We start from the raw sequence: 67,421 nt of genomic DNA, 5'->3' as shown, positions 1-67,421 counted from the left end.
ATAGTACTTTTGATGTGCACCACATGTTGCCTCCACTTGAATCTAATCCATGTTCATTTCACCTACTGGTATATATAGAATAACTCATCATGCTCATATAACAACTTAGCATCATGCATCATCGATCATAATAATAAATAACTCATCATTGGTATCATAATAACAAGTCATACTCATCATCATTGATCATACAACTTCTACTCGATACCACATCATCATCACAGTCATCTAACCAATCCTACTTAGTTGTTCTTAGCACATGATCATGAGTATTAGCTAGGACCTACTACCTTCTCCTAGGTAAAATAGCATAAAACAAGATAGCCCCTAACTCTCCATTATGGAGAATGGAGATTATCCTGTCTCCAATTCTTGCCTTTCGCACAATCTTGCTTCCAAGAACCTCCTTACGATTGTCCATACAATTTTTCCATTCTTTGATTAACATGCGTTCATTGGTTTTGGAAATCCGATATGGACAGGTTAGACTCGTAGGATGACCTGGCTGTATGTTCAAAACATCAAGGCGACCATTCTGATACATCAAATAAGGCACACAATCCATCGGGATTTTCTGTTGAAAAACATAGTAATAACTTTGTAGTTAGCAATGTAGTTCAGTTTTAGAAGTATGCAAAAGATGCACGGATGTCGTAATAGTAAAAAAATCTTACCAGGGCATCTCCATGGAAGTTACTATGGTTCAACACGTGCACTAGTGGCACGTATTTACCATAATTTGGAGGAGTATGATAATAGGTATTGTAATTCTCAAGGTCAGTACAAAATGCGATCAGATGATTTTTCTCTTGATAAGTTAATTCGGAGCCATCGGTGTAGTGGGTTTTGCCTACCATCTTCCGCACATTGTTTGAAGAATGAAAATAAGTTGTCAATGGAAATAAGATGTCAACTATTTTGAAATAAACAATATAAATTAGTTAATAACTATGTCTGAGAAACTCACATAGCGGTAGAATTGGAAGCGTATCAACAAGGACCCAAATGTCCATATTGTCTTGCTCGATGTCAGGATCACCAAGATCCATGGTGACAAGCATATCCTCATAAAAACCATACATCTTGCAAAGTGCTTCCCAATTTGGGCAACCAAAATGGGTTACGCTCTGAGAATTGTAAAGATTTACTTCAAAATCCATACCATGATGGGTCCTTAGGTGAATTTTCTTTGTTTCAAAACTTTCATGGTCTTCAAAACCCATCCTCTCCAAGACATAGCATCTTGCATGGCATGGAATAATCTAGTCAAATTGTAAAAGATGAAAAATACACGTTGAAATAGTTGAAGTCGTGCTTAATTACGAAAAAAACACTTGTCGTCATTGCATACTGTTTCAACATCAAAGGTCTCCTAGAGCTTAATGCTGAAGCGCCGATCTTCGTCCAGGTGAGGCCTGTCGCACAGACCTCGGTCGTCGTTGCACCAGTCGCACTCCCCCGGGAGACTTTCGTCGTCCGAGTACGACATTTCCTATGTTCATAATTCAAAGATTAAACTTGTACAATTAAATTAGATCATTATTATTCATCACGGGTTGACTATCGGTCTGTCGAGTCTTTTATTGAAAACTCTCAGCTCACGTGGTGTATATATTCGACTGTCGGTGATGGTAGCTCCTCCTTTCGTTCCCGAGTGCATTACACCAAATTGTCTAGCACACGGGAACGAAGGAGAAGCTACCCCCATGACAACAGTTGGGATTCTTCGTCCTCTCATATATGGTGGAGACTCTCCCTCATTGATTCCTCTCTGACATTTGCGACCGTCGGTGATGGTCGTTACTCCTCCTTCCCCTAGTGCATAACAAAGGTCTAGCACAAGGAGAAGAAGGAGAAACGACCCCCACGACAACAATCGGGATTCTTCGTCCTCTCATATATGGTGGAGCCTCGACAGACTTAAAGTCAACCTGAAATATCGTTTAATTATATTTCTAGAAAATCCAGGCCACTCGATATTTCCTACATATTCTAGCACAAGTCATGCCAAAATTCACGGAAAAATCTGGCATGACCTTTACTAATAAAGGACATATCGAGCGCCTGAAATTTGCCGAAACGGAAATTAATGAACACTCCGGCAAAACATAGGCCACTCGGAGGTGTAACCTGCAAACATGACCGGCCACTTGGGCAAGCACATATCCTATTTGAGCAACACAAGATATACATGTTTTTATCTACATCATATGAGCATTCAAACTTGATGGTCATTGCATTTCAATGGTTGAAAATATGAGCAAAAACATTTCAAAATATCTTATAGGACTCATATTGACATGGAGATTTGGCTGGTCTCACCTCGAGGTCGGAGGGGGTCGATGACGGGGATGACGGCGGGGATGATGGAGGGGCTCCTAGATTTCTGCAAAAACAAAAACCCTATAAGCTATCAACTAATCAAATGCATACGCCTTGCATAGTGCTCTCCAATTTTAGCATTCAAAGTAGGAGTAGTTTTCCAATTTGAGCATTCAATAAGAAAAACCAAATCATAAAATAAATTAGTATTCAAATTAGCATGCATTCAATAAGCAAAACTACATCATCTCTTGCGTCCGTACATCATCGAATATTATCACTATAATACACTCGAATACTATCATACATATAGCATCGCTAATACAACTAAAACTGTAGCGCCCGACGGGTATCGGCGCGGGCGGTGGACACGCAAAGAGAAGGAACCATCACAGGATCATAGCTCCAGTGAGATCCCTGAAGAACCTGCCAGGTATTGTCGAATCTTCCCTCCAACGCAACCATGTAGCGACCGACGTGCTCGTCCTCCTCGCTGACACGGTGACGTACCACCTCCGCGGTGTCCGGAAGCCTCGGCACCGTCACTGGCCCACGCGACCGCCACCAAACAAGGTTCGGGTCAACGACGGGTTGGATCCTCACCAAGCTGCGCCCCCCCCCCCCCCCCCGGAAGGTAGCACCTCCAAGTACCAGCCCGGCGGAGCCCATTCCCGGACATGGCCCCTCTGATCAAGCAGGTCTCCTCCGCCGAGTCGACGACGAGGATGCAGGATAGGCATCGTCGACGTCGATGCGGAAATAATTGGTTTAACTAAAAAAATAACAACAAATGTGTTAAACACCTAAAATACCTAAATTGAATTAACAACATGGGGTGGCTGGTCTCACCTCGATCGAGGTCGCAGGGGGTCGGTGACGGGACGATGGCGGGGATGATGCAGGGGCTCCTTGATTTCTGCAAGAACAAAATATAAACAAAAACATTATTATCGCCATCTTAGGACTTAGTGAAACTCCATAAGCTACATTTAATTATTCTATTCAAATTTACTTATAATTTTCTATTCTATTCAAATTTACTTATTCAAATTTTCTAAAAAATTCCTATTCTATTCAAAAGACCTACATTTACTCTTTTTTTTAATTTCATATTTTATTCTATTCAAATTTACTTATTAAAAATTTCTAAAAATTTCCTGTTCTATTCAAAAGACCTACATTTACTTATTATTTTCAAATTACTTATTCAAATTTTCTAAAAACAAAATATACTAAAAACCTACATTTACTAAAAACAAAAACCTACATTTAACAAAAACTAAAACCTATTTACAGAAAGTGGGAGGAGGAGGTGGTAGGAGGCCAGGAGGAGGAGGAAGGAGGAGGAGGAGGAGGGAAAGGAGGAGGAGGAGAGAGCAGGAGGGGGAGGAGGAGAGAGCAGGAGGGGGAGGAGGATAGAGCAGGAGGAGGAGAGAGCATGAGAGGGAGGAGGGAGGAGGAGGAGGGTGCCGTTGGAGAGGGAGGAGGAGGAAGGGACCGCCGACGGAGAGGGAGGAGGAGGGGGCGCCGGCACCGGAGAGGGAGGAGGAGGAGGTGGAGGAGGACCACGGCGACGGTGGCGGCAAGGGCGACGCAGGCGATGAGAGAGTGTGAGGGGGAGAGTGAGAGGACGCGCGGGGAGGGGGGGTTGGATAAGGGCCCTTAGTGGTAGCGCTTGTCCGTAAAAAGCGCTACTGCTAAAGTCTATAGCAGTAGCGCTCTCTGTGGAAAAGCGCTACTACTAAAACTTTGGTCTTATTAGGAGGGGACTGAATATATCAATAGCGCTGGTAAGGGAAAAAGCGATGTTGCTAAGATCAATAGTAGTAGCGCTTTCTACCCATGAGCGCTACTAGTATCCCTAGCATACCTGGAACGGTCTGTCAGTTTTAGTAGTAGCGCGTTTTCTAGTTCCAGCACTACTTCTATGCTCATATTAGCAGCACTTGTACTTCCCGAGCGCTGCTGCTAAGTAGCAGCAGCGCTTACTATTTTACAACGCTACTACTATGCTACTATGTATAAGCATTTTCCTAGTAGTGTGTGCGACCGTCCGTGTTCATGCCGTAAGTACAGGTGGTGACGGAGCCCCTTGCGGTAAGGCATATTCCATCCGAGCCTTCTTCATCAGGTTCGATACCTGATAACCCACAAGTATAGGGGATCGCAACAGTTTTCAAGGGTAGAGTATTCAACCCAATTTATAGATTCGACACAAGGGGAGCCAAAGAATATTTGAAGGTATTAGCAGCTGAGTTGTCAATTCAAACACATCTAGAGATTAATTATCTGCAGCAAGGTGATCAGTAGCAAAGTAGTATGATAGTTTTGATAGTAGTAACAACAGCAATGGTAACAGTAATAGTGATAGCAGTAATTTTGTAGCAAGTGTAACAGTGATGATAACCGTAGTAACTTAGCAAGAACAATATAAGATAAATTCGTAGGCATTGGATCGGTGACTTGTTGGATGATATTCATCATGAGACAGTTATAACCTAGGGCGATACGGCACTAGCTCCAGTTCATCAATATAATGTAGGATGTATTCCGTAAATAGTCATACGTGCTTATGGAAAGAACTTTTTTGTCCTACCCTCCCGTGGCAGCGGGGTCCATATTGGGAACTAAGGGGTATTAAGGCATCCTTTTAATAGAGAACCAGAACAAAGCATTAACACATAGTGAATACATGAACTCCTCAAACTATGGTCATCATCAGGAGTGGTCCCGACTATTGTCACTCCGGGGTTGCCGGATCATAACACGTAGTAGGTGACTATAACTTGCAAGATCGGATCTAGTACATGGATATAATTGTGATAACATAAACGGTTCAGATCTGAGTTCATGACACCCGGGCCCAAAGTGACAAGCATTAAGCATAGCAAAGTCATAGCAACATCAATCTTAAAACATAGTGGATACTAGGGATCAAGCTCTAACAAAACTAACTCGAATTACATGATGAATCTCATCCAACTCCTCACCGACCAGCGAGCCTACGAAGGAATTACTCACTCCCGGTGGGGAGCACCATGGAATTGACGATGGAGAAGGGTTGGTGATGACGAAGATCGAAGACCCCCCTCTTCGGAGCCCCAAACGGACTCCAGATCTGGCCTCCCGATGAAGAACAGGGAGTGACGGCGGCTCCATCTCGTGGATCGTGATAATTCTTTCTCCTTATTTTTTTCTGAAAAAATAGAATTTTATAGCGTCGGTTCCAGGGTCTGCGGGGCCACCAGGTGGGGACAACCCACCTGAACGCGCCAGGAGAGGGGGGCGTGCCCTGGTGGGTTGTGCCCACCCAGGTGCCGGCGGAAAAAATCGCGTCCTGGGGATCTGTTGAGGGCGCGAGTTACCATCAACGCATAGAAACGCAGAGCAAGATGCAGGTCGAGGAAAACCTACGAACACACCACCGCCTCCTAGCACACAGCAAATGGATTTTGACGTCCCCACCGACGGGAGCCCCGCCAGACACCATGCCTCTGCCTGCGTCGCACGGGCTTCGCCCGATGGACGCCCTCCGGCGACTGCGAGGAGGAGGACGGAAGGGGGCGAGGGCGGCGGCGGCGAAGCTAGGGCCCCGCGTCTCGTGGGAGCGAGGCTAGAGAATTGGGGGTTGATAATCTGTCTCGCTAGCATCTGATTGATGGGGACATGTGGAGTTTGTGATCCTAGAGTGCAGTACGCCACGCCTCGAGTGGTTGTCAAAGTTTCGACTGAACCCGAAATTGACCCCTTGCAGTGCCAGCCATGGAAGCGGATATGCGGCTTTAGCCACTGGAGAAGTGGAATACAACGGCTTGGGATAGACATGTTTATCTTTTGTCATATGCTCTTGGTTGACCTTTTATTATGTGCTTTTTCAAGTCACCGGCCCCTAAATCTAGCCATACTACCTCTCTCTCAGTTTACAGGGCGTGCACGTGCTCCTAGGTTGTCAATTTGACTAACCTAATACAAGTCATATATTACAAAAAAATATACCAATATAAACTTCAGATGTTCTATTTTCAAACCGTATAATTTTTGTGTTATATAGTTTATATTAAGATGATAAAATTGGCAACCTAGATATATGCGTAGGACTTGTAAACTGAAATGGAGGTAGTATTCATATTAATTAACCACAGTTAAACAAATGAGACTCGTATTTAAATTTGAGAAGGGAAGGTAGTTGTCACAACAACATATACCATCATGGAAAAAAACATAATATTGATTTTTACCGTTTCTGAGGCAACAAGTCGCCACTAAAAACCATTTGATTTAAGCATAAGATTGGTGGAGGAACAAAGGAGATGAAAATATCTTAATCACACAGTTATCGGTATCAACAGGGAAATAACTATCTTTAAGCCAACCAGGACATAGCAGTAGCTTGGCTTACATTCTTAAATAAAATGCTGGACAAAGATATCGGGAATTTTGGTCGAAACCTTGGAGCAGGTCTCCCAAGGCATTTCTCCCAAACCCAGTCTTTTTCAACCCAACTAACTCTCTTTTTCTTTTCTTCCATGTCGATCTTTATTTGAGCTAAAACGGAATCAACATTAAACGGCTCACGATTATTACAGCCCAGGCCTTATATGCAATATGATACCGACACATAAGAACATATATCAATTATAGCATTTTTTTTCCTTTGTCAGCACTTAAAAATACAACACCTCCATCACAACAAGACCCTCATTTGCCCAGGAAAATTATGCCCTAAAAGCATCTTGTTCCCGAGCACTCATAGCTCTCCTCTCAGATGAGTACTACAAAAACAGTAATTTAATGATACAGCTTCACCTGCAGGTTTCAGAATGTGCAATTCACCACTTATGTCAACCATAGCAAACTTAGCATTACTCTTCATGACAGCAATGGATTAATGCTAGCAGTCACATTTAACATCACAATTTGTTCTCATGCATGGATTACAGCTTCACTTCCTTTTTCATCAGGCCTTCTCATCCAGCACTTCAACATTTGCCAGAGGCTAAGTATACATACACAGCTTGATTTAGAGTAGAGTACAGGCTACAGGAAGAAATGGAAACATCCTCCTCCTGGGAAGCGGAAGAGGAACGGTAACAAAACAGCGCCGTCTAGAACTTGAAGTCCTTCTTTTTGGAAGATTTCCCGTCCTTCTCGTGCTTCCTCTTCCTCTTGCTCGCGTTCTGCGGATCAGAGAGAGAAGAAAGGGTTCAGCTCAACAAAAGCTGGTATTTGCTTCTGGCTCAACAGATACACAAGAGTGCTCGTAGAAACGTACCTCCGCCACCATGTCGCTGAAATCTTCCTTCTGGTTCCGTAGCTTCTCCTCCTCCCGGGCTTCTTCATACCTGTTTCATCATTTTATTAAAGGGAAGGCGTTAATGTTTCAACTCATGGCTACTGACAGGAAAAGCTTGGCAGATGCAGGGGAGAAGTGATCTTACTTGGCTGCCAGAACATCGTCCATAACTTCGAGCTCCTCGGGATGTATGGTGACGTCCACTTTGTCGGACTTTTGATTCTTGAGGAGATCAACCTGCAAAAGACAACCACGAAGGTGTGTCAATGAATCATCGACCATGCACGGTATGGGAATGCTTGTATACTTGGGGCAAGGAATGTAAAAGCTCACCCTTTTAACCCCAGCCTTATCCTGTGCCCCAACCACATATCTGCAAAAACAGCAAGATAGAAAATGAGTTCTCCACATGATTGAAACAGGAATCCATCAGAAACTATTGATACAAAATGAGTTCTCTGTATGGCTGAAACAGAAATCCATTGGAAAAAATATTGTAGAGATGACTAGGTTGTATTAGAGTTGCATACGTATGGCTTGACCCATAGAGGGTTCCAGGTGCGATTTTCTCCTCCTTCTGCTCAAGAACCTTCAGATGAAAAAGAACAGATTGTTGGTTATGAACTGCAATAAGTAAGCCAAACTAAAGCTCCATAATAAAATTTGGCCTGAAATACCACAAAACTGAAGCTAAGCCCTTACCTGGTATAACTGCTTATCTGTTGGCCTTTCAGACTCTTTCCTCTGTTGCTTCCGAAGATCAATGACGTCAGGTGTTTCCACGCCAGTGGGAGTGCTATAAACAGAACAAGAAGAGGCGTCATAACATAGTTCCTTTAGGGAAGAACCTAAGCTAGTCATCAAATAATTATTATAGAAATAACCTTGACATGGTGTCGACAGACTGCATGCCAGCTTCCATGTCTTCATCTTCCATTAGTTCCTCCTCCTCTTCCTCCTCATCTTCCTCCTCCTCCTCCTCTTCCTCCTCCAAGTCTCCCCAATGCTTGCTGCGGTCAACAGGCTCCTCCTGGAATACAATGCAACACAAGTCAGTTAACTAGTAGAGCTGCAGTTCAGTTTCAAGGAAAATTAGCCGATCAAACATACATCATAATTAGGTTCATCCAGCTGTAGGATACCAAAAACATCTCCGTAGAGGGGGCGTCCATGCTGTTAGCCAAAACAAATAAATAGATCAGAAAATAAATTTATTTTCATTACAGAAGCCGCATTTAACTACAGCCGAGCCCATGAAAAGCACATTTGTTGTAAATTACCTCATCCACAGGAGGCTTTCCCCATTCCCCGGGCCGGTAACCAAAAGTAGCACCAGGAGGAATTGGGGCATTCAGACCAGGAATCTTCAGTGAAGGATAAGAGGGCGGAGGACCATATCTCTGCCAAAATTATTTGATGTCAGTTGATAGCTGGTCAATAACAAGAGATCAGTCAACCAGAAGACCAGCTGCCTGTAGTTTTTTTCTTACTAAAAAGAACAATACCTGCATGTTTATAAGCCATGGAGGCGGTGCACCTTCTGGCATACCAAGAGCTTCTTTAAGTTCTCGGGACAGCATACCTGGCTTCATTTCCCTAAGTTTGACCTGTTGAGTTCATACATGTATTATGCTCGGCGAGCCAGGTTTGAGAACAGACATATGCATGTCCCAAACATATATCAGTTATCTCTGTTTCTGACATAAAGAGAGTGAAGCAAAAAAAAAGTACCTCAAACTCTTTCCCTTCGTAGTAAAGGTCACCATGACTAGTCAATTTTGGTTTTGTTTGATATTTGAAGAAGGCGTCGTGTAAAACCTGCACACAACAAAATTACGGTGAGACTTGCTTTCCTGCACATTCAGAAGTTAACTCATCTCTAAAATTTGAACATATGGAAGAAACACATCGTACTTATCAGCTATAATATTTTCACGTGTACATTATCAGTATTAGTGCCTAAGTGGCAGGTAATAAAACACCTGGCAAACCGGATATGCATGTAGAGAAGTATAGCACAAGGAGAAAACGCAGGCATGTGTTATTCAACACCTAAATAAAATCAGGGGGGAAATAAATAATGCTCTGTAGCCATGTTGCACACTATGGAGAAAACACAAATATATATGGCATGTGCTTCTATGAGCAACTCAGATTAGCCTCAACAGGAATTAACTGACCTGATAATCTATATCCATCTTGCCCATTTTTGGCTGCATACGCTCCCGCTGCTTCTGCTTCAACTTTTTGCTATCCTCTTTCTCGATATATGCCTGAAAATGCATTCGGAAAGCTACTTACAATTTGTCCATCTTGCCCATTTGTGGAATAAAAATTAAAGTGCCAATAAAACTCAGCTCCTGAAGTTACCAAGTTGACAAGGGAGATACAATGTCCATAGCATTGCTACAAAGGACCAAGATATTAACATACCTGTCTTATTTTTTCTATTCCAGTTGCAGCAATGAAGTCAGGAAGTTGGAAAGGTTGTTTTTCGATACCTCTCTTGCCCTGAAAGAAACAACATGATGATGTAAAATCTATTCGACAAGATATAGCTAATGTGAAGCAAAGCATAATTTCATGTTTTAGAGATATAAAAAGGTTGCAAAGGCCAGGGCAACTGATATGCTTGTATGCGCAAACAAAGGAGGACCAAAGGTCAAGATCCAAGATGGAACAAAACGTCTTTCAAGGAAATTCCTAGCATGAATCAACTAGGTCAAATACTTTAGCATTTATACTACAGTAATCACTCAAGTACAGTACCACCAAGACCTTGCTCCCAAGAAGTTGCAGCATCCCTGCAAGAATTATATATCTGTATAAGAGGGAGGGGAAAAACCTTATCAACTATATGTTCCCTCCCCTCTTCTAGTAACACCCACCCCATGGTACTGCCATGGCACTTTGCAATGAGTTACACTAGCATATCCGTGCTGGCCCGAACAGTTGCAGTTATGGGCTTACACTTTTCGATGATGCAAGGATAAATCATAAAACCCAAGTGTGCACGGTATTGAGTGAATTTGGGCCTGGCATGTTAGTCTGTCCCTTGGCCCTTGTGTTTGTTTCTCTTTCTTGCTCTTTCTTGCTTTTTTGGTCTTGTTTTATTTCTAGTTCTATGTCTGTTTTTGGTCGGTTGTATTGGTTTTGTAACCATGGCACTGTATTTTACACAGAGTTACTTCTAACACAAAATGATACGCATTTAGATGCATGTTCGAGAAAAAAAGTGTTTTGCTGTTTTTGATTTTCTTTCTTGTGTTGAAGTTTAGATTTTTTTTTTCTTTTTGTCATGGCGATTCTAATAGTATGTAGATTTTGATGCTTCTGAGTCTTCTTATAATAAAACATGCATTTTGATGCAGGTCCATGGGAAAAAACTTATGTAATAATATATGAAAGCATGCAGTATTTGTTAGTAGACGACAGCACTTCTACAAGTGGAGTTCAAAGAAAATGGATGGTCTGTTTGCATCTGCCTACCAACTCCACTACTAACAACACTATTTTCTGATTATGGTTTATTTCTCAGATTGTGGTACCCATTACGAAATTATGCATAACAAGATTATTCATGGTACATGTATTACAAACCTGCAAGAATTTCCTCTTTTGGGACCAGTGCCTTGGGACAGGTACTGTGTTCCTGTAAGACTTCAGATAGACAAGTAACTTCGGATCTGACGCAGTCGCATCCCAAACCTGGCAGGAAGAGCATAATTGCATCAGTTGAAGCTAATCCATAAACAATTTTACACTGCTGATGGCAATGAGTTAAAGAAGATAGAACACAACAAATAGTTTAAGAGACATTATCTCATCTTATGTTCACACCACCGATACAAGCTGCATGGGTATACGTGTGTGCATGCTGTCATGGCCTTTAATAGGAGAAATACATCTTAATCTTGGAACTGTGAAAGGTGAAAGTTGCTGGCACATTTTTCTAGCAATCTAGATTAAGATAAGCTTTCTAAGTTGCGATGAACCTTACTACGGGTTATTTACTCAGATAAAACAGAAAGTTGACATAATTTCAAACACATCCTCACTAACAAAGTGCATTGTTACAAACTGCACAGCCAATGGAAATTGCATGACCAGACCAGAATAGTAGACAGACTTAAAACAAATTCTCCAATGCAACTTTAGTTATATCAACAAGAGGTGATGGTAAAAGTTGCAAGCACCATTTTCTAGCAAACCAGCCTAGCATAACCTTTTACAGTTGCCTGGAAACTTATTATGTATTATCTACTTGGATAAATCAGAAAGCTTAAATGATGGACAAGTGTGGTAGAATAGGATGCTGCGTCAACACATCCGTTCGAAGTAATACAGCAACACCAGACTGCCAGTACACCTGGTTCACAACAAAAGGAAAGGAGGGGGGTGGCTTACTTCGACAACGTCGGGCCTGTTGCATATCTGCTTCAGCTCCGCAATCTTCATCCTTTGTTCCAGCTACAAAGCACAAACCAAAACAGCAAAATTCATGCTTAGCGCCTTCTACTAAACCACAACAATCGCACATAAAAAAAGGGTAACTCAACAATCAGGAAGATACAGAGAGAGAGACAAGCAAACCTTTTTCTTCTTGTTGGAGATGCCCCCTTCCTTCTTCTTCTGCTGGGTCTCCTGCTCGTCGTCGTCCGAGTCGGACCCCGACCCCTTCTTCGCGGCGTCGGCGGCCTCGTCCTTCTTCTCCCCATCCTGCCAGCACAACACCACCAACCCTACTAGTCAGAATATTCATATTGCAGAGCAGAGGAGCTAAAACTGCAGAGATTCGTAGGTAGGGTTTTGCTTGGTAATCGACGGGCTCCGGTACCTCGGCGGCGACGGGCTCCTTGAAGGTGAACTTGTCGAAGATGCTCTTGAAGTCGGCGAGCAGGCCGTCGGCGAGGTCGGGCTCCTCCGGCACGTACTCCACCTCGATCTCCACCTGCGCGCACAACCAAACCAACCCAGCGTCAGAGAGGCCGTCGCGAGCCCCACCCGAAGAAGCCCTAGGGGCGCCCGTCCACGTACCGGGGGCTTGGAGTCGGGCTTGTCCTCCTCGGCATCTGCGGCCGCGTCGGCGTCCGTGGCGGCGGCGTCGGAAGCGGGCGCCTTGCTCTTCTTCTGCTTCCGGCGGCGGCGGCGGCGCTCGCTCTCGCGCGACTTCTTCTTGTCGGCGCCCGCGGCGGCGGGGGCGGGGGCCGGGGCCGGGGCCCCGTTGGCGAGGTCGGAGCTAGGGTCGGCGGCCATGGCGGTCGGCGATGGGGAGGGGAGGTGGAAGGGCCAGAGGGCTCCGGGGTCAAGTAAAGTTAGCCAGAGCGGTTCTGGGTCGGTCTGCTGGGCTGTCAAGGCCCAAACGATTTGGGCCGGTCCGCCGCCGACACGGACCTTTGCGGGGATTAGAGAGGATCAAATGCGTGAACTTTTTTTAAAATCCTGGCACAATTATCGAAATACACTAATATTTAAATGAAACTTGGGAACATTTTTTGAAATTCAAGACGCAAATTTTAAAACAACTTTTGTAATTTAGTAGAATTTTCAAATTCGTGAACATTTTCTGAAATTCAAAAACAAAAAATGTGAATGTTTTTTTAAATCAAGAACATTTTAAAATTCGTGAACAATTTGTAGATTTTGTGAACATCTTTTTCTCAACATTTTTTGGTTGCACCCGCCAGTGGGAATTTGCTTATTATGTTATCCACTGAGTTGATTGATAGGTCAAAACAAATTAATACTCGACCAGCAGCCAAACTTTTAGCAACATTACCCAGAAAAAAACTTTTAGTAACATTAATATTGATTATTATTATTGCCAAGCTGAATGTGTCTGCTTCTTAATTTTCCCTGGTGAAAGTCCATTCCATTTGGCTGCACAAAATGACATATACTCAAATGCAGTTTAATGAGAAGGCCCAGAATGACTAGAAACAGCACACATTCTCAAAAGCTGAATCACAAACCATCCACAGCTCGAACCAACCACAACACTGCAATCTTCATTTCAGCCTTGCCCAGGCGACCGAATCGTAAGCGGGCGAAAATTGTGAGGAGCAGAACATGCCGGCGACCCAAATATGTTTCATTCTCCGGTTGGACCCGCCCTTGCAGTGGCACTCAGGCTCCAGGGAACACAAAGGCATCAGATCGACCCCCTTTTCAACCGTTAACGAAAAAGGTGCCATAATAAACAAGTGCACCTAATACACAACCGTGGGTTTAAACCCAATATATAAACCCTACATTAACACACGGATCCTCTGGGACAAGCTCCAGGCACATAGATCCTACAGTAGCACACACATAACCAATTAATTACAAGTTTTTTTCGCTCAGAAGATAGGACGGTCGATCAAGATACATCTAGCGGCGGCCTCGGGCCTTTGACCTCCCCTTCCGCGCCACACAAAAATAAGAAGGTGTCATCAGATTGCCAATGCTTTCACTGGCATTCTTCTAGAACTAAATAAGAGCATAAAGGTAAAACATATGTTCAGAACAAGAAACAATCCAACAAACTGAATTTGTAATCGATTACAAACAAACGCAACAGAACATCTGAAAACGTACAACTGTATTATTCAGTCTTGAGATCATTTGTCCCTAGGGCTGAAAGAATCAGCCAATAGGCCATTAAGAAAAACAAGACAGACAGACTAGTAATTTCTACTCCCTCCGTCCCAAAATAAGTGTTTCAATCTTAGTACAACTTTGTACTAAAGTTCAGTATAAAGTTGAGACACTTATTTTGGGACAGAAGGAGTACTTAATTAGTAGGCCTTGTTTGGTGCGAACAAAATAAAATGTTTCCTTCCAAGGAGGTTGTTTTGATTTCACATCATATTGCCTTCACGAAGAAAACTATGCAAAAGAAGCTCATTATCCTAATGCTGGGGCTCTAGGGGATTATGTTAACCACTTCCTAGCTAGGGATTAAACTATTTGGCATCCCAATTGATGACGTTGCTAAAAATGCTAAACCAGGTCTGTAACGCTCTCGATGCGGCTATATCTCCTACGTGTCGAAGCACGACTTAGAGGCATAACCGCATTGAAAGCATGTCGCAAGTAAGGCAATCTTCACAACATCCCATGTAATATAGATAATAAAAGGGGAAGGAACATAGTTGGCTTACACTCGCCACGTCAATCAAAGTACATAAATAGCAATACATCATCCAATCACTCATGGCCCGACTACGGTGCCAAAATAAAAGATCAACCCAACATGCGACACGGTCCCGATCGCCCCAACTGGGCACCACTACTGATCATCAGGGAAAGACATGTAGTAACGGCATGAGTCCTCGTCGAACTCCCACTTGAGCTCAAGCGCGTCATCTGAAACGGAGTCATCAGGCCCTGCATCTGGTTTGGAAGTAAACTGTGAGCCACAGGGACTCAGCAATCTCGTACCCTCGCGATCAAGACTATTTAAGCTTATAAGTAAGGCAAGGTAATATGTGGAGCTGCAGCAAGCGACTAGCATATAGGGTGCCTAACCTGTTCGCAAAAGAGAGCGAGAAGAGAAGGTAAAGCACGACGAATAACTAGAGAACAACCTGCGCAAGCATTACTCCAACACCGTGTTCACTTCCCGGGCTCCGCCGAGAAGAGACCATCACGGTAACACACATGGTTGATCCATTTTAATTAAGTTAAGGTTCAAGTTATCTAGAACCAGACATTAACAAATTCTCATCTGCCCATAACCGCGGGCACGGCTTTCGGAAGTTCAAATCCCTGCAGGGGAGTCCCAACTTAGCCCATGGCAAGCTCTCGCGGTCAACGAAGGAATATACCTTCTCCCGAGACATTCCGATCAGACTCAGCATCCCGGTTCTACAAGACACTTCGACAAGTTAAAACAAATCCAGCAACACCGCCCGAATGTGCTGACAAATCCCGATAGGAGCTGCACATATCTCGTTCTCAGGGCACACTCAGATGAGCGCTCCATACAACTAAAACCAAACCTCGAGTTTCCCCGAGGGGGCGTTGCATAGGACTCTAGTTTGGATCAACACTCAGAGGAGCACTGGCCCCGGGGGGTTTAAAATAAGATGACCCTCGGGCTCCGGAAACCCAAGGGAAAAAGAGGCTAGGTGGCAAATGTTAAAACCAAGGTTGGGCATTGCTGGAAGAGTTTTATTCAAGGCGAACTATCAAGGGGTTCTCATTATCACCCAACCACGTAAGGAACGCAAAATCCGGGAACATAACACCGATATGACGGAAACTAGGGCGGCAAGAGTGGAACAAAACACTAGGCGAGAGGCCGAGCCTTCCACCCTTTACCAAGTATATAGATGCATTAAGATAACAAGATAATATAATGATATCCCAACAAGAAAATAATGTTCCAACAAGGAATGGTCTCCAATCTTCACCTGCAACTAGCAACGCTATAAGAGGGGCTGAGCAAAGCGGTAACATAGCCAATCAACGGTTTGCTAGGACATGATGGGTTAGAGGTTTGACATGGCAATTTGGGTGGCATGATAAGCAAGTGGTAGGCATCGTAGTATAGGCATAGCCAAAGAGCGAGCATCTAGCAAAGCAAAGATAGAAGTGATTCCGAGGGTATGATCATCTTGCCTGCAAAGTTGTCAGAGTTGACTGGATCCTCGAAAGCAAACTCAACGGGCTCCTCGTTAGCCAACTCGTCTCCTGGCTCTACCCAAACAAGACAAACAAACAAACGGAACACAATCAACCACGTGCAAACTCAAACAACATGATGCAAACATGGTATGCTATGCGGGATGCGATATGTGATGCATATGCAAGAATTTGACAAGGAAAGAAAGAACCTGGCCTCAACTTGGAAATCCAAGTGTGCCACTGGAAAGGTGAGATGATTTCAGTTGAAATCGATATAAAGAACACCAGAATCGGATGCACGGTTTGGAAATGGTGAGCAATTCAAATATGGCACTGGTCTGCGATATACAGCAAGTAGCCATCTAAATGCAACAAGACAAACATGCTACAACACCCAAACATGGCAACAAAATACATGGCAGGGTTCCATTCATGATACTTAACAAAAGATGAACACTGAGCTACGGCCAATTCATCCATTAACAGGTTCAAACAAGCATGGCAAAAGCGCAATTGGTAAACAGATTTCAGACTTAGTGAAATTAACACTTGTCTGGAATTTCAGATCAGGTAGCACTCTTTGGAGCAAGAAAACTATATGCTACAGGAACTTAACATGGCAAAGAAAGGAATGGCATGGAGCTACTCAAATAGCTTAACAAACATCACTTAGTGACCTTGAGCCAAAAGGGATCAGAAAATACAATTGCAAGCATGTGAACATGGCAAAAACTTAAACAGATCATAGACTTGGTGAAAAACTGGAGCATGCAAACCAGATATCAAGTAGGCATGTTTACGAGCTCGATGCACTCACTACAGAGCAAGGCATGACAATCTAAGCATACACCCATCAAGAATACACATTATTCAAGCTAGACATGGCAAGAACAATATCATAGCATGCACGGATCAACTACAACATTCTCGGCAAAATCGCTAACAAGTAGACAATCTGCCCAGATTCACGAAATAGCAAAAGTAGAGCTCGATTGACTCAAGCTAGGGTGCTCCATAAATGCAAACAAAGACATGGATGGATATAGCACTACAAGATTAACAAATCACCCTTACTAATCATCCTCAAAAGAGGCACGGATCACTAGGAAACAACATGAACATATGGCATATTGATAACAACAGTCTAAGGACTTAGTGGAATTGCTAAGTCCCTGAAATCAGCACTAACGAATGCTCCACTTTGCATGCTCGTGCTAGTCACCACACACATTACAAAAATACATGGATGGCACCTCTGGAAAGATGACAAAGCATATAACAAAAGATATGTAGAGCTCATGGGCATATCATGCACACAATAATCATGGCAAAAATGACAAATAGCTAATTGGAGCAGCAGATCTGGCAATTATCTCAAATAGCATTATTCCAACAGCATTTCGGGCATCAAGATAAACTCAAATGAAAATGATGCAATGAGATGAAATGATGTGCTCTCTGAGGCGAACATTTTGATATGCTATATGCCCAAAACGGATCTACGGATGCAAAGTTACGGCACAATGAACATAGCTAAATAATCTGCAGACTTAGGAAAAAAAGGTCAACCCTAGTTTCCAGATCTGGATCCGGCGCGTGGATCGAGGTTTGCCGGGGGGCCTCGCCGGAGTCCGTCGGGGAAGCGGCTGCCGGAGCTCGCCGGTGGAGGGGAAGGGCTCGCCGGCCCCGGGCGAGGACGGTGGTGGTGGTTGTTGGGAAACGTAGTAATTTCAAAAAAATTACTACGCACACGCAAGATCATGGTGATGCATAGCAACGAGAGGGGAGAGTGTTGTCTACATACCCTCGTAGACCGAAGTGGAAGCGTTGACGCAACGTAGAGGAAGTAGTCGTACGTCTTCCCGATCCGACCGATCCAAGCACCGTTACTCTGGCACCTCCGAGTTCTTAGCACACGTACAGCTCGATGACGCTCCCCGGGCTCCGATCCAGCAAAGCTTCAGGGATGAGTTCCGTCAGCACAACGGCGTGGTGACGATGATGATGTACTACCGACGCAGGGCTTCGCCTAAGCACTACAACGATATGACCGAGGTGGAATATGGTGGAAGGGGGCACCGCACATGGCTAAGGAACGATCACATTGATCAATTGTGTGTCATAGGGTGCCCCTTGCCTCCGTATATAAAGGATCCAAGGGGGAGGGGTTCGGCCGGCCCTATGGAGGCGCAGGAGGAGTCCTACTCCTATCGGGAGTAGGACTCCCCCCCCTTTCCTAGTCCAAATAGGATTGGTGGGAGAAGAGAGGGAAAGAGGGGGGGCGCCGCCCCTCCCACCTTGTCCAATTCGGACTAGCGGGAGAGGGGGCGCGCGGCCTGCCCTGGCAGCCCCTTCCTCTTCTCCACTTTAGGCCCATGAGGCCCATTAACCCCCCCGGGGGGTTCCGGTAACCCCCCGGTGATCCGGTTTTATCCAAAACTTCTCCGGAACGCTTTCGGTGTCCGAATATAGTCATCCAATATATCAATCTTTATGTCTCAACCATTTCGAGACTCCTTGTCATGTCCGTGATCACATCCGGGACTCCGAACTAACTTCGGTACAACAAAATGCATAAACTCATAATAACTGTCATCGTAACGTTAAGCGTGCGGACCCTATGGTTCGAGAACAATGTAGACATGACTGAGACATGTCTCCGGTCAATAACCAATAGCGGGACCTGGATGCCCATATTGGCTCCTACATATTCTATGAAGATCTTTATCGGTCAGACCGCATAACAACATACGTTGTTCCATTTGTCATCGGTATGTTACTTGCCCGAGATTCGATCGTCGGTATCCAATACCTAGTTCAATCTCGTTACCGGCAAGTCTCTTTACTCGTTCCGTAATACATCATCTCGCAACTAACTCATTAGTTGTAATGCTTGCAAGGCTTATGTGATGTGCATTACCGAGAGGGCCCAGAGATACCTCTCCGACAATCGGAGTGACAAATCCTAATCTTGAAATACGCCAACCCAACATCTACCTTTGGAGACCCAACCCAACATCTACCTTTGGAGACACCTGTAGAGCACATTTATAATCACCCAGTTACGTTGTGACGATTGATAGCACACAAAGTGTTCCTCCGGTAAACGGGAGTTGCATAATCTCATGGTCATAGGAACATGTATAAGTCATGAAGAAAGCAATAGCAACATACTAAACGACCGAGTGCTAAGCTAATGGAATGGGTCATGTCAATCAGATCATTCAACTAATGATGTGACCTCGTTAATCAAATAACAACTCTTTGTTCATGGTTAGGAAACATAACCATCTTTGATTAACAAGCTAGTCAAGTAGAGGCATACTAGTGACACTCTGTTTGTCTATGTATTCACACATGTATTACGTTTCCGGTTAATACAATTCTAGCATGAATAATAAACATTTATCATGATGTAAGGAAATAAATAAATAACTTTATTATTGCCTCTAGGAATTATTTCCTTCAGTCTCCCACTTGCACTAGAGTCCAATAATCTAGATTACACTATAATGATTCTAACTACCCATGAGCCTGGGTGCTGATCATGTTTTGCTCGTGAAGAGGCTTAGTCAACGGGTCTGCAACATCAGATCCGTATGTATCTTGCAAATCTCTATGTCTCCACCTGGACTATCCCGATGGAATTGAAGCGTCTCTTGATGTGCTTGGTTCTCTTGTGAAATCTGGATCCTTTGCAAGGCAATTGCAACCAGTATGTCACAAAAGATTTTTCATTGACCCGATGCACTAAGTTATGACACCTAGATCGGATATGAACTCCTTCATCCAGACTCCTTCCGTTCGCTGCTTCCGAAGCAGCTATGTACTCCGCTCACATGTAAGATCCCGCCAACGCTTTGTTTAGAACTGCACCAACTGACAACTCACCGTTTTAATGTAAAACACGTATCCGGTTTACGATTTAGAATCGTCGAGCAGTTGTCAAAGCTTGCCATCAACGTAACCTTACGATGAAGCTCTTGTCCACCTCTCCATATACGAGAAACATATCCTTAAGTCCCTTTTCATTGTCAGGTTCTTGACGCTGTCCAGTGATCCACTCCTGGAATTACTTTGTACTCCTGCCTAAACTTATAGCAAAGGCACACTCAGGTCTGGTACACAGCATGCATACATGATAGAGCCTATGGCTGAAGCATAGGAACATCTTCACTTTCTATCTCTGCAGTGGTCGGGATTGAGTCTGACTCAACTTCACACCTTGTACACAGGCAAGAAACCCTTTCTTTGCTTATTTTGAACTTCTTCAATCTTGTCAAGGTATGTGCTTTGATCTTGTCAAGGTATGTGCTTTGTGAAAGTCCAATTAAGTGTCTTGATCCATCTCTATAGATCTTTATGCGTAATATGTAAGCAGCTTCACCGAGGTCTTTCATTGAAAAACTCTTATTCAAGTATCCCTTTATGCTATCCAGAAATTCTATATCATTTCCAATCAGTAATATGTCATCCACATATAATATCAGAAATGCTACAAAGCTCCCACTCACTTTCTTGTAAATACAGGCTTCTCCGAAAGTCTGTATAAAACCAAATGCTTTGATCACACTATCAAAGCGTTTATTCCAACTCCGAGAGGCTTGCACTAGTCCATAAATGGATCGCTGGAGTTTGCACACTTTGTTAGCTCCCTTTGGATCGACAAAACCTTCCGGTTGCATCATATACAACTCTTCTTCCAGAAATCCATTCAGGAATGCAGTTTTGACATCCATCTGCCAAATTTCATAATCATAAAATGCGGCAATTGCTAACATGATTCGGACAGACTTAAGCATCGCTACGGGTGAGAAGGTCTCATCGTAGTCAACCCCTTGAACTTGTCAAATACCTTTTGCAACAAGTCGAGCTTTGTAGACAGTAACATTACCGTCTGCGTCAGTCTTCTTCTTGAAGATCCATTTATTCTCAATTGCTTGCCGACCATCGGGCAAGTCAACCAAAGTCCATACTTTGTTCTCATACATGGATCCCATCTCAGATTTCATGGCTTCAAGCCACTTTGCGGAATCTGGGCTCACCATCGCTTCTTCATAGTTCGTAGGTTCATCATGATCTAGTAGCATGATTTCCAGAACAGGATTACCGTACCACTCTGGCACGGATCTCACTCTGGTTGATCTATGAGGTTTAGTAGTATCTTGTCCTGAAGTTTCATGATCATTATCATTAGCTTCCTCACTTATTGGTGTAGGTGTCGCAGAAACAGTTTTCTGTGATGTACTACTTTCCAATAAGGGAGCAGGTACAGTTACCTCGTCAAGTTCTACTTTCCTCCCACTCACTTCTTTCGAGAGAAACTCCTTCTCTAGAAAGGATCCATTCTTAGCAACGAATGTCTTGCCTTCGGATCTGTGATAGAAGGTGTACCCAACAGTCTCCTTTGGGTAACCTATGAAGACACATTTCTCCGATTTGGGTTCGAGCTTATCAGGTTGAAGCTTTTTCACATAAGCATCGCAGCCCCAAACTTTAAGAAACGACAACTTTGGTTTCTTGCCAAACCATAGTTCATAAGGCCTCGTCTCAACGGATTTCGATGGTGCCCTATTTAACGTGAATGCGGCCGTCTCTAAAGCATAACCCCAAAACGATAGCGGTAAATCAGTAAGAGACATCATAGATCGCACCATATCTAGTAAAGTACGATTACGACGTTCGGACACACCATTACGCTGTGGTGTTCCGGGTGGCGTGAGTTGCGAAACTATTCCGCATTGTTTCAAATGTACACCAAACTCGTAACTCAAATATTCTCCTCCACGATCAGATCGTAGAAACTTTATTTTCTTGTTACGATGATTTTCAAATTCACTCTGAAATTCTTTGAACTTTTCAAATGTTTCAGACTTGTGTTTCATTAAGTAGATATACCCATATCTGCTTAAATCATCTGTGAAGGTGAGAAAATAACGATATCCGCCACGAGCCTCAATATTCATCGGACCACATACATCGGTATGTATGATTCCCAACAAATCTGTTGCTCTCTCCATCGTACCGGAGAACGGTGTTTTAGTCATCTTGCCCATGAGACACGGTTCGCAAGTACCAAGTGGTTCATAATCAAGTGGTTCCAAAAGTCCATCAGTATGGAGTTTCTTCATGCGCTTTATACCGATATGACCTAAACGGCAGTGCCACAAATAAGTTGCACTATCATTATCAACTCTGCATCTTTTGGTTTCAACATTATGAATATGTGTATCACTACTATCGAGATTCATCAGAAATAGACAACTCTTCAAGGGTGCATGACCATAAAAGATATTACTCATATAAATAGAACAACCATTATTCTCTGATTTAAATGAATAACCGTCTCGCATCAAACAAGATCCAGATGTAATGTTCATGCCTAACGCTGGCACCAAATAACAATTATTTAGGTCTAATACTAATCCCGAAGGTAGATGTAGAGGTAGCGTGCCGACCGCGATCACATCGACTTTGGAACCGTTTCCCACGCGCATCGTCACCTCGTCCTTTGCCAGTGTTCGCCTAATCCGTAGTCCCTGTTTCGAGTTGCAAATATTAGCAACAGAACCAGTATCAAATACCCAGCTGCTACTGCGAGCTCTAGTAAGGTACACATCAATAACATGTATATCACATATACCTTTGTTCACCTTGCCATCCTTCTTATCCGCCAAATACTTGGGGCAGTTTCGCTTCTAGTGACCAGTCTGCTTGCAGTAGAAGCACTCAGTTTCAGGCTTAGGTCCAGACTTGGGTTTCTTCTCCTGAGCAGCAACTTGCTTGCCGTTCTTCTTGAAGTTCCCCTTCTTCCTCCCTTTGCCCCTTTTCTTGAAACTAGTGGTCTTGTTGACCATCAACACTTGATGCTCCTTCTTGATTTCTACCTCCGCAGCTTTCAGCATCGTGAAGAGCTCGGGAATAGTCTTATTCATCCCTTGCATATTATAGTTCATCACGAAGCTCTTGTAGCTTGGTGGTAGTGATTGGAGAATTCTGTCAATGACGCAATCATCTGGAAGATTAACTCCCAGCTGAATCAAGTGATTATTATACCCAGACATTTTGAGTATATGCTCACTGATAGAACTGTTCTCCTCCATCTTGCAGCTATAGAACTTATTGGAGACTTCATATCTCTCAATCCGGGCATTTGCTTGAAATATTAACTTCAACTCCTGGAACATCTCATATGCTCCATGACGTTCAAAACGTCGTTGAAGTCCCGATTCTAAGCCGTAAAGCATAGCACACTGAACTATCGAGTAGTCATCAGCTTTGCTCTGCCAGACGTTCATAACATCTGGTGTTGCTTCAGCAGAAGGTCTGGCACCCAGCGGTGCTTCCAGGACGTAATTCTTCTATGCAGCAATGAGGATAATCCTCAAGTTATGGACCCAGTCCGTGTAATTGCTACCATCATCTTTCAACTTTGCTTTCTCAAGGAACGCATTAAAATTCAACGGAACAACAGCACGGGCCATCTATCTACAATCAAACATACATAAGCAAGATACTATCAGGTACTAAGTTCATGATAAATTTAAGTTCAATTAATCAAATTACTTAAAGAACTCCCACTTAGATAGACATCCCTCTTATCTTCTAAGTGATCACGTGATCCAAATCAACTAAACCATAACCGATCATCACGTGAAATGGATTAGTTTTCAATGGTGAACATCATTATGTTGATCATATCTACTATATGATTCACGCTCGACCTTTCGGTCTCCGTGTTCCGAGGCCATATCTGCATATGCTAGGCTCGTCAAGTTTAACCTGAGTATTCTGCATGTGCAAAACTGGCTTGCACCCGTTGTAGATGGACGTAGAGCTTATCACACCCGATCATCACGTGGTGTCTGGGCACGACGAACTTTGGCAACGGTGCATACTCAGGGAGAACACTTCTTGATAATTTAGTGATAGATCATCTTATAATGCTACCGTCAATCAAAGCAAGATAAGATGCATAAAAGGATAAACATCACATGCAATCAATATAAGTGATATGATATGGCCATCATCATCTTGTGCTTGTGATATCCATCTCTGAAGCACCGTCATGATCACCATCGTCACCGGCGTGACACCTTGATCTCCATCGTAGCATCGTTGTCGTCTCGCCAATCTTATGCTTCCACGACTATCGCTACCGTTTAGTGATAAAGTAAAGCATTACAGCGCGATTGCATTGCATACAATAAAGCGACAACCATATGGCTCCTGCCAGTTGCCGATAACTCAGTTACAAAACATGATCATCTCATACAATAAAATTTAGCATCATGTCTTGACCATATCACATCACAACATGCCCTGCAAAAACAAGTTAGACGTCCTCTACTTTGTTGTTGCATGTTTTACGTGGCTGCTACGGGCTTAAGCAAGAACCAATCTTACCTACGCATCAAAACCACAACGATAGTTTGTCAAGTTGATGCCGTTTTAACCTTCGCAAGGACCGGGCGTAGCCACACTCGGTTCAACTAATGTTGGAGAAACTGTCACCCGCAAGCCACCTATGTGCAAAGCACGTCGGGAGAACCGGTCTCGCGTAAGCTTACGCGTAATGTCGGTCTGGGCCGCTTCGTCCAACAATACCGCCGAACCAAAGTATGACATGCTGGTAGGCAGTATGACTTATATCGCCCACAACTCACTTGTGTTCTACTCATGCAAATAATATCAAACCATAGAACCTAGGCTCGGATACCACTATTGGGAAACGTAGTAATTTCAAAAAAATTCCTACGCACACGCAAGATCATGGTGATGCATAGCAACGAGAGGGGAGAGTGTTGTCTACGTACCCTCGTAGACCGAAGCAGAAGCGTTGACGCAACGTAGAGGAAGTAGTCGTACATCTTCCCGATCCGACCGATCCAAGCACCGTTACTCCGGCACCTCCGAGTTCTTAGCACACGTACAGCTTGATGACGCTCCCCGGGCTCCGATCCAGCAAAGCTTCGGGGATGAGTTCCGTCAGCACAACGGCGTGGTGATGATGATGATGTACTACCGACGCAGGGCTTCGCCTAAGCACTACAACGATATGACCGAGGTGGAATATGGTGGAAGGGGGCACCGCACACGGCTAAGGAACGATCACGTTGATCAATTGTGTGTCATAGGGTGCCCCCTTGCCTCCGTATATAAAGGATCCAAGGGGGAGGGGTTCGGCCGGCCCTATGGAGGCGCAGGAGGAGTCCTACTCTCCTAGTCCAAATAGGATTGGTGGGAGAAGAGAGGGAAAGAGGGGGGCGCCGCCCCTCCCTCCTTGTCCAATTCGGACTAGGGGGAGAGGGGGCGCGCGGCCTGCCCTGGTAGCCCCTTCCTCTTCTCCACTTTAGGCCCATGAGGCCCATTAACCCCCCGGGGGGTTCCGGTAACCCCCAGTGATCCGGTTTTATCCGAAACTTCTCCAGAACGCTTCCGGTGTCCGAATATAGTCATCCAATATATCAATCTTTATGTCTCGACCATTTCGAGACTCCTCGTCATGTCCGTGATCACATCCGGGACTCCGAACTATCTTCGGTACATCAAAATGCATAAACTCATAATAACTGTCATCGTAACGTTAAGCGTGCGGACCCTACGGTTCGAGAACAATGTAGACATGACCGAGGCACGTCTCCGGTCAATAACCAATAGCGGGACCTGGATGCCCATATTGGCTCCTACATATTCTATGAAGATCTTTATCGGTCAGACCGCATAACAACATACGTTGTTCCCTTTGTCATCGGTATGTTACTTGCCCGAGATTCGATCGTCGGTATCCAATACCTAGTTCAATCTCGTTACCGGCAAGTCTCTTTACTCATTTCGTAATACATCATCTCGCAACTAACTCATTAGTTGTAATGCTTGCAAGGCTTATGTGATGTGCATTACCGAGAGGGCCCAGAGATACCTCTCCGACAATCGGAGTGACAAATCCTAATCTCGAAATACGCCAACCCAACATCTACCTTTGGAGACACCTGTAGAGCACCTTTATAATCACCCAGTTACGTTGTGACGTTTGGTAGCACACAAAGTGTTCCTCTGGTAAATGGGAGTTGCATAATCTCATAGTCATAGGAACATGTATAAGTCATGAAGAAAGCAATAGCAACATACTAAACGATCGGGTGCTAAGCTAATGGAATGGGTCATGTCAATCAGATCATTCAACTAATGATGTGACCTCGTTAATCAAATAACAACTCTTTGTTCATGGTTAGGAAACATAACCATCTTTGATTAACGAGCTAGTCAAGTAGAGGCATACTAGTGACACTCTGTTTGTCTATGTATTCACACATGTATTATGTTTCTGGTTAATACAATTCTAGCATGAATAATAAACATTTATCATGATGTAAGGAAATAAATAATAACTTTATTATTGCCTCTAGGGCATATTTCCTTCAGCGGTGGCGTCCGCGGCGCCTGGCGACGGCCAGAGCGGGCGGGGCCGGTGTGGTGGAGCTCGCCGGCGACGAAGACCGGCGCCTGCGCGGGGCGGTGCGGCGGAGAGACGGGGCGCCTCGGGAGGAAGAGGCACCGGGCGGCGGCGGTGGCGAAGTGGGCCTCGGGGGCCCGATCCGGGCCTCCCGGGCCGGCGGCGGCGACGAAGTGGGGCGGCGGCGCGGCGAATAGGAGGCGGACACGTGGCGGCGGCGGCTGGGTCGGACGTGTCCGGCGCGAGCGAACGCGTCTGGCGGCGAGAGGTGGGAGGCGACTAGGGTTCCAACCGTGATTTCGAATGGGCGTGGTATTTATAGGCATAGAGGGAGCTAGGAGTGTCCAAATGAGGTGCGGTTTTCGACCACGCGATCGTGATCGAACGCTCTAGATGATGGAGAGGGTTTTGGTGGGTTTTGGGCCAAATTAGAGGGGTGTTGGGCTGCAACACACACACGAGGCCTTTTCGGTCCCTCGGTTAACCGTTGGAGCATCAAACGAAGTCCAAATGGTACGAAACTTGACAGGCGGTCTACCGGTAGTAAACCAAGGCCGCTTGGCAAGTCTCGGTCCAATCCGGAAATGTTTAATCCCCACACACGAGAAGAAGGTAGAAATGACCACCGGAGGAGAACGAAGCGCCGGAATGCAAAACAGACAACGGGAAAAATGCTCGAATGCATGAGATGGACACGTATGCAAATGCAATGCACATGATGACATGATATGAGATGCATGACAACAACAACAACACACGGAGACAAAAACCCGAACACGAGAAAATAAAATAACTTAACGCCGAAAATGGCAAGAGTTGGATTACATATTAGGTAAATCATATCCAGGGTGTTACAACACTCCACCACTACGAAAGGATCTCGTCCCAAGATCTAGGACTGGAAGAACGCCGGGTACTCAGAACGGAGGTGATCCTCGCGTTACCAGGTGGCTTCACGGTTGGAATGGTGTGACCACTTGACTTTGAGGAATTTGATTGACTTATTGCGAATTTTGCGTTCAGTCTCTTCAAGAATAGCAACTGGGTGCTCACGATAAGAGAGATCTTCTTGGAGATTAATGTCTTCGAAGTTGACGGTGCATTCAGGAGTCTTGAAGCACTTGCGGAGCTGAGAGACATGGAACACGTCATGTACATTTGCAAAGTTTGAAGGAAGCTCGAGTTGATAGGCGAGATCGCCTCTCTTGCTGACGATCTTGAAAGGTCCCACGTATCTAGGGGCAAGCTTCCCTTTGATACCGAAGCGACGAGTACCTTTCATTGGAGAGACGCGAAGGTAAACATGATCTCCGATCTCGAAAGCCAAATCACGGTGCTTACTATCATAGTAGCTCTTCTGGCGTGATTGGGCTGCTTTGAGGTTATCTCGAATGACTTTACACATCTCCTCTGCCTCTGTGATTAAGTCATTACCCAAAAGTTGACGTTCACCTGTTTCAGACCAATTGAGAGGGGTACGGCACTTCCTGCCATACAGAATTTCGAATGGGGCCTTGCCCGAACTTGCTTGAAAACTGTTGTTGTAGGAGAATTCAGCATATGGAAGGCAATCCTCCCACTTCATGCCGAAGGAGATCACACAAGCCCTGAGCATATCTTCAAGAATCTGGTTGACACGCTCGACTTGACCGCTAGTTTGCGGATGGAAAGCTATGCTGAAGCGGATGTTGGTGCCCATGGACTTTTGAAAAGACTCCCAAAACTTGGAGGTAAAGATGCTGCCACGGTCTGAAGAGATCACCTGTGGAATACCGTGCAGAGAGACAATCCGAGAGGTGTAGAGCTCCGCCAATTGACCTGCAGTGATAGACTCTTTGATAGGCAAAAAGTGAGCCACTTTAGTGAGTTTGTTGATGACAACGAATATAGCATCATTGCCACGCTTGGACTTTGGAAACCCAGTCACGAAGTCCATCTCAATGTGGTCAAACTTCCATTCTGGAATGGCAAGAGGTTGGAGGAGACCAGCTGGCCTTTGGTGTTCTGCCTTCACTCTTCTGCAGACATCACACTCATTCACGAACTGAGCAATCTCGCGCTTCAGTCGAGTCCGCCAATAAGCCTGCTTGAGGTCCTGATACATCTTCGTGCTCCCAGGGTGGATGGAGAGGAGTGAATTGTGAGCCTCGTTCATGATCACTTTACGAAGGCCACCTTTGGGCACAACAATACGATCCTCGAAGAAGAGAGTATCCTTGTCATCAAGGCGGTAGCACTTGTACTTGGGTTGACTCTTGGCAATCCCAATCTTCACCTTCTTCACCATAGCATCAAGAAGTTGGGCTTGGCGAATCTGGTCTTCCAAGGTAGGAGAGACTTGAAGGTTGGCGAGGAAACCTTGAGGAACAACTTGCAGATTAAGTTTGCGGAAAGCTTCACAAAGCTCGGGTTGATAAGGCTTGAGAATCAGATTGTTGCAATAAGCCTTCCTGCTCAAAGCGTCAGCAATCACATTGTCCTTGCCTGGAGTGTACTCGATACTTGGATTATACTCTTGAATCATTTCGACCCATCAAGTCTGCCTGAGGTTGAGGTTAGGCTGAGTGAAGATGTACTTGAGACTCTTGTGATCAGTGAAGATGTCCACTTTTCTTCCCAATAAGAGATGTCTCCAAGTCAAAAGAGCATGCACAACTGTCGCCAACTCGAGGTCATGAGTGGGGTAGTTCTTCTCATTGGGCTTCAACTAGCGAGAGGTATAAGCCACAACTTTCTTCTCTTGCATCAACACTGCACCGAGACCTTGGAGAGAGGCATCGCAAAAGACCTCGAACGGTTTGGATTCATCGGGAGGAGTCAAAACTGGAGCAGTGACCAATTTCTCTTTCAAAGTGTTGAAAGCAATGTCACATTCCGGAGACCAAACGTACTTGACGTGCTTCTGGAGAAGATTTGAGAGAGGCTTCGCGATCTTTGAAAAGTTCTTAACGAACCTCAACGAACCGAGGAAGCTACGAAGTTGCTTCACGTTCTGAGGTGGTTCCCAATTCACAATTGTAGACACCTTCTCAGAATTCACCGCAATGCCCTTGGCAGAGATGATATGCCCAAGATAAAGAACCTCATCGAGCCAAAATTCGCACTTTGAGAACTTGGCGTAGAACTGGTGTTCCCTGAGCTTATCGAGTACCAAACGCAAGTGCTTGGCATGATCTTCCTTGTTCTTCAAAAAGACCAGAATGTCGTCGAGATAGACCAAAAGAAAGTCATTGGTGTAGGCATTGAAGATGAAGTTCATCATGCGGGAGAAAGTTGGAGGAGCGTTGACGAGGCCAAAAGACATGACAGTGTATTCATATGAACTTTAGCTTGTCCTGAAAGCCGTCTTGGGAATATCTTGCTCACGGATTCGAATCTGGTGATAACCCTATGGAGATCAAGCTTGGAGAATACTTGGGCACCTTTGAGTTGTTCGAGCAACTCGTTGATGTTGGGAAGTGGGTATTTGTTCTTGATAGTCTTCTTGTTCAATGGACGGTAATCAACACAAAGCCGGTCCGTTCCATCCTTCTTCTTCACAAAAAGAACTCCACAACCCCACGGAGAAGAACTAGGCCGAATGAGACCCATTCGCTCTTGAATATCGAGTTGCTTCTTCAGCTCCTTCAACTCTTCAGGTCCGAGCTTATAAGGACGCTTGCAAACTGGTTCCGTGCCAGGCTCAAGATCGATGACGAATTCAACTGGCCGGTGCGGAGGCATTCCTGGAAGCTCTTCTGGAAAGACGTCTTGATATTCGCAAACGACTAGAATTTGAGAGATGGCATCCACTTCACCCTTCTCATTGAGAGAAAACAGATGGATGGTATCATCACGAGCAGCAAAGACAATTACATCCTCAGACGAATGAGTTAATTGAATCTGCCTGGCTGCACAATCAAGATGCGCCTTGTGCTTAGAAAGCCAATCCATTCCGAGAATAAGATCAATATCTGAGTCGCCCAAAACAATAGGAGAAGCTAGAAATTTGTAGTCGCCCAACGTGATAGTAACATCCGGGATGCAGGTATTAGCTGTCATTTGCTTGCCCGGTGACACGATTTGCAAGGCACTTTGTAGATACTGATAATCGCACTCATTCTTTGATGCAAAAGGTTTGGAAATAAAGCAATGCGATGCACCAGTGTCAAAAAGAACTTTTGCAGGAATATCGTTAACAGGAAGGTTACCCATGATGACATCTGACGAGTCCTCTGCCTGAGCTGCATTCATCAAATTGACCTTGGCATGCTTGGTGTTATGCTTGACCACAGTTGTACTTGCCGATCTCACAGGAGGAGGAGGAGGGAGACGCCTCTGATTGAAGCATTTGTTGGCATAGTGACCCTTCTGTTGGCACTTGTTGCGCGTGACCTCTGAAAGCGGACGGTGGTACGGAGCACTCGATCTTGGAGGTTGAGACAAAGTCTTGTTCTGAAAGCCAGGGTTGGGTGGGTGGGAAGATCCACTGCCACCTTTGCTCTTCTGATACGGCTGACGGAACGGAGGAGGAGGAAGCCAATACTTCTGCTGCTTGGCCACTTGAGTAGAGGAAGAAGGAGTAGCATCTCTGACTCGCTTCTTCGAAGCATCACACCTCAGTTGAGCAGCCTCTTGCTTCAATGCCATGTTGTAGAACTCATCGTACCTCAAGGGCTCAAAGAGAACAAGAGCTAGCTGGATTTCTTCTCTAAGACCACCCCTGAACTAGTATATCATGCTCTTCTCGTCAGGGACGTCCTGCTTAGCAAAGCGGGCGAGCTTCTGAAACAACTTGTTGTAGTCATAGACAGACAAAGAGCCTTGCTTCAGGATGCGGAATTCCTCATGCTTGCTTTCAACCATGCTCTGAGGAATATGATGAGCTTTGAAGTCTTGACGGAATTCATCCCAGGTAATCACACGGCCTCCTCTGGAATCCTTGTACTGCTGGAACCATTCTACAGCTTGGTCTTTGAGTTGGAAGGAAGCGAACTTGACAAAGTCCTCAGGCCTGACGTTACTGCACTCGAAATGCTTGCATAAGTCCACGAGCCAATCGTCAGCATCAGTTGCCTCAACACAATTGCTGAAAGTCTTTGGCCCGTTAGCAAGGAACTGGTTGAGTGTAGCAAAGTGATTCTGATTGTTGCCTTGGTTGCCTTGGTTCGCTTGATTGCGCTCTTGAAGAATTTGCATGATCAACTGCGTGTTTGCATTGGTAGCGGCCATCACAGCTTGCCATGCCTCCAGAGGAGGAGGAGGTGGTGGCGGATCAGGATTCGGAGTCGTCCGCGTTGGAGGAGCCATCCTGAAGAGGTTGACATCCATTAGCACATTGATAGATAAATATTGAAGCTGAATCCAACGGAATGAAATTGCAACATATAGCCTTCACATCCGAACAAAATGAACGAATGCATTACAAATGAAATGGTCACATATCCATAAATTGAGAAGCCACATAGAATTTAGGTAGAGGAATAAATCAACAAGGTACGGATCAAGAACGAATACTCGGTAAGAAATCCCAATCTCAAACCAAATATCCGTGGAAGAAGAACTAGGCTACAAGAATTCCCACCTATGAAACTCCCGAACCTTTCCGGTTATGCAATCAGGTGTTGGGGATACAGGGGAAGCATAATATCTCACCCAAATCTAGCAAATCCTACATCCAGCTGTATCCATCCTTCAACACATAATCGAGAAAACTTCGGAAACCCATCTACCTCAACCTTCGAAAAGCATCCGTTATACGTTATGGCAATACTGCCGAACTCCCGCCCCAGTACTGGGTGGCGTCGAGGTTATCTCACCAACAACTGCATAAAAGAGATTTTCGATGTCGGCGAACTAAACTCAGGTATTCCAGAATTGCAACGATAAAATTGTGACGACAACACCTCGGAGCTCAACTCCCCAGGACACTGCCACAACCCCTAAATGACAGGAGGCACCAAGAACAATGTTCTCGTCACAAAACCATCGGAATGATTCCAAGATACCCGCGTGATCCTAAATTTTTTTTAGTGAAATTTGAGAAGAGAAGAGTCAAAACTCTATGTCAGGATGCCTTACCAGACGATGAAGGGACTGGGGAGTAAAAAGAATTCCTGAACTCTCCGATATATAATTCCTAAATGACCTAAAACATTTTTCTAGACTCAACAACGACTGCTAAAAATGATCAATCAGTGGGGGCTCCTAAGGTCGGGGAAGGCTCTGATTACCAACTTGGGCTGCAACACACACGAGGCCTTTTCGGTCCCTCGGTTAACCGTTGGAGCATCAAACGAAGTCCAAATGGTACGAAACTTGACAGGCGGTCTACCGGTAGTAAACCAAGGCCGCTTGGCAAGTCTCGGTCCAATCCGGAAATGTTTAATCCCCACACACGAGAAGAAGGTAGAAATGACCACCGGAGGAGAATGGAGCGCCGGAATGCAAAACGGACAACGGGGAAAATGCTCGAATGCATGAGATGGACACGTATGCAAATGCAATGCACATGATGACATGATATGAGATGCATGACAACAACAACAACAACACACGGAGACAAAAACCCGAACCCGAGAAAATAAAATAACTTAACGCTGGAAACGGCAAGAGTTGGATTACATATTAGGTAAATCATATCCGGGGTGTTACAAGGTCCATGTCCCAACTCCCAAGCCTATACCTGACCATGACCCGGACTAGCTATCATTGGCATCGCTAATACAAAAAAGAATCACATAGTATATAGTTGCTAGTTTGAAAGCCTTATGCCAAAAGATTACATTGTGTTGAGTTCGATTCGATATGAACGGGATCTGAGTTGACTGGAGAAGTCATGATGGCTCTGAAAGCTGAGACTAGCCAGGGATAGGGGTGCGTGGAAGCTAGCTATCCAGGTGCCAGTACCACGAGTTGGTTGCGAGATCTTATGGGTCTAAGCTCTAGCCTACCCCAACTTGTTTGGGACTAAAGGCTTTGTTGTTGTTGCTGCTGCTATGTAATTAACAAGGTTCACAACTAAATTGGTTAATATCGTAATCATACCGTGCCAAAAATAAATTCCGCCGAAAAGGAAAAATCCTAAATAAATAAATTCCGCCGAAAAGGAAAAATCCTAAATAAATATAATTTTTTTTTCTAAAAATGCCAAAAACAATTTTCACCGTCTAAATAAAATATTTAGAACATAGTGAACATTTTCTTGGCCTAAAAATGCAATTTGTATAATAATGCATATTTTTCTAATTCGAATAAAATAGCAATAAAATCCAAATAAAAATTATTTATTTGATTTTAACATTTTTCCTCCAATATTTGTTTTATTTTGGAGAAGTCATTTTATCTCCTCTCATTTTTTTGAAATATTTTGGAGAGAAAAATAATTAAAACCAAAATGATCCTCTTTTCAATATTTGAGAAAATTCAAATATGAAAATAATAAAATCCCCAACTCTCTCCGTGGGTCCTTGAGTTGCTTAGGATTTCTAGGATCGCAAACGAAATGCAAATAAAATATGATATGCATATGATGACCTATGTATAACATTCCAAATTGAAAATTTGGGATGTTACAAAAGATGGTTAAGGTTTCTTAACCATAGACATGTGTTGTCATTTGATAATAGGATCACATCATTAGGAGAATGATGTGATGGACAATACCCATCCGTTAGCTTAGCATAATGATCGTTCAGTTTATTGCTATTGCTTTTTTCATGTCAAATACATATCCCTTCAACTATGAAATTATGCAACTCCCGGATACCGGAGGAATACCTTGTATGCTATCAAATATCACAACGTAACTGAGTGATCATCAAGATGCTCTACAGGTATCTCCGAAGGTGTTTGTTGAGTTGGCATAGATTGAGATTAGGATTTATCACTCCGAGTATTGGAGAGGTATCTCTGGGCCCTCTCGACAATACACATCATAAGAAGCCTTGCAAGCAAATGACTAAGGAGTTAGTTACGAGATGATGTATTATGGAACGAGTAAAGAGACTTGTCGGTAACGAGATTGAACTAGGTATGAAGATACCCACGATCGAATCTCGGGCAAGTAACATACCGATGGACAAAGGGAATTACGTATGTTGTCATAAAGGTTCCACCGATAAACATCTTCGTAGAATATGTAGGAACCAATATGGGCATCCAAGTCCCGCTATTGGTTATTGATCGGAGAAGCGTCTCGGTTATGTCTACATAGTTCTCGAACCCGTAGGGTCCGCACGCTTAACGTTCATTGACGATATAGTATTATATGAGTTATGTATGTTGGTGACCGAATGTTGTTCGGAGTCCCGGATGAGATCACAGACATGATGAGGAGCTCCGGAATGGTCTGGAGGTAAAGATTGATATATAGGATGATATGGTTAGGCCAAGGGGTAAAGCCCACGGGGCTTTAGGTCGGTGCAAAAGGAGTTTTGCGGAGGCTAGGGGGCCAAACGCCGGAGACCTTGACGGCTGGCCCTGGGCCAGATGCCGAGGCCCGTGGCATCTAGGCCAGACGCCAAGGACTATGGCCTCTGGTCCTGTAAGTCCGAGAAGGACTCTTCCTTGCGGGAAAAAACGACTTTGAGGAGGCTCTTTCTCCAAGTTACGACCCCAGGGCTCAACATATAAATAGAGGGGCAGGGCTAGCACCTGGAACACATCAAGATTCACCAAGCCGTGTGCCCGCAACCCTAACCCTCTAGTTTATTCTCCGTCATAGTTTTTGTAGTGCTTGGCGAAGCCCAGCGGAGATTGTTGTTCACCACCACCGTCACCACGTCGTCATGCTGCCGGAACTCATCTACTGCTTCGCCTCTCTTGCTGGATCGAGAAGGTGAGGACGTCATCGAGCTGAACATGTGCTGAATGCGGAGGTGACGCACGTTCGGTACTTGATCGGGACGGGCCGTGAAGGTGTACGACTACATCAACCGCGTTGATAAATGCTTCCGCTTAGGGATCTTCAAGGGTATGAAGATGATCTTCCCCTCTCGTAGCTATGCATCTCCATGGATAGATCTTGCGTGTGCGTAATTTTTTTTATTTTCCATGCAATGTTTCCCAACAATTTGATCTGATTAGAGCAGCTGGACAGAATCCGAATTAGGTCAACTGAGCAATCATTGCTCCCTTGTACTGCGGCAAAATGATTGATGAACTTCTCCTGAAATTATGCATTTATGAAATGGTGAAACCTCTTGCATTACCTAAATAGCTGATCACATCACTTCTAGCATGAGTACAACGGTCTCGTGGATGGCGTCACGGCATGGCTCGATGGCGGCGGCGCGGTTTGCTTCGATGGCCGGCCGAGGTCGTTGGGAAAGGAGGCGGACACGGGGAAGGCGACATGCTCAGTGCTACTTGACCATGTCATCTCCGCCGATGCCGATGAGCTCAGCCTCGGTGGCAGCGGGCTCCTGGCCGTAGCCATCGACCACCTCGAGTGGGAGCCTGCCGCGGGGGCCGACCTGTAATGTATGTTGTTTGGTAATAGCTCTTCGTTCTCAACATCCGGTTGCGGCTGTTGCACACATTGTCTCCAAATACCGGTGTGAAAATGCTTTTTTAGATCTAATCATTATGGTTCTCCAAACACTGTTGGCCCAGTCCCGACGCCGAGTACTTCCGGCGACGACGATACGACCGACGACGAACAACGATGATGAATAGAGCTCACTGACTATCTTGGTTTTAGCCCCAAGCCGGCCAGACCCAACGAGATACTTTACGTCGAGATGCACCGTATGAAGCAGATGCACCGCAGTGCAAAACTGGCCTGAGCTCACTGATCTCCCAGCCTAAACACGCACGTACACAACAGCCTTTGGGCTCGATACTCAAACGCACGCGTGAAAATGAACAAAACTGGCCCTTTTCTGAAAATTCAACACAAAATGGCCTTAATCTGAAAATATTTCACAAAATGGCCCTCTTTTGCATGACGCCCGGGGCTTGGACACCACTTTATGCTTTTCGTGATAGCCAGCTTACTATGCTTCCTCCAAGAAAATATGTCACGTCCGAGGTACTCTTGTTGGAAATATGCCCTAGAGGCAATAATAAATTAGTTATTATTATATTTCCTTGTTCATGATAATCGTTTATTATTCATGCTAGAATTGTATTGATAGGAAACTCAGATACATGTGTGGATACATAGACAACACCATGTCCCTAGTAAGCTTCTAGTTGACTAGCTCGTTGATCAATAGATGGTTACGGTTTCCTGACCATGGACATTGGATGTCGTTGATAACGGGATCACATCATTAGGAGAATGATGTGATGGACAAGACCCAATCCTAATTAAGCATAGCACAAGATCGTATAGTTCGTATGCTAAAGCCTTTTATAATGTCAAGTATCGTTTCCTTAGACCATGAGATTGTGCAACTCTCGGATACCGTAGGAATACTTTGGGTGTGCCAAACGTCACAACGTAACTGCGTGGCTATAAAGGTACAATACAGGTATCTCCGAAAGTGTCTGTTGAGTTGGCACGAATCGAGACTGGGATTTGTCACTCCGTGTAAACGGAGAGGTATCTCTGGGCCCACTCGGTAGGACATCATTATAATGTGCACAATGTGACCAAGGAGTTGATCACGGGATGATGTGTTACGGAATGAGTAAAGAGACTTGCCGGTAATGAGATTGAACAAGGTATGGGGATACCGACGATCGAATCTCGGGCAAGTATCGTACCGCTAGACAAAGGGAATTGTATACGGGATTGATTGAATCCTTGACATCGTGGTTCATCCGATGAGATCATCGTGGAGCATGTGGGAGCCAACATGGGTATCCAGATCCCGCTGTTGGTTATTGACCGGCGAGTTGTCTCGGTCATGTCTGCATGGTTCCCGAACCCGTAGGGTCTACACACTTCAGGTTCGATGACGCTAGGGTTATAAAGGAAGTTGATATGTGGTTACCTAATGTTGTTCGGAGTCCCGGATGAGACCCCGGACGTCACGAGGAGTTCCGGAATGGTCCGGAGGTAAAGATTTATATATGGGAAGTTCTGTTTTGGTCACCGGAAAAGTTTTGGGTTTTATGGGTAACGTACCGGGACCACCGGGAGGGTACCAGGGGTCCACCAAATGGGGCCACAAGCCCCGGAGGGCTGCATGGGCCAAGTGTGGGCTGGTGCGCCCCCCCACAAGGGCCCAAGGCACCTAAGGGGAGGAAGGGGGGCAAACCCTAAGGGCAGATGGGCCTTAGGGCCCATGCCTGGTGCGCCTCCCTCTCCCCCTCCACTTGGCCGCCACCCTAGATGGGATTGGGGCTGGCCGCCGCCCCTAGGGTGGAACCCTAGGTGGGGCGCACCCCTCCCTCTCCCCTATATATACTTGAGGACTTGGGGCTGCCAATAGATGAGTTTTCTGACCTCTCCCTGGCGCAGCCCTACCTCTCTTTCTCCTCATATTTCGCGGTGCTTGGCGAAGCCCTGCTGGATCACCACGCTCCTCCACCACCACCACGCCGTTGTGTTGCTGCTGGATGGAGTCTTCCTCAACCTCTCCCTCTCTCCTTGCTGGATCAAGGCATGTGAGACGTCACCGGGCTGTACGTGTGTTGAACGCGGAGGTGCCGTCCGTTCGGCACTAGGATCTCCGGTGATTTGGATCACGACGAGTACGACTCCTTCAACCCCGTTCTCTTGAACGCTTCCTCTTAGCAATCTACAAGGGTATGTAGATGCACTCTTCTTCCCCTCGTTGCTGGTTTCTCCATAGATAGATCTTGGTGACACGTAGGAAAATTTTGAATTTTTGCTACGTTCCCCAACAACTCTTACGGTCATCAACAATCCTTTCCTTGTCACTAGCACTATAGCCGAGTAGTTTCACCATCTCCTTCTTGCTCATCTCAAGACGAGGTTCCATTGAAGCAACAATATGATTGCAATCTTTCAAGCCATGGCTTTCAAGTACCTTCCTTGCATATGCCTCCTGGCATAGTGTGATCCCTTCCAACTTTTGATGTACCTCGATCCTGAGGTAGTAACTCAATAGCCCTAGATCATCCATCTTTGAAAATCTCCTTCATTTGTAGGTTGAACTTTGCAATCACCTCTTCATCTGCTCCAGTTATCAACATGTCGTCGACGTAGATGCCAACTAGTAGACGATCCCTTCCTTCACCTCTCTTGTACATCGCATGCTCTAGTGGGGCTTTCTCAAATCCAAGAGAAATCAATGTATGATCAAGTTTGATGCTCCATGCCCGAGAGCCTTGTCGTAGCCCGTACAAGACTTTGTGTAACTTTAGTACCTTGTGTTCTTCTCCCTCTTTGATGAATATCGGTGGTTGGTTCACATAGACGTCTCCTTGTAACTCTCCTTTCAAGAACACGGATTTTACATCCATTTGATGTATCTTCCATGATTTCTGAACCGCGAGAGCGATGAGTAATTCCACCGATTCCATCTTTGCAACGGGAACGAACGCTTCTTCGAAGTCCACACTTTCCTCTTGCACGTACTCTTTGGTCACTAGCCTTACTTTGTGCTTCACGGACCCTTCGACATCTTTCTTGATCACAAATTCTCACTTGAGATCCATGGCTTTTTCATTGTTGGGAAGATCCACAAGCTTCCATGCATTATTGTCGTGGATCGACCTCAATTCTTCTTTCATAGCCTGACGCCAACACTCCATCGTATTTGCGTCATTAAAATCTGCCAGTTCCTCGGCACTTAGACACGAGCATCCACTCCTTCTCATCTTTGCCGGGTCAATCGTTCGAAGAGCTTACTTCGAATATTGTTGTAACACCGGTTCTGGATGTACGGACGTGGGTGGTTGTGTCCTTTCCTCCATTACTGTCGGAGACAACTTTGCTTGCGCGGCTCCTTGTACCTTCAGAAGCGATGCCTTGCTATTTTCTTTGCTCATAGCAATTGGCAAAGCTAGCATTTTCACGTGAGCTAGCCAGCCCTCCTGTTTATATGCTCTTGCTGCTGCACTTTTGAAGCCCGATGCTCAGACTATTGCTTCTAAGCCTCCACTCTGTGCTTCTTAATGAACCTCCAGCTGCTGTACTGTTTGCTGGTTTGGGTTGACGTGAGGCGCCCTTTTCATGGTCCACTAGTGGTGTCTCATCCACCTCTCTCGGGCTGCTTTCTGGCCAGCCTCCTGCCAAGTATGGAGCGTGCGTGCGTGCGCTACCAGACATAGCTCTCCTAGCATCGCTCGCTGGGAGACCGAGCACTCCTGTCTGCAGAACGCTTTGGCTACTTTCTGACGCGGATATGACAACGGCGACACCCTCGCCTTGCTATTGTTTGCACGCACATGCATCCAATCTAGCACCAGCATATTGTGCTTCGTGGACTTCAGGCGTCACGTACGCTGTTTTATCTTTGTCAGACAAAGTGATATATGTATCTGTAGCATCAACGCAAGTTTCGGAATCATCTCCTGCATCTGTAACATCGACACGAGTTTCCGAACCATAATCTTGGGAGCGAACTTTTTCTTCACGGAGCTCGACAATTTCTTTAGCCGATACTTGAAGAACTGGATCCTCCTCATCCATGAGTTCACACATCAACATCATGTCACTTTCATCATCTTCCTGGACCATGCGCACCTTCTCCTTAGGGGAATTCTTGCACTCCGACTTGAAGTGCCCGAGCAGATTACAGTTGTGGCAGCGGATCTTCCTCTTGTCGAACTTTTTCTTCTTTGGCTTCTCCGACTATTCGTCGGTGTCCTTTGCGGGACGGTACTTTGCGCCACTACCAAACGCCTTCTTGAAATTGTTCTCCTTGAAAACCATCGCTTGCCACTGAGCGCGTGTAAGCATCAGGTACTCATCCTGCTTTGCGTCACCGTAACTCAATTTCATCCGCTCATCATGCGCCTTGAAGCGACCAACCAGATCATTCAAAGTGAGAGTCTTGAGATCAACACATTGCTCGATCGCTGACACAATCGGCATGTAGCGCGGTGGAGCGGCACGTAGGAAATGCCTGACCACGGAGATGTCCTTCAATTTCTCGCCGAGACCGCGAATCCCGTTCACCATCGAGGCAACCCTCGCTGCGAAGGCGTCCACCGTCTCATCTTCTCCCATTCTCAGGTTCTCGTAACTTTTCAGCAAAGTTTGCAAGTTCGCCTCGCGCACACGCGAGTGCCCTAGATGCAACGTCTTGAGTGTGTCTCACGTCTCCTTCGCTGATGTCTTCGAGATTAGATGCTGCTGCACGTCCACCAGCGTCACCGAGCAGATGGCCGTGATAGCCTGGCGATCTTTCCGATACAAGGCACCACCCTTCAGGTACTCGTTACCGCCGGGGTCGACGGCTTCCCAGAGCTCATTGGCCTCGAGCGCCCACTCCATCATGGTCGCCCACACCACGAAGTTCCCATGGTCAAATCGTGGCTACTCCGATCTGACAGGAGCAGCAATTACTTTAGCCACATCGGAGTACTCCACCAGCTTTTTGGTCTTCTCGTCGTCCAACATGACCTCCCGTTACTACAAGATCAACCTTGCTCTAGATACCAATTGTTGGCCCAGTCCCGACGCCGTCGTCACCGACGACGAACGACGATGATGAACAGAGCTCGCTGACTATCTTAGTTTCAGCCCCGAGCCGGCCAGACCCAACGAGATACTTTACGTCGAGACGCACCGTACGAAGCAGATGCACCGCAGTGCAAAACTGGCCTCAGCTCACTGATCTCCAAGCCTAAACACGCACGTACACAACTCATCAAACGCACGCACGCACGCGAGACTTCTGCTGATTGCCACACGTACGTATCGTACGTGGTGATTTTACTTTATTGCTTCACCAACTCACGGTTGTACAAGGGGTAGGGGTACACGCATATAATATGCAAGATAGACACTAGAAGCTAACCTACTCGTCTCTACTTCTAATCCTACCTGATGACTGCTTCTGTGTACGAACCGGACACAGTTCCACGCACGTCGTGGTTAATTCCAACAAACACAACCCATTGACTGATATTATAGTTTTTGTGGGCTGGTTCTTTATGAGAAAATTATTGTACAATAATACTGTAGTTAGAAGGAGGCCGCTCTTGTACGGCAGTTTTGGGTGTTGGGAATGCTTCGAATGCTAAAGGAGGATGGGCTTGATGGTGCTAGATCTGGCAAGAAAGAGATCATTGGGTAATCTCCAACAATGCAGAGTTCCTACTTTTGTGCTCTGCAGCGACACCAAGATCCTTTGATCAATTCGCCATTCTCCTGCAGAAGGCTTAGGTTTATCTATGTTAGCACATAAAATGCTCACCTCTGCATCTTGTATGTCATGTTGATGATTTAGTCCAGTGGTGCTAACTGGGTTATTAATATGGTTCTGACGTGATATGATGTGCTGGTGTTTGGTTTGTGATTAACATTTCATGTGAGTTAAATTGTGAAATAGTGAGACACTGAAATGGTACTTATATGTGCCTAATGTTGAGTTGCTCTTACTGCTCTTGAAGGACTGGACAAGTGAGCATGAAAGTTTTGAAATATTTGGTTTTTTATGGCAACCATTTTGTATTGTTCTGACCATGAGTGTATTTAATCTTGTGGCCTAAGACTTTTAAGTTGATGTTACGCATTGACGGCATGCTGAGATTATTTGGGTATATCTGGATGACGCACATAGTTTATTCCTTCGCAGGTTCTTGAGGACTACCTGAAGAATTTTAGAGTCTTGGAGGGGAAGACGATGCCACCCATCATTGGTAATATCTGGATGACGCATTAAAAAAAATCAGGTCCATTCTTTGATCTTCTCTAATGTTTTTCTTTGCTGCTTGAATAGATAGCTCTCTGTGGGTTGTAGGCTTGTAGCCTTGAAGTTCCGAATCCATAACCATTTCATATTTGGCTGTGAATAGTTACAACTGTTTGCGGACCATTACTCGGGCAAGCCGCCGCCGTCGCTCGCATCGTCACACCAATTACAAGCACTGGATATGGATATGTTGATAAGGTTGGCTTCATTGCACTTGTTGTTCATTAATTTACATACATATTAGAAAAAATTATCTCAAGGCCATATGTCACTCAGAGCTGCCTCTATTGAAATGGTGATTATACTGTAAATTCATCAAGATAGTTCATGTTTCTCAGCGTAGCTAAATTCAATCTTTCTTGACTTTGTGTTTCTGCTTTATGTCTAGATTTTCCTTTGTCTGCACCTTTTATTTTAGTAATAGTAATTTTTATAATTATACAACTGTTTCATTACATCAAAATTTATTGAAGCAATATACCCGTACAAAATTTCAAATACAAGTGAGTTTAATATGCTATACTATGCATAGGTTGCAGAACGCATGACTGTACAAGTACGTGTCGTTAACTTTCTTTTGGAGACACATGAAGGAAATGGCTTGCAAGGACATGCAACATGGTATGTTCTGATTACTTTTTGTGCATATTCCGTTCTTCCTTTTCTGATGAGAAATGGTGGTAAACCTTTTTATTTTGTCTTCAAACATGCCTACATAGTCTGATGTTAGTTATCCAAAGGCTCCAAGTCAATTCACATTGTTCCAATGGACATCGTTGTAATATTGGTGATTAAGTTGTCATGCTACCTATTCAAATATTTTTGACATCTTTAGACTGTGAATACATTCAGTTATAATCATTTTTGTACTTTGCCAAATCAGGTAAACCACAATGGTGATATTAGCTCAAAATAATTCTGCTGTAGATCAAATGAATTTACAGTATGTTAAACCACAATTGTATAATCATTTTTTAAATACACATTGCAAAAAAAGTTGTATGCATGACGAACATTTTCAAATAACGTTAAAAAATTTAACAAATGTGTAACATTTTCCAAAAAAAACATGTTGAACATTTTCCAAACGCACAAAACACTTTCTTTAAACTCATGGCAGTTGTAATTTTTTTCTTTAACAGCCAAAGCGGATTTTTGAAGAGGTACATAACGGCCAAAGCGGATTTTTGGAGCATGGTAGCCGCTGAGCATGTTTTTTGAAAGGTTAAAAACTGACACTTAAAAGATTTTATTATTTTTTCGCACAAAAACATATGCATGTGCTCTAAGTAACTGTCAAATTTCATTTGAAATTATGTTACATTATACCCTGCAATAAAGACAAAAAAAGGGGTGAAAAACAAGCTGATTTCTGCATGTGTTTTTAGTCTTTTAATCTATCACATGCAAACACAGGTTTTTGATGAAAATTCGCATGATATATTACGTGCAGAGGAAGAAGCAGAGATTGTTGCCGACCCGGGCCCTGCACGGTAGCTCCGACCCATGACAATAAACAGACCTCGGAGACCCTGCGAACACGTTGAAAATGCGACTACCGCAGCCATGCCGCGAACAGGCCGCAGTTTTAAACCAAAACAAAACATAATTTACGACGTACTTATCCGAGGACCAATTTTTTAGCATCGTATATATATATATATATATATATATATATATATGACACTTTCGCAAAAAAAATTATAGTTACACGGATCTTTTGGGAAATTGATTTTTTTTGGAATAAATCTTTGTGGGAATTGGTTAATCACAAGATGGATTCACGTTGACATCGTCAACCGCCGGATGTTGTGGAAAGCTGGCCCGCCCCTTCCCCAAGGAAACGAGAAGAGACCGGATCTTTCTGGAATTTTATTTCATCCCATATATACCCGACCCTGGTCTCCTCTCTCGTCACAACAAAATTTCACCCGAGCGATTCGATCTGCATATCCCAACCTCGACAGAGCAATGGCACGCCGTGGTTTTTTTGGGTATGATCCCTACGACTGCTACTACCCTGCGTCGCCCTACGCCTACGATTACGATCCATACTACCACAGTCCCGCCGTCGACGCGTTCTTCGCCGAGCCGCTCGTGACGGCCCGCCGGAGGGCCCCGACGCAGCACGACGACGGCTTCTTCCCTGGATTCAGAGTCTCCGAGCCGGCGGCGCGGACCAGGGCGCGTCCCAGGCCCAGCAGCGGGTCCCCGAAGAGCTGCCCCGACTGCTACGAGGTGGAGGTCACAGGGCCCGAGCCTGACTCGCCGCCCGCGGTGCCGAGGAAGCCGGCGCCGTCAGCGGAGGAGGCCGCGGCGAGGGTGCAGGCGGCGGCGCGCGGGCTGCTCGCTCGTCGCATGGTGCGGGAGGTGCGTGCGGTGGAGCGCCAGGCCAAGGCCGTGGCCGCGAGGGTGGCGGCCGAGGCGGAGGCGCTCCGCGAGGACGCCCGTGCGCGGATCGGCCTCGGGGAGGAGCTCATGCGGCTGCTGCTCCGTCTCGACGGCGTGCGCGGTGCCCGGGAGTACCGCAGGAGGGTCACCAGGCGCGTGCTCACGCTCCAGGACGCAGTTGACGCTCTCGAGGCCGCGCCCGCGGTGGTGACCGCCGATGCGCCGGAAGTTCAGAATGCAGAGGAAGAAGCAGAGGATGGGATGGAACCGGAGTTGGAGCTGCCGGTTGAGGACAACACTGCGGCTGATCCTCTGGTTGCCGAGACAACTGACACGGCGGCAATGGAGGTTGACGTGGCGAGCCCCGTCGACGTCGTCGTGGACGAGGCCGAGACCGAACTGGTGGCGGAAGGGGAGAAGGCCTCGGAGGCGGAGGGGGAGTGGGAGATGGTGGCGACGGGAGACGGCGACGTCTCCACTGGCGAGAAGGAACCTACACCACCCAAAGCGCAGCAGCAGCAAGAACAGGCACATAAGGAGAAGAAAACGGTGACCACCGACGGGCTGGACGCGAAGAAACTGATGGAGATGGTGGCGGCACTGTGCGAGCAGAGCGCGCAGCAGTGCACTCTGATTGGCTCCCTGGCAGAGCGGGTGGACACACTGGAGCGCGCCGTCCGGCGGGTGGAGGAGACCGACCGGTGCAGACGGAGGAACAAGAACACCAACAAGGACGGCAAGAAGAACACTAGCTTCTACAGCGACTAGATACCATAAATAGCTTCTCCTAGCATGAGGCTTCGATTGGATTTTTTTTCATTAGCTTTTAATCTTGCATTTGTTTCAATTCCGTTCATTGTGTGAACAAACTTAGATCATGTCGGCAAATTTCATTAATTTAATTGAGTTGTGTGATGCTTGAGCTTTTAAAATACGACAAATGCTTCTTTTTATGGGCAATCGAGCTTCCAGTTTATTATGCACATCTTCTGCACTCACGGCAAAGGAATATGTGCAAGCTACCAAAATTTACTTATCAAACAAATTACTGATCAGAAGTCATTGTCGCAGCCTACAAAATCAACCGAGAAAATCAAGAGGAGAATGTTTTTGCTTTGGTGGAACTAAAAGAGAAAATAGATGAAATTAACAAGCTTCCTTCATGAAGACATAGCTACAACATCAATAGATCAACTGAAAATGGAATATATGTTCACCCGGTGTCATTAACTTCAAGCAATCTTCATCCGCTTCACAGGAACAACCAAGAAAATCTGCGTATCTTTTTACAGAAATATTTCCCAGGGTCACTCACTGGTTCTGAATGTTGTACTGGCCAGCTGCAAAATTCTGAATAATGATTATAGTCCAGGCAAAAGGACACAATTTGCCATTTGGGTTGAAGTTAGCTGACGCAGGATAAGAGAAAATTGTAGCCAACTCTAGCAGCCGGCGCATGTGCATAAATAAAGCAAGGAGCATCAATGCATCTTAACAAAGGAAAAAGGACAGGGCACATTTTGTTTATGTTGAAAAATACTCCAAGAACCTGGTGCTAGGTCATGCATTTAGATCCAGACCCCCCAAAAAAATCATGAACAACAAAGTAATGGGGAACATGAACCAAGCATCCGGATTAGACCAATAAATCCCAGTACCTCGTTGCATGCAGTATGACTAATTACTCCGTTCTATATTTTATCTCTGGATATCATTGGTGCTGTTCAAAGTGTATCACCTACTATCACCATCAGAAGAAAGATTGACAATGAGTCGGTCCCAAAGCATGACATTGTTCTTGGCAGATGACTCGTAAGCAGCAACTTAACTTGTTGATGACTAAAAATATGATGTATACTGTATTGATAGCTTAAAGTGTGATACTTACAACTAATTTGACTGCACGAATAAGATTGTTACCATTTATCTTTGGAATGATCTTGCCAGCACTTGTTGAAGAGCTCTTGGACCTTGTTGACGCTGCACCTATTATTGTAGTGAAGAGCTTGAAACTATCAGGTAGGCTCCAATCAACCTTTTTCTGCATTAAACCATGGGATCTTATTTGCTCTAATAGCTTGTTGCTAAATTTGTCTACCAGATGTGTTTATTTCTATAGTGGGCAAAGCACACTTGTGATTAAGCACAAGATGGAGGTTGGCCACAGAGCGACGGAGGCTGTGACAAACACCTACACTGGTTCCCTGGGGTGACGACAGCGTTGTAGGAGGCAGGCAAAGGGCGACAACGGAGGAGTAGCAGGCAAAGAAGCAATCGGCATGAATCCATGGCCGAGAAGCAATCAAGATGAGCACACAGTGTGCACGGGCACATGGAAGCATCCCTAAAACAGAGGATCCTACATTCCCGCCACACCATATGGGACAAAATCGATAACATACGCCATAGAACAAGTTTTGATTCAATCGCCTCCGCTATTTGGGTTTCAGCCGAGACAACCCCCGCCACCCTCTCCCCCCCCCAAAAAAAAACCCCCTTCCATACCAACGAAATAATCAAGACATAAGGAAACCAACGAAATTGAATCCTCGGATGCAGCGCAGGAAGATGAATAGCATGACGACGAAGCCCCGCAACCCATCTGTCAGACCCTGTTCATGTATTCCCCTGTTCCAGCGTGCCAGAAGCTATAACGGCCGTGGATCCTCCATCATGTGGTCCTGGTTCAAAAATAACGGTTCATCAGCGGAGGGCATCTCTCCTCCATCGATCTGCCATCATGCGGCTGCTGATGCAAATGAGTAGCTGTAGCTTACCCGACATAGCCATGTGCTCTGTTTTGCTTTACTTCTACTTTTTACCAACTTGTAGTGGCTATAAAGCCAGCCACAATCCATGAGAGAGGGCATGTTGTTTTGTATTGGGTGCAAACCCTAGCCGCCAGTGGCGTGCTAAACTACTTTCCCCATTTTCTATCAAAGAAACCCTAGTTTCAAGCTCCTGTTCTTCCCTCAAATCGATGTTGCGGTAGTTAAATTGCTTAATTCAGAGCTCTGGTCCTGACAATTGGTATCAAGAGCTAGTCTTTTCTTGGTAGTGGAGTTGATTGGGGCGAAGTAGAGGTTGGTTGCAGCTATAAAATCCCTCTCCGAGCCCTAATCCGGCGACGACGACATCAGGTGGCGGCCAGAGTGGCAGCGTTCGGGTGCAGTCAGAGTACAATTTGGTTGCCTGGGATTACTTCTCGGGTGGTAAAACCCCAGCTCATGTGATCTGATCATGTACCATCGGAGGCAGGCGCAGGAGGCGGCGTAGGCGGTGGTGACGAGTTCATCCCACCCTCCCACCCCTCTATGGTGGTGATAGCCGACGACTTCAAGATGACGGGCCTGGCTGATTCTGGTTCGACGGCTGAATTGCAGCTGGAGTCCCTTGAATTAGACATCAAGACGCTGAAGGAAATATGCCCTAGAGGCAATAATAAAGTTATTATTTATTTCCTTATATCATGATAAATGTTTATTATTCATGCTAGAATTGTATTAACCGGAAACATAATACATGTGTGAATACATAGACAAACAGAGTGTCACTAGTATGCCTCTACTTGACTAGCTCGTTAATCAAAGATGGTTATGTTTCCTAACCATGGACAAAAGAGTTGTTATTTGATTAACGAGGTCACATCATTAGTTGAATGATCTGATTGACATGACCCATTCCATTAGCTTAGCACCCGATCGTTTAGTATGTTGCTGTTGCTATTCTTCATGACTTATACATGTTCCTATGACTATGAGATTATGCAACTCCCGTTTACCGGAGGAACACTTTGGGTGCTACCAAACATCACAACGTAACTGGGTGATTATAAAGGAGTACTACAGGTGTCTCCAAAGGTAGATGTTGGGTTGGCGTATTTCGAGATTAGGATTTGTCACTCCAATTGTCGGAGAGGTATCTCTGGGCCCTCTCGGTAATGCACATCACTTAAGCCTTGCAAGCATTGCAACTAATGAGTTAGTTGCGAGATGATGTATTACGGAACGAGTAAAGAGACTTGCCGGTAACAAGATTGAACTAGGTATTGGATACCGACGATCGAATCTCGGGCAAGTAACATACCGATGACAAAGGAAACAACGTATGTTGTTATGCGGTCTGACCGATAAAGATCTTCGTAGAATATGTAGGAGCCAATATGGGCATCCAGGTCCCGCTATTGGTTATTGACCGGAGACGTGTCTCGGTCATGTCTACATTGTTCTCGAACCGTAGGGTCCGCACGCTTAAGGTTTCGATGACAGTTATATTATGAGTTTTGATGTACCGAAGGAGTTCGGAGTCCCGGATGAGATCGGGGACATGACGAGGAGTCTCGAAATGGTCGATACGTAAAGATTGATATATTGGAAGCCTATGTTTGGACATCGGAAGTGTTCCGGGTGAAATCGGGATTTTACCGGATTACCAGGAGGGTTACCGGAACCCCCCGGGAGCCAAATGGGCCAACATGGGCCTTAGTGGAAAGGTGAGAGGGCAGCCCACATAGGGCTGCGCCTCCCCCCCTCTCCCTAGTCCTATTAGGACTAGGAGAGGGGCCGGCCACCTTTCTCTTTCACTTCCCACTTGGGAATCCTAGTTGGACTAGGATTGGAGGGGGGAGTCCTACTCCCGGTAGGAGTAGGACTCCTCCTGCGCCTCCCTCCTTTGGCCGGCCAGCCTCCCTCCCTCCATCCTTTATATACGGGGGCAGGGGACACCCCAAGACACACAAGTTGATCCTTGAGATCGTTCCTTAGCCGTGTGCGGTGCCCCCCTGCCACCAAATTCCACCTCGATCATACCGTTACAGTGCTTAGGCGAAGCCCTGCGTCGGTAGTACATCAAGATCGTCACCACGCCGTCGTGCTGACGGAACTCTTCCTCGACGCTTTGCTGGATCGGAGCCCGAGGATCGTCATCGAGCTGAACATGTGCTAAGAACTCGGAGGTGCCGGAGTAACGGTGCTTGGATCGGTCGGATCGGGAAGAAGACGTACGACTACTTCCTCTACGTTGTGTGATCGCTTCCGCAGTCGGTCTGCGTTGGTACGTAGACAACACTCTCCCCCTCGTTGCTATGCATCACCATGATCTTGCGTGTGCGTAGGAAATTTTTTGAAATTACTACGTTCCCCAACAGACGCTACGGCAGGACAGAGAAGAAGACCGCAAGGAGTTTCAGCAATTTCAGGCAACAGTGAACAAGAATTTTGCCACCATGCAGAAGAACTTCGATAGAATCCAGGAAAACTTCAGGCGCCTATTGTTAGATCCTAAAACAGCACAAGCGGATGAGGTTGAAGAAGGTCAAGGAAGTGTCCAAATGAAGGACAACTAGATCAACTCGCCTCGAGTGACTCCTGCAATACTGAGAGACCACACAGGCAAAGAATTGCAGCTGGATGGTACACCTAACACTACCAAAAGGACACATCCATGACATTTTGGGCCGAACGAATTTCTTTTCTGTCATGCTTATGACACATCTATGACGATAATTGTGACAAAACCCGGTATCATCATGGATGTGGTGGGCTCCTACTTCTATGACAAAAAATCATGACAGAAAATGGGCTTTTCGTCCTGAGCGGGCCGGAGACGCACCTGCATGACATTCTTTGGGCCGCCCATGATGGAAAAAATCGTGGTAGAAGCGAGGGCGAGGAAAATTTCAGGGAGTTCTCGGCTAAGGTGGGTGGTCGGGGCCGAGTGATGCAGTAGACGGTGGATGAACATTAGCCCGTGGAGTCCCGTTTTGAGGTACGTCACACCTCTCTCGATGAACAGGACCCGGTTTCGACCGTAGGCGCTCCAACACAAGTCCGTTTCCTCCGTTTTGCGGTACGCCACACCCCTCTCGATCAACAGCAGGACGTAGGGTTTTACCTTCATCAAGAGGGCCCGAACCTGGGTAAAACACCGTGTCCCCTCCCTCCTGTTACCATCCGCCTTAGACGCATAGTTCGGGACCCCCTACCCGAGATCCGCCGGTTTTGACATCGACAGTTGGTACAGAAGACGGTGGTGGGATCGGCAAAGACGATGTAGGAGCGTGATGCTAATGGTGACTGACTTCTGGGGCATGGAAACACATGGCGCGGGCCAGAGGGCTTGTGTGGCTTCGACAAGACTATGGCGCGGGGTTGATTCAAGACGGTGCACATGTGAGCTTGAAGTTGACGGGGCGTGAGGGTGGACTGATCATCTACCATGGAGTCATGTTGAAGGTGGAGCTGATTGAGTGGCTACGGCGTAAGTCGACAGAGAGTCGAAGCCTATTCAGCGGGAAAAGCGAGTAACATGCAGTTTGGACTGGAGCCCAGTGTTCTGATGGAAGCGTGAAACTTTTCATCGATCGGTGATGATCGGTGGTACTCTGCAGTGGAGGTTGAGTGTGTGGGTTCGCGACCCTTGAGACTCGACCGGGACACCGGAGGCTCGACGCGGTAATAGCGGTGAGGCGTGCGGTGCGCATGGGATATGGAGACAGGCCAGGGCTCTGGTGGTCATACATGTGGTGAGATGACTGCGAATTTGACTCGGGATGACTACACACTAGTGCAGAACCGGGCAATAGCACCGGTTCATAAGGCCCTTTAGTGCCGGTTCCATAACCGGCACTAAAGTATGGGCACTAAAGCCCCCCCCCCTTAGTACCGGTTCAGCACGAACCGGTGCTAAAGGGAAACCACGTGGCACGAGCCAGCTCCGGAGGCCGGGAGCCCTTTAGTACCGGTTGGTAACACCAACCGGTACTAATTGTTTGTGGGTTTTTGTTTTATTTTGTATTTTTCAATTAAATTTGTGTTATCAATTTAATTTAGAATTGTTTTACGTTATAATGAGTTGTAGTCATCATCATCATCATCATCATCATCATCGCATATTAATAAATAAATAAACTCTAGCTAGCTAAAAATCATCATAGTCGTCTAATTACCACTATTTAATCATCATAGTCATTACCGCTAGCTATCTAATCATCACCAACACTGGCTAGCTTAAAGAGGAAACATTCACTTTGTAACAGAAGCAAAGATATCATCGAGTTCAACATAATCATCACCAACATCAAAGTTCAGGACACGGACATGAGACACTAATTAAGAGCATGAACTAGTGCTGCTCCCTCTCAGGTAGAATAGCATAGAACATGTATAGCTCTCCTGATTCATCATACTGGAGCATGCAGATGAATCTGTCTCCTAATCTTGGGTTGCGCTTCTCCTTGCTACCCCCTAGTACTTCTCTGCGATCGTTAACAATTTTGCTCCAATCTTTCACTATTAAGCATTCTCTGCTTTCAGAAATCCTGAATGCAGTCATGTGCAATGTAGGATATCTTGGCCATAAGCTAACCATTGACATGTCACCTTTAGTCTCGATCCACTGAGGCACAACTGTCATCGGAAGTCCCTGTTGAAGAACATCGTATAGTAATTAATATACTAAGCAATGAAAGTTTACCTTCAAAAATAATGTATGCAAAAGATGCACTAATTAAGGACAAATAGTTAAAATCTTACCATCTTTCGATTATAGATGTGACCGTAGTTCAATACGATCATCATTGGTCGCACGTTTTGAGTACTAACATTTCTAAGTTCAGGAAAAAAATTTGTCTTGACAGTATTAAGATCCTCAAGCCATGAAACTTAATGACTTATCTCCTCGCAGTTTAGTTGAGCCCCGGGGCAGTAGTAGGTCCTGTCTACCAAGCGCCGGACATGTTTGCTTGAACCGAAATAAGCTGACAATACAAATTAGTTGTCAACTATTTTTGAATAAACTGTATCAAAGACATAAACATATGCATGCATGGTTGAGAAAAACTCACATAATGGTAGAACTGGAGGCGTTTGCACATCGACCCAGATGTCTATATTACCTTCAATATCATCTTCCGGACGAATATCAAAGGTGACAACCATACCAGGCTCAAATGCATAAGCCTTGCATAGTGCTTGCCAAATTTTGCATTCAAAATGGGTGTATGTGTCTCCATTATATAATTTGACGTTGAAAGTATACACATGCTCCGTCTTCAAGTAAACTCTCTTTACCTCCATATCATCTATGGCACTAAAACCTATCTTATCCAAGACAAAAATTCTTGCATGGCAGGGGATGCGCTAGTAGAATAGTGAAAATTTAAAATTATAAGTTGAAGCAAATGAAGCATAAGTTGCATGGCAGGGGATGCGCTAGTAGAATAGTGAAAATTTAAAATTATAAGTTGAAGCAAATGAAGCATAAGTTTTGCATTCAAATAATAATTGACAAAGTGACTTACTGTATCAACTTCGAATGTCTCATCCAGCTTGATGCTGAAGCGCCTACCATCAACAAGGAAATTTCTGTTGCACAGGCCGCGCTGGTCTTCACAGTGTTCGCACATAATGAAATCTTTTTCGTCGTCAGATGACATTTCCTATGTTCATATAGGTGAAACATTAAACACCTATTACTATCTAACATTAATTAATATCTAGCCAAATATATATTCATCTAACATTTGACATTAATATATCTAACTATATTCATCTCTAACAATTGACATTACTATATATTTAACTTTTCTATCTAATTCATCTAACATTCGACATTAATCTAACATTTATATAAAATCAAAATATATAAAAAATTAAATAAACAGAAAAACTCATTAACAAATAATATTTTAATTAGATCATCAAATCTCAGATGCCTAAATTTTCTTACTAAAAATAAACTAGTTATATTAATTATTGAACTAGTTCAAATCTCATATACCTAAATAAACTAGTTATATTAATTATTGAACTAGTTCAAATCTCATATACCTAAATAAACTAGTTATATTAATTATTGAACTAGTTCAAATCTCATATACCTAAATAAACTAGTTATATTAATTATTGAACTAGTTCAAATCTCATATACCTAAATAAACTAGTTATATTAATTATTGAACTAGTTCAAATCTCATATACCTAAATAAACTAGTTATATTAATTATTGAACTAGTTCAAATCTCATATACCTAAATAAACTAGTTATATTAATTATTGAACTAGTTCAAATCTCATATACCTAAATAAACTAGTTCGACAATTTTCTTACTAAAAATAAACTAGTTATATTAATTATTGAACTAGTTCAAATCTCATATACCTAAATAAACTAGTTCGATAATTTTCTTACTAAAAATAAACTAGTTATATTAATTATTCAACTAGTTCAAATCTCTATAGTTCAACAATTTTCTATCTAGCTAATTCATCTAACATTCGACATTAATCAAACATTCGATCATCTAATTAACTTTTCTAAAAAATAGAAAATAAGTAAAAAAAATGTGTGTGTGTGTGTATGTGTGCGGCCCCGTACGCCGCCGCCCCGTACGTACGAGCGGGGGTGCCGGCGTACGGGGCGGGGGCGGGGGCGTACGTACGGGCGGGGGCGCCGCCGTACGGGCCGGGTGCGACGACGACGGACGGCGGCGCGGTGGGTATACGCGAGAGCGAGAGTCGTACGGGACCGCGGCGGGACGACGACGGACGGCGGCGCGCGGCGTTCGGGGCGGCGGCGCGAGACGGCGACGATGACGGGCGGCAGCGGGGACAGCGACGACGACGACGGACGACGGGCGACGGGCGGCGAGGACGGGTTCGAGTGGCGCACGAGAGGTTGGAGACGAAAGAAGTGGGGAGATCTAATTGAATTTTCGTAAGTGTTGTATATATAGGAGAGGCCTTTAGTACCGGTTGGAGCCACCAACCGGTACTAAAGGCCAACTTTGGCCAGGCCAAGAGGCGGGAAGAGCAGGCTTTTAGTACCGGTTGGTGGTTTCAACCGGTACTAAAGGGTGGTCTTTAGTACCGGTTGGAGCCACCAACCGGTACTAAAGGCCTCGCGCTGCCACCCCAAAGTTTAGTCCCACCTCGCCGGGCGAAGTGCAGCTGCACTGGTTTATAAACCCAGCCGCGGCTACCTCTTCGAACTCCTCTATATAGCAGGCTTCTGGGCCTAATTACTCCTCTACAAGCAACGGCGAAATTCCTTCAAGTTTTAGACAGGTGGTCAAGAAAGGAGCGGTGATGTTGAGTTCAGGTAACTCTTATGTGTGACACCTAATATGTGAGTTGTTCACTTTCACGCAGGTCAGTGATCAGTGTGTGATGGCGTTGGACTGATACTCTAGAAGTTGGGAGCACAAACTAGAGTAACAAGGAACTTAATTTTGCTCGAGTGTTGATTGTGGTCAAGAAAAAAAGGACTACAAGTTGCAGGTGGAGTCACATGGAGTCTTTGGAGTAGCAGCGGTGCTCATGAGATAAACTCAAATCCAATGTACATGGAAGTTTGACACATGGACGAATTCAAGGTGGTGGAGAATATTCGCCAAGGTGGATTTTGTTAGAGTTGTGTCGAATATTGTATACAAGGTAGGTTATAGTTGGACTCTGAGTAGTACTGTGTTTACATAGGGTATGGAGTCATGCCCCGGTAGGACACTTGTATCCTAGGCCTCTCATATATAGCGGGGGTAGACACACGATGTAACCTATGCCAACATAATAGCACAGGCGCGCAAGGGGAAGCCGGCAGCGTGTGCCGGTGTCCGGATGGCCGGTGTGCGGTATTGTGACGGTGTCATGGGGAGGAGCGCCCATAGTCAGGGCCTGGGGATGTAGCCATATCGGTGAACCTCGTTAACAAATTTCGGTGCCGTGCTCATGTGATTGCTTGGTCCTCGGATGATCGACGGTGGCCTCGGATTTATTCCAACAGCAGCATCCTGAGAGGGCTGGAAGTGTTGTAGGAGGGTATTATATGGAGAATTGGCGACAGAACTAGCATGAGAATTTGGGATGATCCATGGATCCCAAGGGGTGCAGTGCAACCCGCAGACCAGTTTCACACCAAGGAGCAAACCTTCTGTCCAGAGTGTCTGAATTAATCGATCCTCATACAGGCAGATGGGACAACAGCTTGGTTGTAGATTGTTTCCACCCAGATGATGTCCAAACAATTTCTAAATATCCCAATTTGTGACCAAGGGGAAGACTTTATAGCCTGGCATTTTGATAGTAAAGGGATTTTCTCTGTTAAGTTGGCGTATAAGATCCATGTGAAGTTGCTGAAAGAGGAGGCGATCAGGCAAATGGAGTCTTTCGTGAGATCTGGGATGTAAACTGCCCTCAGAGGGTTTATCATTTCTTGTGGCGGTTTGCACACAATAGTCACCCAATTTATATGAATATTAACCGCAAAGGTGTGGATCTGGACACACGTTGCGTTGTGTGTGAGAAATATTTTGAGGATGGGGGACACCTCTTTCTGAAATGCAAGCAAGTGAACTACAGATGGAGAGCCATGTTTCCGGAAGATGTTAGGCTAATGCTTCTCAACTGTACCTCGACCAAAGAAACACTGTCAGCCATTTTTTCTTTGCCATTTTCTTTTGCGAAAAACCTTAAGTGGTTACTGTCTTGTTTTGCATAGCTATCAGGGAGGAGGATCAATTTCCATAAGTGTGATCTAGTTCCTATTAACATTGACCGTGAGGAAGCAAAATTATTTGCTCAGGTTTTAGCGTGTAAGCTTGGAGATTTTCCGATCAAATATTTAGGAGCCCCTCTTCACTATAATAAACTTAGGAAAGAGGATTTACATCCCACTGTAGATAAAATTATTAAGAAGGGAGCTGGTTGGAGAGGGAGATTACTTTCCTCTGGTAATTAAGCGACTTACCCTTGTCCAGTCTTGTCTATCTAGAATCCCCTGCTATCTTATGGGAATTATTAAATTCCCTAAGTGGGTTACTAATATGATCAACTCTCAACTTGCTCACTGCTTTTGGGATGACTATGAAGGCCATCATAAATACCACCTAGCTGCTTGGGGTAATATTGCCTTAAAAACAGTATGGTGGTTTGGGCATTCCTGACATTGCTGATATGAATCTCAGCCTGCTAGCTTCGTGGGCTAAGAGATATTTCAACGATGATGGTAAAATTTGGAAACAAATCATTGACGCCAAATATAAAACTTGCAAAACTAACATTTTTGCTTGCCCTGATATTGGAGCTTCCCCCTTTGGAAAGGCATTCTTTGGGCTATTAAAGCTGCAAAAATTGGCTTTTCCTGGAAGGTGGGTAATGGCAAGAGTGTTAGGTTTTGGGAAGATAGGTGGACTGGCAATTCTACACTTGCAACTAGTTGTTGGGAGTTGTATAATATTGCCAATACTATCAATGTCTCCATCAGTGAGGTGTGGGATGGCATGACTCTGAAAATTAACTTTAGGAGATGTTTTTCGCCAGACATGCTTACTGCTTGGAATGAGCTTTTTAGTGTGGTCAAGGATCTGAGCTTGGAATGATCGTGAGGACACTATTATTTGGGATCTGGAGCCTAAGGGTATATACACTATTAAATCTTATTATAATTTTGTGAATTTTAGAGGAGTGTTTCCAGACAACATTATGTTGATCTGGAAAGCCAATGTTCCTCAGAGGATCCAGATCTTTCTCTGGTTGCTTGTGAGGAACAAGCTACTCACCAGAGACAATCTTCTGAAGAGGCAGCTGAAGGAAATATGCCCTAGAGGCAATAATAAAGTTATTATTTATTTCCTTATATCATGATAAATGTTTATTATTCATGCTAGAATTGTATTAACCGGAAACATAATACATGTGTGAATACATAGACAAACAGAGTGTCACTAGTATGCCTCTACTTGACTTGCTCGTTGATCAAAGATGGTTATGTTTCCTAACCATAGACATGAGTTGTCATTTGATTAACGGGATCACATCATTAGGAGAACGATGTGATTGACTTGACCCATTCCGTTAGCATAGCACTTGATCGTTTAGTTTGTTGCTATTGCTTTCTTCATGACTTATACATGTTCCTATGACTATGAGATTATGCAAACTCCCGTTTACCGGAGGAACACTTTGTGTGCTACCAAACGTCACAACGTAACTGGGTGATTATAAAAGGTGCTCTACAGGTGTCTCCGAAGGTACTTGTTGGGTTGGCGTATTTCGAGATTAGGATTTGTCACTCCGATTGTTGGAGAGGTATCTCTAGGCCCTCTCGGTAATGCACATCACTTAAGCCTTGCAAGCATTGCAACTAATGAGTTAGTTATAGGATGATGCATTACCGAACGAGTAAAGAGACTTTCCGGTAACGAGATTGAACTAGCTATTGAGATACCGACAATCAAATCTCGGGCAAGTAACATACCGATGACAAAGGGAACAACGTATGTTGTTATGCGGTCTGACCGATAAAGATCTTCGTAGAATATGTGGGAGCCAATATGAGCATCCAGGTTCCGCTATTGGTTATTGACCGGAGACGTGTCTCGGTCATGTCTACATTGTTCTCGAACCCGTAGGGTCCGCACGCTTAAGGTTTCGATGACAGTTATATTCTGAGTTTATGAGTTTTGATGTACCGAAGGATTTCGGAGTCCCGGATGAGATCGGGGACATGACGAGGAGTCTCGAAATGGTCGAGACATAAAGATCGATATATTGGACGACTATATTCGGACATTGGAAAGGTTCCGAGTGATTCGGGTATTTTCGGAGTACCGGAGAGTTACGGGAATTCGCTAGGGGGGTATATGGGCCTTATTGGGCCATACGGAATACAGGAGACAGGCCAAAAGGAAGAGGCGCGTGCCCCCCTCTGGTCCGAATTGGACAAGGGGTGCAGCCCACTTTTCCTTGTTCCTCTCCCCCTCTTTCCTTCTCTCCTACTCCAACAAGGGAAGGAGGAGTCCTACTCCTGGTGGGAGTAGGACTCCCCCCTTGGCGCGCCCTCCTCATAGGCCGGCCGCCTCCCTCCCTTGCTACTTTATATACGGGGGCAGGGGGGCACCCCATAGACACAACAATTGATCATTGATCTCTTAGCCGTGTGCGGTGCCCCCCTCCACCATAATCCTCGATAATATTGTAGGGGTGCTTAGGCGAAGCCCTCCAACGGTAGAACATCAAGATCGTCACCACGCCATGTCGTGCTGACGGAACTCTTCCCCGACATTTGCTGGATCGGAGTCCGGGATCGTCATCGAGCTGAACGTGTGCTAGAACTCGGAGGTGCCGTAGTTTCGGTGCTTGATCGGTCGGGCCGTGAAGACGTACGACTACATCAACCGCGTTATGCTAATGTTGGGGAACGTAGTAATTTCAAAAAAAAAATCCTACGCACACGCAAGATCATGGTGATGCATAGCAACGAGAGGGGGGGAGTGTGATCTACGTACCCTTGTAGATCGACAACGGAAGTGTTAACTTGGTTGATGTAGTCGTACGTCTCCACGGCCCGACCGATCAAGCACCGAAACTACGGCACCTCCGAGTTCTAGCACACGTTCAGCTCGATGACGATCCCCGGACTCCGATCCAGCAAAGTGTCGGGGAAGAGTTCCGTCAGCACGACGGCGTGGTGACGATCTTGATGTATCTACCGTCACAGGGCTTCGCCTAAGCACCGCTACAATATTATCGAGGACTATGGTGGAAGGGGCACCGCACACGGCTAAGAATATGAATCAGCGGATCAACTTGTGTCTCTAGGGGTGCCCCTTGCCTCCGTATATAAAGGCTCAAAGGGGGGGCCGGCCGGCTAAGAGTGCGCCAGGAGGAGTCCTACTCCCTCTGGGAGTAGGACTCCCCCCCTTTCCTAGTTGGAATAGGATTCGCGAAGGGGGAAAGAGGAAGGGGGGCCGTGAAGGAAATATGCCCTAGAGGCAATAATAAAGTTATTATTTATTTCCTTACATCATGATAAATGTTTATTATTCATGCTAGAATTGTATTAACCGGAAACATAATACATGTGTGAATACATAGACAACAGAGTGTCACTAGTATGCCTCTACTTGACTAGCTCGTTAATCAAAGATGGTTATGTTTCCTAACCATGAACAAGGAGTTGTTATTTGATTAACGAGGTCACATCATTAGTAGAATGATCTGATTGACATGACCCATTCCATTAGCTTAGCACCCAATCGTTTAGTATGTTGCTATTGCTTTCTTCATGACTTATACATGTTCCTATAACTATGAGATTATGCAACTCCCGTTTACTGGAGGAACACTTTGGGTACTACCAAACGTCACAACGTAACTGGGTGATTATAAAAGAGTACTACAGGTGTCTCCAATGGTAGATGTTGGGTTGGCGTATTTCGAGATTAGGGTTTGTCACTCCGATTGTCGGAGAGGTATCTCTGGGCCCTCTCGGTAATGCACATCACATAAGCCTTGCAAGCACTGCAACTAATATGTTAGTTGTGAGATGATGTATTACGGAACGAGTAAAGAGACTTGCCGGTAACGAGATTGAACTAGGTATTGGATACCGACGATCGAATCTTGGGCAAGTAACATACCGATGACAAAGGGAACAACGTATGTTGTTATGCGGTCTGACCGATAAAGATCTTCGTAGAATATGTGAGAACCAATATGAGCATCTAGGTTCCGCCATTGGTTATTGACCCAAGATGTGTCTCGGTCATGTCTACATTGTTCTCGAACCGTAGGGTCCGCACGCTTAACGTTACGATGACAGTTATTATGAGTTTATGCATTTTGATGTACCGAAGGTTGTTCGGAGTCCCGGATGTGATCACGGACATGACGAGGGAGTCTCGAAATGGTCGAGACGTAAAGATTGATATATTGGAAGCCTATGTTTGGACATAGTAAGTGTTCCGGGTGAAATCGGGATTTTACCGGAATACCGGCAGGGTTACCGGAACCCCCCGGGAGACTAATGGGCCTATTGGGCCTTAGTGGAAAAGAGAAAAGGGGCAGCCCATAGCTGGCCGGCGCCCCCCCTTCCCCAAGTCCTAGTAGGACTAGGAGAAGGGGCCGGCCCCCCTCTCTCTCCTTTCCCCCTTGAGAGTCCTAGTTGGAATAGGATTGGAGTAGGACTCCCCCTGCGCCTCCCTCTCTCTGGCCGGCCGGCCCCCCTCCCTCCAACCTTTATATACGGGGGCAGGGGACACCCCAAGACACACAAGTTGATCCTTGAGATCGTTCCTTAGCCGTGTGCGGTGCCCCCTGCCACCAAATTCCACCTCGATCATACCGTTGTAGTGCTTAGGCGAAGCCCTGCGTCGGTAGTACATCAAGATCGTCACCACGCCGTTGTGCTGACGGAACTCTTCCTCGACGCTTTGCTGGATCGGAGCCCGAGGATCGTCATCGAGCTGAACGTGTGCTAAGAACTCGGAGGTGCCGGAGTAACGGTGCTTGGATCGGTCAGATCGGGAAGAAGACGTACGACTACTTCCTCTACATTGTGTGATCGCTTCCGCAGTCGGTCTGCGTTGGTACGTAGACAACACTCTCCCCTCTCGTTGCCGTGCATCACCATGATCTTGCGTGTGCGTAGGAAAATTTTCGAAATTACTACGTTCCCCAACAGGCCGGCCCCCTCTCCTTGTCCTATTTGGACCAAGGGAGGGGAGGGGCGCGCGGCCCATCTCTGGCTACCTCTCCTCTCTTCCACTAAGGCCCACTAAGGCCCATATACTCCCGGGGGGTTCCGGTAACCTCCCGGTACTCCGGTAAAATCCCGATTTCACCCGGAACACTTCCGATATCCAAACATAGGCTTCCAATATATCAATCTTTATGTCTCGACCATTTCGAGACTCCTCGTCATGTCCGTGATCACATCCGGGACTCCGAACAACCTTCGGTACATCAAAATGTATAAACTCATAATATAACTATCATCGTAACCTTAAGCGTGCGGACCCTACGAGTTCGAGAACAATGTAGACACGACCGAGACACCTCTCCGGTCAATAACCAATAGCGGGACCTGGATGCCCATATTGGCTCCTACATATTCTATGAAGATCTTTATCGGTCAGACCGCATAACAACATACGTTGTTCCATTTGTCATCGGTATGTTACTTGCCCGAGATTCGATCGTCGGTATCCAATACCTAGTTCAATCTCGTTACCGGCAAGTCTCTTTACTCGTTCCGTAATACATCATCTCGCAACTAACTCATTAGTTGTAATGCTTGCAAGGCTTATGTGATGTGCATTACCGAGAGGGCCCAGAGATACCTCTCCGACAATCGGAGTGACAAATCCTAATCTTGAAATACGCCAACCCAACATCTACCTTTGGAGACACCTGTAGAGCACATTTATAATCACCCAGTTACGTTGTGACGATTGATAGCACACAAAGTGTTCCTCCGGTAAACGGGAGTTGCATAATCTCATGGTCATAGGAACATGTATAAGTCATGAAGAAAGCAATAGCAACATACTAAACGACCGAGTGCTAAGCTAATGGAATGGGTCATGTCAATCAGATCATTCAACTAATGATGTGACCTCGTTAATCAAATAACAACTCTTTGTTCATGGTTAGGAAACATAACCATCTTTGATTAACAAGCTAGTCAAGTAGAGGCATACTAGTGACACTCTGTTTGTCTATGTATTCACACATGTATTACGTTTCCGGTTAATACAATTCTAGCATGAATAATAAACATTTATCATGATGTAAGGAAATAAATAATAACTTTATTATTGCCTCTAGGGAATATTTCCTTCAGTCTCCCACTTGCACTAGAGTCAATAATCTAGATTACACTATAATGATTCTAATACCCATGGAGCCTTGGTGCTGATCATGTTTTGCTCGTGGAAGAGGCTTAGTCAACGGGTCTGCAACATTCAGATCCGTATGTATCTTGCAAATCTCTATGTCTCCCACCTGGACTAGATCCCGGATGGAATTGAAGCGTCTCTTGATGTGCTTGGTTCTCTTGTGAAATCTGGATTCCTTTGCCAAGGCAATTGCACCAGTATTGTCACAAAAGATTTTCATTAGACCCGATGCACTAGGTATGACACCTAGATCGGATATGAACTCCTTCATCCAGACTCCTTCGTTCGCTGCTTCCGAAGCAGCTATGTACTCCGCTTCACATGTAGATCCCGCCACAACGCTTTGTTTAGAACTGCACCAACTGACAGCTTCACCGTTTAATGTAAACACGTATCCGGTTTGCGATTTAGAATCGTCCGGATCAGTGTCAAAGCTTGCATCAACGTAACCGTTTACGATGAGCTCTTTGTCACCTCCATATACGAGAAACATATCCTTAGTCCTTTTCAGGTATTTCAGGATGTTCTTGACCGCTGTCCAGTGATCCACTCCTGGATTACTTTGGTACCTCCCTGCTAAACTTATAGCAAGGCACACATCAGGTCTGGTACACAGCATTGCATACATGATAGAGCCTATGGCTGAAGCATAGGGAACATCTTTCATTTTCTCTCTATCTTCTGCAGTGGTCGGGCATTGAGTCTGACTCAACTTCACACCTTGTAACACAGGCAAGAACCCTTTCTTTGCTTGATCCATTTTGAACTTCTTCAAAATCTTGTCAAGGTATGTGCTTTGTGAAAGTCCAATTAAGCGTCTTGATCTATCTCTATAGATCTTTATGCCTAATATGTAAGCAGCTTCACCGAGGTCTTTCATTGAAAAACTCTTATTCAAGTATCCCTTTATGCTATCCAGAAATTCTATATCATTTCCAATCAGTAATATGTCATCCACATATAATATCAGAAATGCTACAGAGCTCCCACTCACTTTCTTGTAAATACAGGCTTCTCCGAAAGTCTGTATAAAACCAAATGCTTTGATCACACTATCAAAGCGTTTATTCCAACTCCGAGAGGCTTGCACCAGTCCATAAATGGATCGCTGGAGCTTGCACACTTTATTAGCTCCCTTTGGATCGACAAAACCTTCCGGTTGCATCATATACAACTCTTCTTCCAGAAATCCATTCAGGAATGCAGTTTTGACATCCATCTGCCAAATTTCATAATCATAAAATGCGGCAATTGCTAACATGATTCGGACAGACTTAAGCATCGCTACGGGTGAGAAGGTCTCATCGTAGTCAACCCCTTGAACTTGTCAAATACCTTTTGCGACAAGTCGAGCTTTGTAGACAGTAATATTACCGTCAGCGTCAGTCTTCTTCTTGAAGATCCATTTATTCTCAATTGCTTGCCGATCATCGGGCAAGTCAACCAAAGTCCATACTTTGTTCTCATACATGGATCCCATCTCAGATTTCATGGCTTCAAGCCATTTTGCGGAATCTGGGCTCACCATCGCTTCTTCATAGTTCGTAGGTTCATCATGATCTAGCAGCATGATTTCCAGAACAGGATTACCGTACCACTCTGGCGCGGATCTCAATCTGGTTGATCTATGAGGTTAGTAGTATCTTGTCCTGAAGTTTCATGATCATTATCATTAGCTTTCTCACTAATTGGTGTAGGTGTCACAGAAATAGGTTTATGTGATGTACTACGTTCCAATAAGGGAGCAGGTACAGTTACCTCGTCAAGTTCTACTTTCCTCCCACTCACATCTTTCGAGAGAAACTCCTTCTCCAGAAAGTTTCCGAACTTAGCAACAAAAGTCTTGCCTTCGGAACTGTGATAGAAGGTGTATCCGATAGTCTCCTTTGGATATCCTATGAAGACACATTTCTCCGATTTGGGTTCGAGCTTATCAGGTTGAAGCTTTTTCACATAAGCATCGCAGCCCCAAACTTTCAGAAACGACAACTTTGGTTTCTTGCCAAACCATAGTTCATAAGGCGTCGTCTCAACGGATTTTGATGGTGCCCTATTTAACGTGAATGCGGCCGTCTCTAAAGCATAACCCCAAAACGATAGTGGTAAATCAGTAAGAGACATCATAGATCGCACCATATCTAGTAAAGTACGATCACGACGTTCGGACACACCATTACGCTGTGGTGTTCCGGGTGGCGTGAGTTGCGAAACTATTCCGCATTGTTTCAAATGTACACCAAACTCGTAACTCAAATATTCTCCTCCACGATCAGATCGTAGAAACTTTATTTTCTTGTTACGATGATTTTCAACTTCACTCTGAAATTCTTTGAACTTTTCAAATGTTTCAGACTTATGTTTCATTAAGTAGATATACCCATATCTGCTTAAGTCATCTGTGAAGGTGAGAAAATAACGATATCCGCCACAAGCCTCAATATTCATCGGACCACATACATCTGTATGTATGATTTCCAACAAATCTGCTGCTCTCTCCATAGTACTGGAGAACGGTGTTTTAGTCATCTTGCCCATAAGGCACGGTTCGCAAGTACCAAGTGATTCATAATCAAGTGGTTCCAAAAGTCCATCAGTATGGAGTTTCTTCATGCGCTTTACACCGATATGACCTAAACGGCAGTGCCACAAATAAGTTGCACCATCATTATCAACTCTGCATCTTTTGGCTTCAACATTATGAATATGTGTGTCACTACTATCAAGATTCAATAAGAATAGACCACTCTTCAAGGGTGCATGACCATAAAAGATATTACTCATATAAATAGAACAACCATTATTCTCTGATTTAAATGAATAACCGTCTCGCATCAAACAAGATCCAGATATAATGTTCATGCTTAACGCTGGCACCAAATAACAATTATTTAGGTCTAATATTAATCCCGAAGGTAGATGTAGAGGTAGCGTGCCGACTGCGATCACATCGACTTTGGAACCGTTTCCCACGCGCATCGTCACCTCGTCCTTAGCCAGTCTTCGCTTAATCCGTAGTCCCTGTTTCGAGTTGCAAATATTAGCAACAGAACCAGTATCAAATACCCAGGTGCTACTGCAAGCATTAGTAAGGTACACATTAATAACATGTATATCACATATACCTTTGTTCACCTTGCCATCCTTCTTATCCGCCAAATACTTGGGGCAGTTCCGCTTCTAGTGACCAGTCTGCTTGCAGTAGAAGCACTCAGTTTCAGGCTTAGGTCCAGACTTGGGTTTCTTCTCTTGAGCAGCAACTTGCTTGCTGTTCTTCTTGAAGTTCCCCTTCTTCTTCCCTTTGCCCCTTTTCTTGAAACTAGTGGTCTTCTTGACCATCAACACTTGATGCTCCTTCTTGATTTCTACCTCCGTAACTTTCAGCATTGCGAAGAGCTCGGGAATAGTCTTATTCATCCCTTGCATATTATAGTTCATCACAAAGCTCTTGTAGCTTGGTGGCAGTGATTGGAGAATTCTGTCAATGACGCAATCATCTGGAAGATTAACTCCCATCTGAATCAAGTGATTATTATACCCAGACATTTTGAGTATATGCTCACTGACAGAACTGTTCTCCTCCATCTTGCAGCTATAGAACTTATTGGAGACTTCATATCTCTCAATCCGGGCATTTGCTTGAAATATTAACTTCAACTCCTGGAACATCTCATATGCCCCATGACGTTCAAAACGTCGTTGAAGTCCCGGTTCTAAGCCGTAAAGCATGGCACATTGAACTATCGAGTAGTCATCAGCTTTGCTCTGCCAGACGTTCATAACATCTGGTGTTGCTCCTGCAGCAGGCCTGGCACCCAGCGGTGCTTCCAGGACGTAATTCTTCTGTGCAGCAATGAGGATAATCCTCAAGTTACGGACCCAGTCCGTGTAATTGCTACCATCATCTTTCAACTTTGCTTTCTCAAGGAACGCATTAAAATTCAACGGAACAACAGCACGTGCCATCTATCTACAATCAAACATACATAAGCAAGATACTATTAGATACTAAGTTCATGATAAATTTAGGTTCAATTAATCATATTACTTAAGAACTCGCACTTAGATAGACATCCCTCTAATCCTCTAAGTGATCACGTGATCCAAATCAACTAAACCATAACCGATCATCACGTGAAATGGAGTAGTTTCAATGGTGAACATCACTATGTTGATCATATCTACTATATGATTCACGCTCGACCTTTCGATCTCTGTGTTCCGAGGCCATATCTGTATATGCTTGGCTCGTCAAGTGTAACCTGAGTATTCCGCGTGTGCAACTGTTTTGCACCCGTTGTATTTGAACATAGAGCCTATCACACCCGATCATCACGTGGTGTCTCAGCACGAAGAACTTTCGCAACGGTGCATACTCAGGGAGAACACTTCTTGATAATTTAGTGAGAGATCATCTTATAATGCTACCGTCAATCAAAGCAAGATAAGATGCATAAAAGATAAACATCACATGCAATCAATATAAGTGATATGATATGGCCATCATCATCTTGTGCCTGTGATCTCCATCTCCGAAGCATCGTCATGATCACCATCGTCACCGGCGCGACACCTTGATCTCCATCGTAGCATCGTTGTCGTCTCACCAATCTTATGCTTCCACGACTATCGCTACCGCTTAGTGATAAAGTAAAGCATTACAGCGCGATTGCATTGCATACAATAAAGCGACAACCATATGGCTCCTGCCAGTTGCCGATAACTCAGTTACAAAACATGATCATCTCATACAATAAAATTTAGCATCATGTCTTGACCATATCACATCACAACATGCCCTGCAAAACAAGTTAGACGTCCTCTACTTTGTTGTTGCAAGTTTTACGTGGCTGCTACGGGCTTAAGCAAGAACCAATCTTACCTACGCATCAAAACCACAACGATAGTTTGTCA

At 45.0% G+C, this 67,421-nt stretch overlaps 2 protein-coding genes across 2 annotated transcripts; one reads left to right on the top strand and one right to left on the bottom strand.

The window, feature by feature from the left end:
* Positions 1-7,184: 7,184 nt before the first annotated feature.
* LOC125528994 (splicing factor 3B subunit 2-like) lies at positions 7,185-40,263 on the bottom strand. The gene is made up of 21 exons (XM_048693407.1): positions 39,972-40,263; positions 38,748-38,848; positions 36,038-36,139; positions 12,653-13,009; positions 12,453-12,566; positions 12,209-12,334; positions 12,023-12,085; positions 11,216-11,323; positions 10,049-10,126; positions 9,796-9,888; positions 9,347-9,433; positions 9,121-9,222; positions 8,896-9,015; positions 8,726-8,788; positions 8,500-8,645; positions 8,318-8,411; positions 8,146-8,204; positions 7,949-7,988; positions 7,761-7,852; positions 7,595-7,664; positions 7,185-7,499 (listed from the first exon to the last, which is right to left on the bottom strand). Exons 1-21 carry the CDS (start codon positions 40,261-40,263, stop codon positions 7,428-7,430), a joined length of 2,379 nt encoding a protein of 792 aa, XP_048549364.1. The 3' UTR covers positions 7,185-7,427.
* A 4,126-nt stretch (positions 40,264-44,389) lies between these two features.
* On the top strand, positions 44,390-45,753 carry LOC125528995. The gene has a single exon (XM_048693408.1). It carries the CDS (start codon positions 44,417-44,419, stop codon positions 45,602-45,604), a length of 1,188 nt encoding a protein of 395 aa, XP_048549365.1. The 5' UTR covers positions 44,390-44,416; the 3' UTR covers positions 45,605-45,753.
* The last annotated feature ends 21,668 nt before the right edge of the window (positions 45,754-67,421 follow it).

This window comes from Triticum urartu, unplaced genomic scaffold (genome assembly GCF_003073215.2).
Source record: "Triticum urartu cultivar G1812 unplaced genomic scaffold, Tu2.1 TuUngrouped_contig_527, whole genome shotgun sequence".
Lineage (NCBI taxonomy): Eukaryota > Viridiplantae > Streptophyta > Magnoliopsida > Poales > Poaceae > Triticum > Triticum urartu.
The sequence above is the reverse complement of the archived record's forward strand: the minus strand, read 5'-3'. Positions and strand labels throughout refer to the sequence as shown.

Excerpts from the sequence above, each read along its gene's own strand:
- LOC125528994 (XM_048693407.1), bottom strand. The coding sequence starts at position 40,263 with ATGGTCCAGGAAGATGATGAAAGTGACATGATGTTGATGTGTGAACTC. Across the intron at positions 12,567-12,652 it reads AGCCCGACTCCAAGCCCCCG|GTGGAGATCGAGGTGGAGTA; the intron begins GTACGTGGACGG and ends TTGTGCGCGCAG. Across the intron at positions 9,223-9,346 it reads ACGAAGGGAAAGAGTTTGAG|GTCAAACTTAGGGAAATGAA; the intron begins GTACTTTTTTTT and ends TGAACTCAACAG.
- LOC125528995 (XM_048693408.1), top strand. The coding sequence starts at position 44,417 with ATGGCACGCCGTGGTTTTTTTGGGTATGATCCCTACGACTGCTACTAC.